The following is a 72,089-nucleotide window of genomic DNA, read 5'->3' as shown; positions in this document are numbered from 1 at the left end:
GGTGCGTATTGATGCAGCATAATAGGGTCATTGTATATGCTTCTAGACAACTTAAAGAATATGAGAAGAATTACCCTGTGCATGATTTACAATTGGCTGCAATGGTGTACGCTCTCAAAATCTGGAGGCATTATCTGTATGGTGGGAAATGTGAAATCTTCACAGATTATAAGAGTCTAAGATACTTTTTCACCCAGAGAGAATTGAACATGAGGCAAAGAAAGTGGCTAGAACTTGTAAAAGGTTATGACTGCACTATTAGTTATCACCCAGGAAAAACAAATGTGGTAGCAGATGCGTTGAGCAGGAAATCAGTTGAATCAGCATTAGCAGCCATAGAGATTCAGCACCAATCCTAATGGATTTGGAGAGACTCGACATAGAGTTGGTAGAGGATAGTCCTCAAGTTTTTGTTGCCAGCCTAGTTATACAGCCTACCCTATATGAGAAAATTAAAGCAGCTCAGAGTGATGATGCAGAGTTGGCAGAGGATATGGCTAGAGTGTGGGATGGTTAGGGAGAGGAGTTCAGCATATCAGATGATGGAGCCCTGTGGTTCCACACTAGGCTTTGTGTTCTTGTAGATATCGAGATCAGGAGAACTATATTGGAGGAAGCTCACAGATCACTATACACAGTCCATCCTAGCAGTACTAAAATGTACAGGGATCTGCGAGAGTACTTCTGGTGGAGTGGAATGAAGAGGGAGATAGCCAAGTTTGTTCAGCAATGCTTGAAATGTCAGTAGGTTAAGGTTGAGTATCAAAGACCAGCAGGGCAGTTGCAGCCATTGTTTATTCCAGAGTGGAAATGGGACCACGTTTCTATGGATTTTGTTACGGGGTTACCACCAGTGCAGCAGGGATTGAATACAATTTGGATGGTTGTTGATCGTCTGACGAAGACTGCCCATTTCATCCCTATTAAAGTTGGTCATTCCATGGACAGACTGGCAGAGATATATGTTCAGGAGATAGTTCGCGTTCATTTTGTACCAGTATCCATAATCTCAGACTGGGATCCTCGGTTTACTTCATGATTCTGGAAAAGCTTTTAGGAGACTATGGGTACACATTTAGCATTTAGTACAGCTTTCCATCCCTAAATAGATGGTCAGACTGAGAGGAAAATTTAGACCTTAGAAGATATGCTTCATGCGTGCGTGCTAGATTTTGGGGGTAGTTGGACTCAGTTTCTGCGACTAGTTGAATTTGCCTATAATAACAGCTACCTGGCTAGTATCGGCATGACTCCATACGAGGAACTGTATGGTAGGAGATGTCATTCTCCTCTTTTCTTAGATGAGGTAGGCGAAAAGAGAGTTCTGGGTCCAGAGATAGTATAATAGGCTTGTGACAAGGTCCGACTAATTAAAGAAAGAATCAGTACCACACAGAGTCGGCAAAAAAGTTAGGCAGACACTCGCCACTGGGACTTAGATTTTGAAGTGAGAGATCGGGTATTCTTGAAAATAGCTCCTATGAGAGGGATTATGAGATTTGGGAAGAAGGGAAAGTTAAGCCCTAGGTTTATTGGCCCTTTTGAGGTACTAGAAAGAATAGGGTCAGTTGCCTAGAGGCTAGCTTTGTCGCCAGTTTTATCCAGAATACACAACATGTTTCATGTTGCTATGTTGAGAAAATACGTTCCAGACCCATCCCACATCATTAACTATGCAGAGATAGAGCTTAAGGATTCATTAGCTTATGAAGAAGTACCAATACAAATCCTAAACAGAAAGACTCGGGAATTACGCACCAAAGAAATCCAGTTAGTAAAAGTTTTGTGGAAAAATCACGCTCTAGAGGAAGTTTCTTGGGAGCTTAAGGAACATATCAGACAGAGATACTCGCAGTTGTTCCAAGAAGGTTAGTAGTAAACAGCTAAAGTATAATAGTTAGATAATGTTTCTTTTGTAGGTACATGTATTGATTTTAGTTAGTAGATAGTTTTCAGTTTTATATGTGTAATCTCCCAGAACATGGTATGTAACCACGGTATTCCTTCTCCATAAGTGAGGGTAAGTAATAAAATAAGTAGACCATTTGTTTTCATGGGATGATAGAAGGTAATACAGATAGTAAATTTCAGGGACGAAATTTTATAAGGAGGGGAGAATGTAATAACCCAAGAAATTCTATAGGACTCATCGACCAACGCAGGGGTTTTGTCGACAAGGGCTCTTCAGGATCTCGTCGATGAAGTCTAGTTTCGTTGATGAGAAGATACCGAGAGAGGGTTTAAGGTAGACTAAAACTCGTCGAAGACGGTGCAGGTTCGTCGACGAATTTTCTACAAGACTCATCGACAAGGTGACGTGTCCGTCGACGAATCCCGCCCTATATATAGTTGAAACTCGGATTTTAACTTAGATTTCAACGCAGAAACTTCTTCTCTCTCTCTCTCTCTCTCTCTCTCTCTCTCTCTCTCTCTCTCAATGTTTCCCTCCCCTTCTCTCTTCGATCCTGGCCCCATTTCATCGTCGGATTGAAGATCTAAGGCCACCACGACGTTCCTAGCGAAGTTCTCTACAAGTCTGCCAGAGCAAATCGTGGGGAAAGTTGGTTTGAAATTCATCCCAAATCCAGGGTAAGGTGTTTTATTTAGAATCTAATTTCCCTACAGTTATAATAAGTGTTGTATACATAGAAATACTGATATTTTGTTCTGGAGGATATTGTTTTTAAGGAGTTGATCAGGGAACCCTGCGGATATAGGGCCAGAATTTAGCATGAGCTTTTCAGATTTAAGGTAAGGAAAATATGCCATGCTAGAAATTTTTAATATGTATAAAAAATATTATGAATATGTATTTACAAGCATGCAGATCAGATTATTTTGTTTCCAGAGAATTATGAAAATTATCTTTATAGTAGAATTACAGAAATTGAGCATGAGATTGTGTTTACTCAAATGTGTGGAATGACTTTATTTTCATATTTCTCAGCTTATCGGCAATGAATGAGACTTACAGTATTTCCCAAAGAAAAACATGATTTCTAAACCATAACATTCAGACAGTTTATTCAGACAGATTATACAGTTATAGCATCAAGATGCTACAGCAAATTATTCAAAGATTACAGATATTATATACAGAGTATGCAGATATTATATACAGAGTACATAGATATTATATACAGAGTATACAAATATAATATACATATATTTTATACAGATATTACAGATAGTACAGACAGAGAACACAGATGTTACAAACAGATATATATATTTCAGTCAGATATCTCAAATAATACAACTCAAAATTATAGTGTTATGGTTGTTTTTGAAATCATGTTAAAAGCAGCAAGATGATTATATATTTATATATGTATATAGTATTACATGATATCAGATCCCTGTGGAAATTACAGATAGATATATTTACAACAGAGCACGGTACCATTGCTAGGTTCAGACACATGCAACCACATGACTCAGATAGTATGTGGATTCCGTCTAACCGTGCTAGGAGAGATTTGTAGTCTCCCCAACATGTGGGTTGAGGTAGCTGGTTATACGATGACAGAGGTGTGAGATGGCCCGGAGTGATTGCAGTGGGCAAGGATCTTCATAGATCATTACAGATTGACGGATGATAGAGATTGACTTACCTAGAGGGCCGACCAGAGTAAGTCCAGCCTACGGGCCGTACAACCCTATCATGAGGGGATATATCATGATATACAGATCCTATGGTATAGCAGAAGTTCCTATGTACAGATATATCACACAGTAGCAGTTTGTACTACTATATTAGCAGTACCTTCAGATAGCAAACTCAAATACACATTTATATTTTAAAGATTGCATAATAGATATATATTCTGTTCAGTTTATCAGTTTTCTCATATTACAGTATTATTACAGTATTTTTAATGATTAACTCAACCGCCACACACTAGTAATAACATATTTCCACTTACTGAGCGTTGTCTCATCCCAGTGACTTATTATTTTTCAGGGGATCCTACTAGGCGAGCAGATCAGGCTCGTGGGTAGAGATTGTCTTGAGCTGCACTAGTTGGAGGGGTAGGTGTATTTTGATGCCAGTGATTTAGGGTAGATTGTTTTGGATGTTGTCACTGGGTATTTTGAGTTGTAATTATATTTCAGAGCTTTATAGTTTTCTGGTATTATATATAGCAGTACCCAACTTTGTACACCGCTGCTTTGTTATGTATGACAGATAGAGTTTCTTCAGTGCTTTTTTGAGCCTGAGTTATTTTCAGTACTATTTCAGACAGTTGATATTTACGAAAAAAAATGTTGAATAAATAGCAGGTTGTTGCAAAAATCCTGCAGCTTGTTTTGGTTTAAACAAAATATATATATATATATATATCTCTCTCTCTCTCTCTCTCTCTCTAAACCTACGGAAACCCTCTCCCTTCTCTCTTCGACTTCTCTTTGATTTCATTCCGATTCAACAATCAAACATCACCACGGGGTCCTACGAGGGACCCTTAGCAAGTTAATTGGAGTAGTTTTGTGTTTTGGGGTTTCCAGGCACCACTCCAAAGTTGAGGTAAGGATGATGAATGTGTTAACTATTTAGAATTTAACTAGTTAATGGAGTGTGTGGACCTAAGAAATGTGAATATGATTATAATTCTAGGGTTGAGCTGATTGAACTAGAAAATGTGGTTTCAAGGTTTTGAACTTCGATTGCTGCAAGCATCAGTTTAGGGATCCTAGCAAGCACCTCCTCAGTAAGCAAGTAAGGGGAATAAATTATTAATAGATATTTTTGGGAAATTAACTAGTTGATTTAAAGTATGTGAAAATGAGAATATTGTATATGTTTTGGAAAAACTATGTTATGTATATTTTCCTTGTGATTATTATATTATGATTATCAGTTTAAAATTGTGGCATAAGGAATATGAAATAACAGTTTTATACTGGGAATGTGATTGATAATGAGATATATGAATTGCACTGAGAAATGATGTATGAGAAACACAGATATGATTTTATGCAGTAAAGAAGTTATGAGATATACATATATGTTTTTATACAGATATGATTATATGAGATATGCTGATATGTTTTATACAGATATGAAAGATATGAGAAACCCATATATGTTTTATATAGAAATGATGATATAAGAAAATATAGATATGTTTTATACTGAAATGATGATATGTGATATCCACAGAGATGTTTTATGCAGAAATGATGAAATGAGATATATACAAATATGATGAGAATTATAAAGATATGATGAGATATACAGATATGATGAGATATACAGACATGATGAAATATGAATACAGAAATATGGAAATGAGAACCCTGATGGACCAGAGATGTATAGAGAGTACGATACCGTTGCTAGCATATGTGTTAGTGCAACCACATGTCTTGTATAGAGTGTGGCGAGACAGACGATTGGGCCTGAGAAGAGTAAAGTTACCCCTCGGGTCCGAACCAGGATTGGGTAGGCCAATCATACTACAGACGCGTTTAGTTTTGATCTAACCTAGTAAGCCAGCCGCTGTTAGGTCCCGCCTACGGGTCGCACAACCCAGTCATGTGGGGTGAATACATGACAATGTGACATGAATATCCTCAGGATGGTTTCTCATTACAGACGCGATAATTGTATGTTACAATATGATGAACAACCATGAGTTACAGATGCATTGTGCTATATGGTGGTAGATACTCATGAGCTAGAACTTGAATATGAGAAATGAAATCTTATGAAACTATGTTTATATATATATATATATATATATGATTATGAGTACATATCTGTATGTTTTTCTCAGTTGATATAATTATTTAAATGGATGTGTTATGATATAACAAAACTCATGTTGCCACACACTGTTAATAATTTATTTCATCTTACTAAGAGGCGTCTCACCCAGAATTTAAACATTTTAGGAAATCAAGACAGACGAGTGGAGCGAACTCTGAGATAGTGGAGATCTTGTTACCCTAGTATTCAGGGTAAGTGTTTTAGAGTTGGGGATATGTTTTGAATAACCTTAAGAGTATTTTGTGAATTTTTGGGGATGTATATGCTTATGTGTGGAGGTTATAGCACTTTGATTTTGTATATGGGACCTAGACACTTTATGTATTCCGCTGCATGGATAGTATGTTCTGATGGACGGACTGCCCAGTACCCCACTTCAGGTCGGGTCATATTGATATATGGTATCGGAGATATTTGATAGATGATTTATTATTACTTATAAAAAAAATTGTAAATAGAAATCGGGTCATCACAATTATAAGACCAACTACGTTTTATGGTTCAGAATGTTGGGCAACTAAGAAACAAAATGTACAAAAAAAATGAAAGTTGTTGAGATGCATATGTTAAGGTGGATGAGTGGCTTAACATTAAAAGATAAAGTAAGAAAAGAACATATACACAATAATTTAGATATAACACTGGTTGAAAACAAGATGGAGAGGCTACTTAAATGGTTTGAGCATTTGAAACGTAGGCCTATTAGAGCACCTGTGAAGAGGAATAAGTTAGTTATGACTTTTGGTATGAAAAGGGGTAGGGATAGGCCTAAAATAGCTTGGAATGAGGTAATGAGAAAGGATTTAATAGCCCTTAATCTAATAAAGGAAAATGCTCTGAATCGCGTGAATTGGCAAAAAATGATTCATGCAATCGACTCCACCTAGTGGAACTTAAGGCTTGTTGTTGTTATTGTTGTTGTCATTGTTGTTATTATTGTTGGGCTTCATTGAGTTGAGTACTTTGAGTTAAATATTATATATTTATTTATTTCAAAGAATAATTGGCAGTTATATACATTAATACAAAGTTACCAACCAATACAAGAAACTAGTTTACTTTACTTCCAAGCAATAGCCAAAGTTCAACTCAATACAATTGAAACTATTTTTATCCTCTTAATCCGTGTTTTAATATTCCATCCTTTATTTTTCTTAACTCTATGTTTGGAGAGACATTAACTTTAAATTTATATTAAATTTGTATAAGATGTAGTATAAAATTATATTAAAATTGTAGGGACCTGAATCCAGAGAATAAATAAAGAAAAGAGAAGGGAAACTAAAAAGGATAAAACAGCAGAGCTCATTGATGAGGCTCCTTTTCTCATCGACAAAGTCTCTTCTATGGCTCGGTGACAAATGCAAGGACTCGTCGACGAAAAGATACCGAGGGATTTTAGGAAATTTTGAAATCTCAAGCTCGTCAACGAGGTCACTCTCTCAGCAATGAACGCCCTTCTTTGGCTCGTTGATGAGAACTCCAACTCGTCGACGAGGCTGGCTAGTTCAACCTAGTTATAAATAGAATATTCATTGCTTCATTGCTAAGTTATCTCAATTCTCTCTCTCTCTCTCTCTCTCTCTATCTCTCTCTCTCTCTCTCTCTCTCCCTCTCTCTCTCTCTCTCTCCTCTCTCTCTCTCTCTCTAAGATTTCATGTCATCTGTTGCTAGAATCAATGATCTAACGTCGCTACGTGGATTAGGAGGAGAATCTCTACAGTTATAGCAGATCAGATCTTCGTTCTGAGGATTTTCGAGTTTTTCCCTAAAATCGAGGTAAGGAATTGATTTCGTTTTTGGTTCAGTAGATATGTAGTAGTTGGGATTATAGTGAAGTATTGTTCTTCGATTTTTAGGTTTCGAGGATCCTGTGTCGTTGTTTTGGATCGATTCATTCGTGTTTCGGTTTTCGGGATTAAGGTAAGGGGATTTGTTTACATCAGTTGTTTTTGAAAAGTAAACTAGTAGAACTGTAGCCTATGCTATTATGTACGTTATGACTGTTCATTTGCAAAATTTTGCCGGGTTTAAGTGTTGGTTTAATTATTTTACGATTTTTTGTAAATTTTAAGGTTTTCGCATATGATCTCCGAACTTCTCTAAAACTTCCCTAATTGCTCTAAACTACTAGTAGGAGATGCTTAAACACACATTTTCCATCTAAAAGATATTTTGAACTAATTACTATCTATAGTATGTTTTTACCCAAATGAGTGTGACGTATGATATGAATTGAATCTATACTGAGTTGAGATGTATGTATATGAACTATGGGAGGTAAGGCTCCAAATGGTTATCAGAAAATACAGAAAACAGGTGCCGACTAGATACTGTGCCATATATGAAAAAAGAAAAGGGGTAAAATCGAGAGGGTATGTGCCGGTTTTTACCACAGTATGAATGAAAGATAGTATATATGAAAGATTTCATGAATGATATTGTGAAAATACTGAAATTGCACATGTTAATACGTTTTATGGTAAATTGTATATATGATAATTAGGACCGCAGATTGTTACTCAGAGCATAAGAAGCTCAATAGTATATGAAGCCTTAAAAAGCTTATATTATGTAGGTGTGGTTCCGTTGCTAAACCAGATAGATACAGTGCAACCACACACATGTTTTCAATATGGGTATCTAGCAGTTGGCTTGGTACGAAGGGCCACTGGTCAAAAGGGATCAGGGTGGTGATGGCCAAGTCAGGTTGCAGTATATTATGATGCCTAATAATGCTTACATGAACAAGGCTTGATCAATACTTAGTTATCGCACAACCCTTACCACGGGGAGTTACTAGCATAGTTGTGATAGTTTCAAAGCTGGACGGTGTTCTAAATATGCATATACATGATTTAAATGCTTTAATGGGTAAAGTCACAGGTTTAAGCACCGAGTAGAGGGACTGTGCAGTGTATGGACTTGTACCCTATCCTAACCTCGAGAACTCTCGCTTGTTACAATGCTGAGTTATCTATTACAAGAATTATATACATATCTCCTATATTACAATACTGAGAATGTTGTGAATGTTAACCGCCACTAATGGTTTAAACACATGTTGTCACACACTAATGTAATATCTTCCTCCTTACTGAGAAGTGTCTCACCCCAATCTTACAACCTTTGTTTAAGGAGTTATAGGAAATCAGTCCTAGTCTTCTAGAGAGACTATGGAGCACAGAGTCTTGTTAGTTAACGTAAGTTTCTATATGAGTATTGGGTTGTTAGCCTAGTTGGTTCTTTTTGGGAATATAATACAGTTTATGTTTTACGCACGAATGAATATATGTAAGGAACAGTTAGATACTCTGGTATGTCTATTAGAATCCATATAAATGTTTATATTTTTTTGTAATATATGAAAGTACATATCAGTATGATATACTCGTATGTCCTTATTTAGGGCGGGTATTTGATATATGTTATCTGATTGTACAGGTTATGTATGTATAGTAGCACTCTGGGGCTGTATTAAGAGTCAGGGCATTACAAAAATTTATCCAAATTCATCTAAACCCAAATTCAAAATTTGAAATCTGTACTCCCAAATATAACATTAAAGTTTGAACCATCTTTTTTGGAATCTACTTCAACATGCTTTAGTCTCGTTTGCATCCTATATACTTCTATTGAAAAAAATCTTACAATCTTTTTTTGGAAATAGTCCTCCGTGGAAGCTAATTTGGAAACATGCATGCATTGAAGGTTAATGCATTATTCATCCTTCCAACAAACATTGATGTATGATCTTCCCCCAAGCTATTATTTTGTCAAACTTTTCTTGATTTAATTTGATACATATTATTATTAGTTGGTTTTTATGTTAATAAGTCAAATGATATAATCATAATCTTATTGAAAATCTTGCTATCCATGTTGAACCAATACTAGTACGAGTGTTTTAATATTTTGTATTCATTTCTGATCAACTTAGAACGTGAGTCAAATAAAAATACTTGTGTATAAACTAGAACCAAATTTAATAGTAAAAGGATGTCCCCAAGTCATAAGGCTCTACGTTCTATGAGGGTGGGAGAGGATCATCATAATGTACGTAGTTTTATCCTTATTTTTATGCAGAGATGGTGTTTCCTTCGACTCAAACCCGTGACCAAATTGAGTAGTGGTGATTTTGGAAAAAAAAATTATGAACTAAAATCGAACCACACTAACCATTTATGATTCAGATCAACAACTTAGGCTTTAAAATTGACTTTTAATTAACTTGAAGATGTGAAATAAATCAATATAAAAATAAAATATTTTAAAACATGTAGTTTATCACAAAACACTCTTGTTATAGTGTTCCTACTTACTTGCTAATAAACTTTTGAGTCATCATGTCTTGTACTACAATGTATAGAGGTATGAACTTGAAAATTTAAGTTGGTTTTTAAATGTTACAAACTTTAGTAGACTAAACCATTAATTTCTAAAAGCTATAATCAATCTAATAATTTTTAAAACTATGAGAAGTTCTACGACACCCACGATTTTTAGTAGTGAGTCGTCGGCATATCGCACATAACAAATCCTTATTAAGTAATGGGTTTTTAAGGGGGGCAGCTTACAGGCCAGGCCTCTCTTTGACCTGATAACTAGTATCGCCTCCCCACCCAGCTCTATTAGCAATATTGACACAATAATCAATTTTTTTTATTTGATTCAACGTGTTGTTAGTTCCCAATAAATAAATAAATAAATAAAACAAAAAATAACAAGAAGAATACTCTATTTCGAAATTGAGCGGCACTTGAAAGCATAAATTTCAAGATTTGGATTTGAATTTGTATAAATTTTTTGAAAGAAACTCAATACAATTTTGTGTTATATTTTATTCAAATTCATACAAATCAAAATGCAAAGTCCCAATTTCATGCTCCCAAACATATAAAATATCACATTCACATGTGAAAACAAAGTATAAGAATAAAAATAGTACTTTGCATTAAAACTTCCATACCTTAAAAAAAAAATAGCATTGTTCTCCATACGTGCAACAAATTTGAATTGGCAACTAAAACATCTATATGATTAAAAAGCAATCAAACTTAATATTGATCAGACAAAATTCAAGACTATCAATAGAAGCAATCTCCTCTTCACTAAGATCAAAATCTTCGTGTGAATCACAATTTGGGACCATCGCAATATCATCCCCAATTTTAAGATACAATATCATTCTCTTGTTCCCAATAGTCCTCCAAACCATCAAGCTTAGTGATACTTTCATGCATAGGAGCTAAACACAATGGCTCTTCCAGAAGATCGTCCCACAAAGCTACTCCATCGTCCATGTCTTTGATGAAACTCTCATCGAGAGCGAGAGCTCCATCGTCGAGCGGAGTCGGAGCAGGGAGGTCGAGAACCGACTTGGGGTGACGAATGCGAAAATAAGCCACACCCCTGCTTATCGGCCATTGGCAAGTTCTTAAGCTTCTCATTGTGCTGCTTCTGATGAGCAATGGCAGGCTTCGAAGCTGAGTGAGGGAGCGGAGAGCGCGTCCAGGCTTCGTCCATTGACAAGTTCTTAACCTCCTCTGCTTGAAGCATTGGACAGAACTCGAGCTCCTTCTTCCTAAAAGCAAAGGCAGCCCCCTCCTCTGTATTGAAAGTTCCAAGCCAAATCCGAGCATATGGAGCCGATCGAGCTGGGTCTTGGATCTCCGCAGCACGTTTTTTTCCTTTCCTCCTCACCCCCTTTGTGCAATGAGGATGGTGGCTTTCTCCCATTCAACTTCTTGCCTGAGTTTGTACCGCTTCTGCCATAATTACAATTCACAAACTTGCACAGTGACGGTGGTGACGACTTGCAGCCATAGCCCACAAGACAGATCTCTGCAACACATCGCTCGACTCTTCTCTCCTATTTTGATCAGTTGATGTTTCATCTTCTTCATCGCTGGATGAGTCAGTGGCATCTGGGTCGCAACATATCACACGTTCCACGGTCGTTTTTTTTTTTTTTTTTTCTTTCTTACCCATGCTTGCTTTATTCTTTGCTCTTCAAGTCCTCCCTAACAGAGTAGAAAGGGGGGGAAATGCAAGAAGACTAGCACAACAAAAATCCAAAACCCCAAATTGAAAACAGAGCAAGAACAGACACAAACAAATTTATGAACTCAAAAATCCAAACAGAAAAACTGAAGGAAGAAAGATTGAACGTGAGAAGGAGAAGCGTTTTAAAAGAAAAGCCCCAAGAAGATTGTACTCGGAATGAGGTCCTGCATGGATATTGAGAAACAGAGAAATAACGTGAAACCCCACCAAAACCCACATCATAAATCACAAAAAAATAAACATAAAACTGAGAGATTTAGTTTGTAGACCAGTTGATTAGCAAAAAACAAAAATGAAAAAAGGCATACCTTTTTGTTCTTGAGCCTATCGTAGAACTATGTATATTAAAACAACATGCTTCACAGCTTCAATTGACGGATCAAACCCAGACGATGTACTGTTAAATTTTCTCTGTGCTTCTGTCTCTGTTTCTCAAGCACGCACTCTCTTGTTCTGTTTCTGTCGTAGCTTTTACGAGAAATAGAGAGAGCAAAAATGGAATCACGAATCAGTGCCTACAACCTTATTGGGAAGGTTGACAATGTGCTGACTAAAGCTATAGGCTCGAGAGGAAACAAAATCTTAAAACAAATAAAAATAATTTGAAGAACAATCTCTCTTATATAATTATTGGTGGAAAAAAAAATATGGTGAATCTTTCTTGATAAAATATGATCGGGGATTCGCTTTATTTTATATTATTACCGTTTTATATTTTTTGTTGCAGTACGGTAGGAAATAGGTGGCAGCCATGTGTTTTCTTAAATTACTATATTTTAGTTTCTAGATTCCGTTATAAATTGATGTGGCAAAATAAAAAAAAGTTAGATTTTTTGTTTCTGATTTTTCAGTTGATGTGATTATGTACTGCTACAATTCCATGATAGAAGTCTAACATTAAGGAAACAAGCACATGATACATGCAGGGAGGTCCTGTATAATTTCTCCCATGATAGCATGATTAGCTTTTGTAATTTAACTCGTACTTAAAGAACTTTTAATATCAGAAGAAGACCTAAAATTGTTGTTAAGAAAATTATAATTATTTAAAAAAATTATTATGCCATAGAAAATATTATTTTTCATCTTTCAGGAAAAAAAAAACATATATTTTTAGTCTTTCTTGACAAAATATAATTGGGGATTAGCATATCCCTTGTTTTTTATCTTTGTTATAACACAAGGAGAAATAAGTGAGTGACGTGTTTTCGTAAGCAATTAAAAAATTTTAGTTTCTATTTTCAATTATAACTTTAGGCGATGAAACTCAAAAATTAAATTTTATGATTTCATTTTCAGTTATTTGACTTTGCATTAACATGATTAAAATCATTCTTATACACCTTTTAATAAATAAAATAAAATATATAACATTTTGAAAAAAAAAATTCAAAAAATTCATTTTCAACTATTCTCAACTATCATACCAAGTACTGAGTATTTTTGGAATACTAGCTGTAAGCACATTCATAGGAATCATTTAAATGGCATTTTCCCGAATCACATTCTCTAAAATAGAAAGGCCTCATAAGAGTAATTTTGTTTGGTTTGTGTTATAAGATTTCCAAAAAGATACATAAAATTTCCATGTCAATATTTAGTTCAACATGAAAATATGTGCTCTCATAAAAATCCTTTCATCCTATGAATATATCCATCACGTCAAATTCAGCGCATCACATTCTCAAGAATCTTAAAAGATGTGACAAAATAAAACGCTCCCAAAGAATGCTTGAAGTCCAAACACTTTTTTAATAGAAGAGTTATAAAAATATTCAAAAACTTTTAGTTTAAAATGATTTCATAAATTACTAACGAATGTTAGGTTTGCAAATAATATATAAAATCTAAGAATAATATTACTGAGTTTGGACCGCACAAATTCCCTGTTACCTTACCACCAAATATGGTATTATTGAAAATTTACAATGAAATTTTTACGTGATATACTTAGCTTTCATCAACTGCTTCCGAGGGATATTACAATCTGAGATGGCTTCAAAATAACTCTCCTCGACCCTTTCCCGGACAAGGGGGAAAAAAGAAATTAAAACTCACGTGCCCAATACAAAAACAACAAAGCAAGAAAATCAAAAGAAACCACAAGAACCCACCAAAATGAGGCAGCGTGAGTTTAATTACAAGCAGCTCACTTGAGCTCAGAATCGCTATCCTGAATTAGTCTGTAACACAATTAGGCAATCCTCTGCCATTGTGTCGCACCTTACACCTTGTTTCTGCAGAGAAAATTCATTATGAGAGGATTATTCAAGCAGCGGCCAGAGACTCCAGCCCCTTGTCTCCTCCCATTTCAGCCATCTTAAAGTGGCGTTCCGAGGGGAAGACAAATACATTATATGCAGCAATTGAGGGTTGAAACCCAGCAGAGTATCTTGCAGCAGTCAGAGTAACTCTGGGCAGCGTCAATGAACCCGAAGCAAGTGGCACAAGCTTGTAAGTGAGGGCGTGCTCTGATTTTGGCAAAACAAAAACTGTGTCATTGTGCGACCCAGATAACACAAAACTTTGTGAATCTGACAATGAGAACTTGAGCTCTTGAAGTAACTGGGTTTGATTTTGAATTTTAATAGAAAATGTGAAGGGCTCTCCGAGGATGGCATGAGGAGGGCAGTCCAAACTCAAAACCAATGGAGATGACTCCACATTCACATCTGGAAGTCTATGTTTGGTCAATACCCCAGTTGTCATGATGGAAGCAGGCTGCTCTTTAGGTCCTGAAAGTCTCCTCCATCTCAGGTGCACTGTTCCCATCTTAATAGTCGGAATATTCACCTCAGGTATAACACAGAAAACTTTCTTGAACTCTTCACCTGGCACGAGAAGGGCAAGGTCTTTCAGCTCCTCATTTCCACATTGCACGCGACATGACCGTCCAATGCTATCATCGTCAACTTCGATAGACATAGATAGCAACTGTAATGGCACCTCAGTGCAGTTCCTAGCAGCAACAACGACGACGCTCCTTTTGTTAAGAGGCAGTGATGCCAAACGATCAGAACTGGGGCCAGTTTTTATTCTTGAGAGTAGCAATGCGTCCTGTCGGAATGGCAGCATAAACTTGTGGCTAACTGCAACAGCAGTTCTCCCTTCAATCTGCAAGCTCTTGTGGATGTGGACCTTCTGTGCAGCAGATTCACTTTTGCACGAGGAATATCCCAATGACACATAAAGCACGACTGGCTTGGGTTGGTGCCATTTGATTTCTAGATTACAGGTCCATGAGTCTCCATTATTTAAAAAAGGAACAGAAACCAATCCAAAAGATTGCTGAATTTTCTTGATACTTTCTGAACCATTCTGAAATTTCTCTTCACCTTGGGGTCCAACAATGCCAAGAAGCTCAACATGATGATTGTCCATGGAAAATGGTTCTAGTTCCCTCGGACTCACCAAGCCGCCACCTCTTGCATCCACCAGATTAATCTTCAACTCGCCATAATAGACAGGAAGGCCCTTGGAGATCACAGTAACAGGGACAATGAAGCTCTCACCAACTAATGCAGGGCCAGTGGCACATAAATTAAGATCAACTTGTGGGTCAGGTTCTTCAACTTGGATAAACTTCTGACCAGAGAATGCTAATGCAGGATCCTTGGTTGGAAGATTCTCAACACGATCTTCAAACTTCCAAAGCGGTAAATCATCCATAGAAGCAGGACTTTCAGCTCTGCAACATATTGTAAAGTAGGGTCCTATTCTTGCAACCACAGAAATGCATTCAAGCTTTCCACCTTGTTCTGGATCAAGTCAGAGAGAAATCTTGGTTCAAAACTCAACAAAGAAAAACAAAATGAAAGCAATAATAACATACAAAAATTTGGGCTACCCTTGATCAAGGGACTGCATACAGAAGGCATGTAACATTTACAAATAAGCATAGCCCTAAAATCCAGATTACAGGTTAATTTGACAGGGTAGCCTGATTCAATCCAATCAGACAAGTAACAACATTTTTGCACCATCTAACTGTTTTCATAAATAAAAGCAAATTTGTGCAGGTGAAGTTGTAGTATTGTGCTATGATGATGAAAAAACCTTGTAGAAGTTGAAGTTCGAAAGGACGCAGAACATGCAGGAATTGCTTTCTTCATAGGAAACGTAAATCTTATGATAGGAGCCAACAACCAGTCACTGTATAGCTTCAAAATTTGTTGACCCCGATATAGATTTAGCAGGAAGACAAGTTTCTCAAGAGTGAACCAGGTTAATATTGATAGCACGTTGAAAGACCTTCCCAGCAGAACATTTTACCACTATGCTAGATATGTGTCCCATGTACTAGACCTACTACACCTAACAAAAACATTAAAGGGTACAAGAATAATTTATACCTGATCCAATGCTGTATGTCAACCGGAGCCATTTATTACTGCAAAGTGCCAAATCAGAAGCAGTCTCCACTCTGTGAGCCTGTTGGTCATTGGAGGTTGCAGCTAATGGCGGTCTCTGAGCATTAATTACAATGAAATTACAATCAGATCGATTGAAATGGATTGCTAACTGATCGATCTCAATTGTACATGGCAGTTGTGATAGAAGAGACAGGGTAATCAAAATGGGTGCACCAGGCTTAACCATCTGCTCATGAAAAGCAACCGAAGCAAGAAGTGCCACTCTAAGGGGACTGACAGGATCAATCTCAAGATGAAGGGGAGAATCACCAGTAACATTGAGGCTACCGCTGCCATCACTCGATGGCAACTCCAATTCTCCCCTAACAAGCCCAAAAACTTCCTTGTGTAAGATTTCCCTCTGTGTGTGACTTGCAGGACCAGCTGGGCCGCATTCTTTAAAACATAAAGTCTGGAAACCAGCAGCAGATGATGCTGGAATTGCAGCCATTTCAAGGGAGTACTCTACAAAATCTTTCACCAACCCTTGCCGCCTTGAGCATTCCCGCAGATAACCCAAGACATCCCACAACATAGTGACCCATCCCTCTTGCCTGTAAAGGCTTGTCAGACAATCAAAAAGCTGTTTTGCATTACTGAAGTCACTCACAGCAAAATATTCTCTGGCCATCTGGAATCCACAGTATGATGCCATCCTCTGCACTTTGAGATTACTGTATGATTCAAAAGACTTTTTAAGCAGAGCGATAATTTCAAACGAATCCAGGGAACTCTTCCCTTCTGTGAGGAAGAAACGGATGTATTCTTCATCAGAAAGACTACAAAATTGAATTGATAAGTATTAGACACAGCCAAAAAATAAAAGAGAAAGTGAAAACAAATACAAGGTTCTGAGTAATTATTTTTCAACAAGACTTACGGTTCCAATGCAACGGCATCTCCTTGCTCAACCAATCGTGCATATTGACCCACATAAACAGAAGGTATCACTGATTCAGCACTGCCATCAATGTCATTAACAGTTTCTGACATAGAAAGTGCCACTTCCAAGCAAGATCTCTTCTCTTTCAAGTAGTGAGCAGCCATCTGTTTCAAGACAAAATCTAAAGTTTTAGCTCAGATAATACTCTTAACTTGCTTTAAGAAAAACAATTTATATTTTAGATCTCATGAATCAAAACAGCAACTTGAAGACAGGAAAATGACAAAAAGTGAAAAGCTAATGAATCAAATTAGCAGCTAAATTTTAGATCTAATGCTTTAATGAAGAGCATTCTTTCCTGGCGGACCAAAATGGCAGGATAGAGCTGCTCACTCTCATACAAATACAATTAACTCGTAGTCATGAACTGATCCTGTAGAGTTTTATAGCCAGATCTAGCTGAGATGCCTTCAGATGATTCTTCTGGATAAAAAATTGATGCAATCAACCAGTTTTCAAAACCTCAATAGACAATCTATCACTTCATTTTCTAGGTTCAGTTCATTTAATTCTTGGGGTAGTTACAACCCGTGCATGGAGAATACAGCCAGTTAGATGAGGTGCCACCCCATACCTAAATATAATATAATAAATACACAGAGAATGTAAGAGCACCTGATAATAATAAGCTGGATAAAATTCCCATTCAGTCAAAGGTCTGTCCCCGATGCCTGATGCCGTGGCCAAAATGCTTTGAATGGCTGTGGAGCTTGTTTCCAGTAACTCAGCAAAAGCCAAAAACTGCCTGGACATCCATTCCCAGTGAAGAAATATAACTTCTGGTGACCCAGTGAACCTTTTGTAGAAAGCATTATGTTGGCAAAACCATGTAACTGCCTCAGTAACCTTTCCACCATGCAGCAACAAAGTTGATATCTTAAAATGCAATTGCTTGGCAACAGTTTTTATCTCGACTAAACTTTGAATTGTTGGCAATCTGGTTGGAATCATCTACATGTAAATTAAAAGAAAAGTTAATCATTTCCAAAGCATAGCATTCTCAGGAGGGATCATGGGGTTTGCTTTAGCCAAAAGTACATCCACCATAGTTTTATAGTTCAGAAAAAAATTTATAATTGGAAACCCCAAAATTTTATGTAAAATATGATATCATTCTGATACTTTATTACAATTTGAATATGTACTCTATATAGTTTTATATATACGTAAAAGTGAACCCCAAACTATAGTTGAAGTCTTGAATCCCCCCCCCACCTCCCCCTCAACTTTTAAATATTTGAGTTCCACACCTGAGCATTCCATGATAAAATCAAACTGCCCATATCATAATTTTAAATTTGTGTTGAAAATTTTTTCATGACAGGCTCATTATTTCCGCATAAAAGCATAAAAGGAAAAATTATTAAAAACAAACAAACAAATGAAGAAACAGACAAGATGAAAGAGAGCCATTAACGAGAGAAACTAGATTAATGACACTAAAGAAGGATATGAGCAATAAGTTCAAAAATATGTGAAGGATACCTCTCGTAGGGTATGATAGGCATCCTCATAAAACCTCAAAGCCTCAACCCAATCCCTGCAAAACTCTGCGTACACAGCAACCTGGCAATTCATACGTTTCAGAAAAATAACGAAACAACTTTAGAGAGCAGAAGAAAGGTAAGTGATATCTCAGATTTTCAGAGATGTCTCAGATTTACATCTATCTCAGATTCCCAGGATTAGCATTGTATAATACCAAACTCAAAATGGAACCAGTTTACTTGAATACAAATTCTACACAAATAAAACTGTGCAGGCTGCCACCTATTAAAAAAAAAATGAGGCCCTTACTTTGAAGCAATAGCGAATGTTCAAGTCAATAGAATTGAAGCTCTTCCTCTCAATACGTGTTTTAATTCTTCGCCCTTCATCTCTGTAATACATAATTGCCAGTTCTGCAAATATGCTCCCTAGCCTGCAGAATGATTGCTCTATGTAATAAAAAATATGTATGGCAAATTAGTGACAAAACAACCCATATATAGATGTAAAAAATTAAAAATTAGAAATCCATGCCTGTTAAGAGATTGTTGTAGTTCGAATGCATCATTTTGGACAAAGATAACAAAGTATTTGGAATCTATTTCAGCACGTTTTCGCAAAGCAATCATGCGATCTTCACTGATCTCATCTGCATCAAATAACTTCACATATTAATACATTTTTTTAACCCAAATGATATTCATGAAAAGAGAAAGACAAGGGATAAGGACACAAGTTTCCCCCACCTGCACCAATAAAATCAATAAATATGCAAATCTATGGTCCTATTCTATTTAAAAAACATGACATTTTTTTAGGAGACACCTCTTGATGTAGGACAGATATTAGAATTTATATCTGTCCTAGAATTGATAGAATTAGAAGAAGAAGAAAAAGAAGAAGATGGAGAAGATAAGAAGAAGAGAAGCAGCAACAGCAGTGGGGAGACAGAACAGAAAGAGAAGAACAGAGAAGGGGAAGAACAGAATAGAACAGAACAGAGGTGAGAGACAGAATTAGAAGAGAGACAAGAGAAAGGAGAAGAGAGGACAAGGAAGAAGAAGAAGAAGAACAGCAGAACCTGCAGGAGAGAGAGAGAGAGAGACAGAGACAGAGACAGAGAGGGAAACTGCAATCTGATTCAAACAATAACTGTACAATAACTTACATGTGCAGCACTTACACCACTAGTACAACTAACCCATATTTATAAATAGGGCCCAACTAAACACATAATTACAAATACTAAAAGAATTCTCTAAAAGTTACAAAAGAGGTCCTCCATACACATCTTTCCTAAACCTACGCCTAAAATATGTGTGCCGAATGGGCTGCCTAGAGGGTATAGGTGGACCTCCATCATTCTCCCCCAGCTGAAAGGAACTCTTCTCCGCAGAGTGGGACTGCAAATATGACTCCAGCAAGTCAGGAGCACTGTCGCGAACATCATCCTCGGCAAGCCATGTAGCATCCGACTCAGTTCAACCTCTCCACTGAACCAAGTAGTGATGAAAACCACCATGAGGAGACGTCACAAATTCCAAGATAGACTCCACTGTTCCCTGTGGTTGAGAAATAGAGGGAGGCTGAGGAGCTGCTGAACCTGCATGGGAATCAAATGGCAAATCAAGAGGCTCAAAAGTGCCTTGGAAAGATGTCAAATCCTCTACATTAAAAACTGGACTAATGGTCATATGAGTAGATAAATCAAGTATATATGCATTGGGTCCAAGTTTCTTAAGGATGAGGAAAGGGCCAATGGCATAAGCATGAAGCTTTTTAAATGAATTTCTATGGTAGCACTCAGGTTTTATGCGATCCATGACGCTATCACCTATATTAAATTCTTTAGCTCTACGATGTATATCTGCAGCAAGCTTATGATCCATATTACTCATAGCGAGTTTTTGCCTAACCTCAGCATGCAGCTCATAAATGTGAAGGACAAAAGACTCAAGCAGGCTCAGAAATACGGGCATCTAGTGGCAAAGGAACAAGATCAATGGGTGCATGGGGTTTGTAACCGAATACACACTCAAAAAGACTCTTACCCGTGGACCTATTCACAGAATTATTAAAAGCAAACTCAACAATAGGCGGCACCAAGTCCCAATTACCCTGTGTTTCTCCCACAATTCACAACCTTAGTTTGCCCATCAGTTTGGGGGTGGCAAGCAGAAGAAAACAGCAAGTCCCACACATTTTCCAAAGTGTCTTCCAAAAATAGCTGGAGAACTTGATATCCCTATCAAACACTATGGAGGTTAGCAACCCATGCAACTTGACGACCTCTCTAAAGAACAATTTAGCTACATAAGATGCATCAAAAGTCTTATTAGATGGAATGAAATGTTCCATCTTATAGAATCTGTCAGCAACAACTATGGAATCATGTCCCCGGGCTGTTTTGGGAAGTCCAAGAACAAAATCCATACTTTGGTCTTTCCAAGGCATGTGTGGCAACGGTAGAGGGGTATAAAGGCCAATGTTGTGTCTCTTAGCTTTGGCTAACTGATAGGTGCGGAGCTGAGACACTATCCCAGCAACATCCCTCTTTAAGGAAGGCCGATAAAACCTATCCTCAACTAAGGCAATGGTTTTACAACCCCCCCCCCCCCCCTCCCTCTCTAGGTGACCAGCTAAACCTCCGGCATGCAATTTCCAAACTAAAACATCTATAAAGGAAGCAAGAAGAATGCATAACTTAGTACCTTTAAATAGGTATCCCTCCCAGATGATGAAATCTACAAAATCCCTACAGTGGCCCTCACTCACCTCCTGAAAGATAATCCCAAAAACTGGGGCAAGTGGAGTACTTGTCCTTTAGACAATCAAACCCCGTGACCTTAGCTCTCAAAGATACGGAGAATAACTACTACCCTACTAAGGCCATCATCCACTTTATTCTCAACACTGGAACGATGCTTAAGAACAAAAGTGTACTCGTTGAGGAACTCCACCCAACCAACATGCTTCGCACTCAACTTCTTCTGCGAGCTCAGGTATTGCAAAGCAAGGTGGTTAGAGAAGAGTACAAACTCTTGGGGTAACAAGTAGTATCTCCAATGTTGGAGGGATCTCACTACAGCATAAAACTCTTTTATCATATGTACTATATCTCTATTTGGCATTTGAGAGTTTTTCATTAAAAAATGCTATAGGATGTCCCTCCTGACTCAAGACCCCACCTATACCTATCCCAGAGACATCACAAGCCATCTCAAAAACTCTACTTATGTTCGAATGCCGAAGTACAGGCGCTTCGATTATCTTCTATTTGACCTCTCTAAAAGCTCTGGCAACTGATGACGTCCAATGAAACTCTCCTTTCTTCAAACAATCGGTGATAGGAGCCATGATGGTGCCAAAATGCCCTATAAATCGCCTATAGAAAATAGTGAGGCCATGAAAACTACGAACCTCATAAATATTCCGAGGCTTAGGCCACTCTCTAATGGCTCAAACCTTTTCAAGATCAATGGCTACTTCCTACGCAAAAATCACAAAACCAAGAAAGAGCACACTATACTGTAGGAAGCTACACTTCTTGATGTTAGCAAATAACTTCTCTTCCCTTAAGGTGGCAAAGACCTCATGAAGTTGTACCGAGTGCTCCTCCCTAGACCTATTGTAGACTAGTATATCATCAAAGTAGACCACAAGTAACTTTCCTATGAATGGCTGCAAAATATGTGTCATAACACTCATAAAAGTGCTAGGCGCATTAGAAAGCACAAATGACATGACCAACCACTCGAATAAACAATCTTGGGTCTTAAAGGTTGTTTTCCACTCATCTCTTGGTCTAATTCTAATTTGGTGATACCCACTATGCAAGTCAATCTTGGGGTACCAACTAAAGCCAACTAGCATGTCAAGCATATCCTTAAGTCTAGGGGTATGCTTGATGGTAATTTTGTTGATGGCTCTACTATCCACATACATCCTCCAAGATCCATCCTTTTTTGGAGTTAGGAGAGGTGGTACAGAACATGGGGTAAGGCTATGTCTCACAAAGCCCTTGTCAAGGAGTTCTCCTACTTGCCTATTCAATTCAGCAAGCTATTTAGGGTTCATCCTATAATGTGGCAAGTTAGGTAGCTTTGAACATGGAATGAGATTTTTGGCATGCTGAATGTCTCACATAGGTGGTAGTTCACTAGGTAACTCACTGGGCACAACATCAAAGAACTCGGCTAGCAACTCTCCTACCTCAGGGCACTCACATAGAGACTCTTGATCCTCAGAAGGAACCTCGCGAGCGATGACAGCTAAAATGCATCTGTTTTCTAAGCTCTCTCGCTTAAAAGTTTTATGATCAAGCAAGTGAATATTTCTTTGAACTGAGGCTTGACGGACTATCTTGTTCCTTAACTTAGGATCTTTGGAGGTGGGTAGGGTAGGGGTCAGACTCAAAATGATGTTCTTATCTTTGTGCCTATACACATAAGTGTTTTTCCTACCATGATTAGTGATATAATGATAAAATAACCACGGTCGCCCTAATAAGACATGAGCCACATCCATTGGGAGTACATCAATATAGACCCTATCCTTATAATCTCCCATCTCGATGGGTACAAAACACCCCTCAATAACGGGTAGATTTGTCATGTTTACCCAATTCACCTTAAAAGGATGAGGGTGCGGCTCTCCTTTAAGGTTTAATCTTCCTAGAGCAGCCTTTTAGATCACATTCATGCCACTACCCCTATCAATAACAAGCTTACAAGTCCTCTCTCCACAACGAACGAAAGTGTGCAAAATAGTGGTAAGTTTCCACTTCTCACTATCCATGGTAGTGGATAAGACACACCTAACCACACTAAAATGGTGGTCATCCTCCTCAAAATCATCTACAAGATCACCCTTGTCTTTCGAGTGCTTAACATCAACAACCTAATCCTCACAATTAGGCAAATCATCAATCTCACACTATAAAGCTAAAGCTTGTTGGGGACAATGGGCAGCAATATGACCTCTAGCATGGCAACGATGACACTGCACAAATGAGCTACTAGCTTGAGGCATACTGGTCCACTAGTGCGAACAACATGATGTGACTCTAGTTGCTTCGTAGAATGCTCTCTAGGGTAGATTGAGGGAAGGTGGTTCTAGGGTGAGGAAAGGATTTGGACTGATGTGACTCACTCACCTAAGATGAAGACTTACAAGAGCTCTTGAGGTACCTTTCGATGGTAAGTGCTTTTTGATAGGCTGCCTCTAAAAACTCTGAAGAGAACTCAACCTCTCGCCTGACATCTCCTTAAGACCATTCACAAACCTAGCTACAGTGTGATATGTGACCTCAACAACATCACTCCTAAGCATCAGTTTTCAGCTCCTCAAATCGATCAAGGTAGCTAGCTACAAAAGTGGTTTGTTTACGGTTCAAGAGCTTGCTAAACAACTGGCTCTTAAAGGAAGGAGGGATGCACTTTTGTTTCAATCTTTGCTTCATCACTTCCCACCGAGTAACAAGAGGTTCACCTAACCATTCCAAGGTTTGTTGTACAGTTTGCCAATACTTCTTTGCCGGTCCTACAAGTTTCATCTTGGCAAACCAAACTTTAACCATACCTTGTATACAATACCAATTAAAGAAATCCTCCATCTGCAATACATGGTTTTAAATAACAACCTCCACCGTAATGGCTTTTTAGGCTCTCGATACCATTACACACTGCCAAATCAGTAGGAAGAAAAATCACGATCATAGAGGCCGTTGTGGATCGCGACTATTACGTAAAGGCTACTATAGCCATTACGTAACCACTATAGGACTATTATGCCAAAAAAATTATTTACTTTTTCTTCTCACTTTTGTTTCTTCCACCCCCCCCCCCCCCCCCTTTTTTTCTCTTCACAAATCATTCTCAATATACCAGGTGGCAAGAGGGGGAAAAGATTATAATGAGGATGATAATAATACAAAATTTACTATTTTTTAAGTACTCACAAGAGATGCATTAATTAACAATTTAAAAATACTAACTTTTCAAGAAAATATTTTATTTTGATAATATTAGCAATTTGATATGTTCTATATTTTTCAACTTCAACCTTTTTTTCTTTTCTAGTTATTATGCACTAGTGAGGAAGAGTGAGTTAGTTACTATGGGGGGTAGTAGAAGGGGTAAGGGTAGACCTAAAATAACTTGGAAGGAGATAGTAAGTAGGGATTTAATATCCCTGAATCTATCAAAAGAAATGGTGCATGATCGCATAAATTGGAGGAAAATGATTCATATAGCTGACCCCATCTAGTGGGAATTAAAGCTTGGTTTTGTTGTTGTTATTGTTATATGTCTTATGTGTCTAATAGATTAATGGAATGTATAATGTATTTTGTTTCATTACTTAATTTAGCACACACAAGAATTTATCATGCACAAGAAAAATGAGAAAGTATAAATATGTACACACACATAATTTTTCTATCAATGGTGGTTTAAAACAAATGTAAACTTCTTGCCCTTACCAAACAACTTAGTTGAACTAAAGGATCCAAAATACACCAAAACTCTTTCTAAGAAGGGTTAAAAGCTTAAAACATGCAAATACACTAATATGCACAAGGTTGTGCATGCTTGAAAAAATTCACGGTCATTACACCCACTTCCTACTATGTAACATCTACTACTCCCTATGCTACTTGCTACCGCGATTTAAAACCATGCTACAATACCCAGTCTAAAAAGGAGCTTGGGTTGAGTTTCCCATCATAAGCAGGCACATCCACCCTGACCTTTTTTGTAACATCTCCACAATCTTCCCAACTCTACCTAGGGGAATGTGGAGCATGCCTAGGGTTAGTTTCGTACCCTACATAATTAAACTCCTCAAGGTTACCTTCCTCAAACCTAAACTCTAGATTAACCTAAGGCTGGAGGGTATGAACTAGCCCACTGGTTTGTTTCAGAGCCAGATTCATATTGTTAGGTACTAGAGGAACCCCGAGAGCAGGAAGGATACCTGCGTTGACCCTACTAAATATGGGGAGTTGTTAGAGTGCCTAACAAATGGCTTTATGCCTTCCACAACAGGGCATTTACCTAACATCTTCAAAACTTGGTTAAACAGCTTTGTGAGGTGCTCAAACTTTTGGTCCACGGACTCCTAGAGAGTGTATAATCAGGAGACAAGGATTGGCTGTCATTTGGTGCAAGTTTAGTGGAATTGGGGTCAATGATTTTGCTGGTGACCATGGTTAATGCAATATGCTGCAATTAAGCTAAAGAGGACTAAACTTGAGTGACTATGAACGATATACAACAACAACAACAAAACCAAGCCTTAAGTCCCACTAGATGGGGTCAGCTATATGAATCCTTTTCCGCCAATTTATGTGATCATGGACCATTTCTTTTGACATCTATGAACGATATGAATCCTAAAATTACTACAATGCACAAACATAAAGCTATAGAACATAATGTATAGGAATGGATATGGTCTCACATAATATGGTAACATGGGATTGACTACATATGGATATGAACAAGGATGCAATGATGAGTTAGCTAGAGGAATTTACAGAACAAAGGGTAGATTTTTTTTAAGGGTAATAAGAAATTTGGAATTATGCAACTACAAATTTTCCCTAGTCATACAAACAGCAGTCAATAAATGTGAGTCTGTTCACCTTGCCAAAAAATTGGAGCACAAATTAAGTTTATCATCGAATTCCAATGTTAGTCCAGCAATTTCTCAAGTCCCTACTCTCCGATTGTCAGGAAAACAGCCGTCAAACAGTAGTTGGAACTCGGTCCGAATGCTGATGGTGCTTCAAAAGTCTGAAATTTGCTCAGGCAGCCCAATATTAGGTTGTATGTGATCAAACCAAACTTGATAAGTCAATTTCTCCCCCGAAAGCTTCATAATCTCAGGAAATATTTCAAATTCTTGAGGCAAGAAGCAATATCTCGTGAGGCTGAGCAAAACAACGGAATTCTAGCAATGTCCCTACGCGCGTGGTCGATGTCACGGTCTGCCTCTTTTCACACCGTTGTGAAGGGCCGTGCGGCGCTAGCTAAAGCACTCTTGCTTAACTAGCCAGCCTATCGTTTACCAACATTCATCCACAAAGCACTTTCAATAACGTTCATTCAGATAGCAGCGAAAATAATAATCAATTCATGAAAGTTGTGGCAACCAAGCAGTAAACATTGAAACAAACGTAATTCATTAACAAATCCTCCGTTGACATGTTGTACTTAGCGAGGGAGGCAAGTAGGCTAAACACATTGACAATTGCTAGTGAGTTTTACAATGATTGATGAACACTCACCCTCCCCTAAAGAGCTTTCTAGGCTATTCTCACTCTGGCACTAGGAAACATCAAAGTGACCGAGGAGTCATACTGCCTTATTTGGCTTACAAAGACTCGACTAGCAAAAAATAACCCTATACTAGTATTTACATGATGGAAACCCATCCTAAGTATACGAGATAAGCGGTCACAGGCAAGCATAATGCCCTGAACAAGCTTAGCTCATGACACCGGTGCATGGAGTCCATGAGCCACCAGCAATGGACCTCCAGCAATGGGGTTCTGGATGGTGGTAGATAAAGGGGTAAGGATTCCAGTTATGGTGTCGCAAAAAAATTTCAGGAAATAGGGGATTTAGTGGGAGTTGGTTGGAGGCCACTCCCATGTTGGATGGAGATGATATTGTTGTTGTGGGGGGGGGGGGGGGAAGGGATTTCAGGGGCGTCTGAGTGTGGTGGTAAGGGAGGTGTTTTGGTTTGGTTGGTGGAAAAGGGTGATTGAAATTGACGGAAACGACCGGTATTTTCTGGGAAGTTTTGGCGGTCCGACAGTTTTTGAATTTCTGGGAATTCTGACTTTGAATGGTTGCGTGGCGATCATGGTGTGCTCTGATACCAATTTGAAGAAAAAGAAGAAGAATGGAGAAGGGGAAGAATAGAATAGAACAGAGGTGAGAGACAGAATGAGAAGAGAGATAAGAGAAAGAAGAGAGGAGGAGGAGGAGGAGGAGGAAGAGGAAGATGAAGAAGAAGAAGAAGAACAGCAGAATCTGGGGGAGAGAGAGAGAAACAGAGAGGGAAACTGCAATCTGATTCAAACAATAGTAGGGAGACAGAACAGAAAGAGAAGAATGGAGAAGGGGAAGAATAGAATAGAACAGAGGTGAGAGACAGAATTAGAAGAGAGAGAAAAGAGAAAGAAGAGAGGAGGAGGAAGAAGAAGAAGAACAGCAGAAACTGCGGGAGAGAGAGAGAGAAACAGAGAGGTAAACTGCAATCTGATTCAAACAATAACTGTAAAATAACTTGCATGTCCAGCACTTATACTACTAGAGTACAACAACCACATATTTACAAATAGGACCCAACTAAACACATAATTACAAATACTAAAGAAGTCTCCAAAAAATACAAAGAGGTTCTCCATACACATCTTTCCTAAAACTTCCTAAACCTAAGCCTAAAATAAGTGTGCCGAATGGGCAGCCTAGGGGTATAAGTGGTCCTCCATCACCCCTCTATGGAACCTAATATAGAGATATGCATGCACATATATAAGCAGCAGTTGCTAACTGCTGTAGGTTTTTTTTTAAGGTTAATATATCATCCTTCTACTAAAACACTGATATACAATATTCCCCAAGTGACCATTAAGACACAGCCATGCAAACCAAAACTGAAGCTAATAACTGTTAAAACTTGATATACATTGTTGGTCCACAACCAAACAGGATAACATTTTAGGTAAAGTGGTAATCTAACAAGGTACCAAAGCTTGTTACCAGGAGGTCCTGGGTTCTAGTCTGGCTGCCTGCATTTACTGCGTGGTGTTAACAATTATTGTTTTCTCTGTAATGAGTGTTATTTATTGTGCGTTTATCTCTCCATGTGCTATCGGACTGCACACGCGGGGGAATCTTAAAGCTTGATATACATCATTGTTGGCCCACAACCTAACAACTTAAGCTTTTAGGTAAAGTGGTAATATAACAATAACAATCCTCATCCTTCCCTGTCAGCGACAAGAAACTAATTCATCCCACTCTTGCAATTACACCATAAGATATAAACAGTACATATGACCTGCAGACAATATTTAGGATAAAAATATATAAATATTTCCTGAGCATCCCTAGGAAGAGGAACCTCCCTGGCTTTTGAAAAATTAAACAGACATCCAATGACATTTTATTACACCTCAATCAGTTGATAAGTCAATTTCTCCCCCGAAAGCTTCATAATCTCAGGAAATATGTCAAATTCTTGAGGCAAGAAGCAATATCTCACGAATCTGAGCAAAACAATGGAATTCCAGCAATGTCCCCACGCGCGTGGCCGGTGCGTGGAGTCCATGAGCCACCAGCAATGGACCTCCAGCAATGGGGTTCTGGATGGTGGTAGATCAAGGGGTAAGGATTCCAGTTATGGTGTCGCAAAAAAATTTCACGAAATAGAGGATTTAGGGGGGAGTTGGCTGGAAAATTTTCAGGTGGCACACGGAGGCCACTCCCTTGTTGGATGGAGATGATATTGTGGGGAGGGGGGGGGGGGGGGAAGGGATTTCAGGGGTGTCTGAGTGTGGGGGTAAGGGAGGTGTTGTGGTTTGGTTGGTGGAAAAGGGTGCTTGAAATTGAGGGAGACGAGTGGTACTTTCTGGGAAGTTTTGGCGGTGCTACGGTTTTTGAATTTCTGGGAATTCTGACTTTGAATGGTTGAATAGAACGGAGAAGGGGAAGAACAGAATAGAACAGAGGTGAGAGACAGAATTAGAAGAGAGATGAGAGAAAGAAGAGAGGAGGAGGAAGAAGAAGAACAGCAGGACCTGCGGGAGAGAGAGAGAAACAGAGAGGGAAACTGCAATCTGATTCAAACAATAGTAGGGAGACAGAACAGAAAGAGAAGAATGGAGAAGGGGAAGAATAGAATAGAACAGAGGTGAGAGACAGAATTAGAAGAGAGATAACAGAAAGAAGAGAGGAGGAGGAGGAAGAAGAAGAAGAAAAACAGCAGAACCTGCGGGAGAGAGAGAGAAACAGAGAGGGAAACTGCAATCTGATTCAAACAATAACTGTAAAATAACTTGCATGTCCAGCACTTATACTACTAGAGCACAACAAACACATATTTACAAATAGGACCCAACTAAACACATAATTACAAATACTAAAAGAAGTCTCCAAAAAATACAAAGAGGTTCTCCGTACACATCTTTCCTAAAACTTCCTAAACCTAAGCCTAAAATAAGTGTGCCAAATGGGCAGCCTAGGGGTATAAGTGGTCCTCCATCACCCCTCTATGGAACCTAATATAGAGATATGCATGCACATATATAATCAGCAGTTGCTAACTGCTGTAGGTGTTTTTTAAGGTTAATATTTCATCCTTCCACTAAAACACTGATATACAATATTCCCCAAGTGACCATTAAGACACAGCCATGCAAACCAAAACTGAAGCTAATAACTGTTAGAGCTTGATATACAATGTTGGTCCACAACCAAACAGCTTAACACTTTAGGTAAAGTGGTAATCTAACAACGTACCAAAGCTTGTTACCAGGAGGTCCTGGGTTCTAGTCTGGCTGCCTGCATTTACTGCATGGTGTTAACAATTATTGTTTTCCCTGTAATGAGTGTTATTTATCGTGCGTTTATCTCTCCATGTGCTATCAGACTGCACGTGCGGAGGAATCTTAAAGCTTGATATACATTGTTGGCCCACAACCTAACAACTTAAGCTTTTAGGTAAAGTGGTCATGTAACAATAACAATCCTCATCCTTCCCTGTCAGCGACAAGAAACTAATTCATCCCACTCTTGCAATTACACCATAAGATATAAACAGTACATATGACCTGCAGACAATATTTAGGATAAAAATATATAAATATTTCCCTAGCATCCCTAGGAAGAGGAACCTCCCTGACTTTTGAAAAATTAAACAGACATCCAATGACATTTCATTACACCTCAATCAGTTGGCCAATAATGGGTTGGACCAAATATGACATCATCTTCTATGCGTTTCAAAACCATCATTAACCCATGAATCACTGCCACACTATTTTCTTCCCACCACATCCCTCATACAGACAAAATGCCAACCCAGCATTGTCAGACCAACTTAGGCCAACTATCTTTCACTATGCAAACCATCACTACATGCTCCACCATCTTTTTTGGCCACAAGTGAAGAAAATTGTGGTGCACAAGACCTTTGTACACAATGACTATTCTGAATAGAGATGACTGAGGAGAGATGCAGTCTCTTGCAGCCTAATTTTACTCTTAGTAGCATTCCCAAAAATGCAGCAATAAAAGCAACTAAAGTACATAATATCTTTTGTTCATCTGTGGGGCAGGAGATTCATAGCTTAGTTGAGTTTAATAGGCACAATGATGTTGGACAGTGCAACTGATGAGAGGTGGATGTTGGATAATTAGGGTTTTAAGGTCAATTAACTAATGAGGTAACTGCTATTTCAAGATCATTGTGTGCAGTGACTTTCCTACTTAAGAAACTGCAGTGAACATTTTGCATGTGTCGCTGTGTATAACTTTCATACATACAACTACCTGACCATGACTTTGCTATGGAGCAGCATAGAACCACAAATTCATTTTTTATTTTTTATTTTTAGCACTTCTGACTGCTTAGTGGATATGCAAATCAAATTATCAGAAGAAAAATGTTTCAAGATTATGTCATCTGTGGAAAAATATGTTCAAGTTGACAATGAGCGAAGATGGCTTACTGGATAACTACTCTACAGGTCCGAGAAGAATGAGTGAGAAGCAGAATTTTTACCATTCTAATCTGTAGAACCAAAGATATTAAAAGCTGCAGCAGAGAAGAATTTCTTCCTAACCTTTTCTTCAATTTTTCTTTAAGTCAAGTCGAGAAGCTACCTAGTGTAAGCCTCAATGCTTATTTCCAAAAAGCAATTCTATTCATCACCTGAACACCTAAGAACCCCAAATCACCCGATTGATAAGGTAAAATCTCCATACTCGCATCTCACAAAAAGATGTTTAAAGAAATCTCTTGTTGTTCCATAAGAATCTCCTTTGAATGCTACCAAGGCTTCCAGAAATAGAATAAGAGGAAAAATACACAGCGTACAGGGGTAAATTGTATAAGGTAAAAAGATCAACACTCTTCTTTAAACAAAAGTTTCCCTTTCCAACCAGCCAACTTCTTCTCAAACTTTTTGATTAGTGGATCCTCCCACACTCTCCCATCGTTGTTGACGCATGACAACCAAGGGAAATTAGGAAAATTGTTCTAGGGACAGGGTGCATGACGGAAATTGGCAAAGGTAATGAAGGATAAAAACTCGGTTCTGATCCAAACAAGGGAACTGCTCAAAGTCACAGGCCAGTGATGGGGCCCATGATGGTAATGGGCCTGTGACTCAGCATTACTCTCCATCTAATTAGAATAGACATAAGAAGACATAAAATAACATTGCTAAATAGCAACTTTGACATAAGAGTCACTCTCTTCCTCCTCTTCACTCTTTTCTCTTTTCAATCTCTCTTTGTTCAAGTTATAAATGGCTTCGGATCTTTTCCTTGGTCATGTCAGATCCACAACTCACAGGGAAGTGCTCTCTTAAACTGTTTGGATTAACATTTCAACTGAATTTTGAGAAGGTAAATATTTGAGGATTTCTTCAGGTTTTTGAGAAAGGTAGGGTGTACATGCAGTATGTGATGTATTCATTTCAGTGTCAGTTGCTGAAGGAGCAAGAGAATGGTGAATGCGAACATGGATTTGGGTGCTCATGGACCTACAGTCAATTGTGAAAGAAATGGGCCTTCCTCTTCTTGGATTGAAAGGAATGGTCCAGTTTCAAGGTGGTTGACATGGGCCTTTCTTAGATTCATTTTAAGTCCCAAGAGATTTAAGAGTTGAATATTGAAATGGGCTTGAGGAATTAGACCATGAAGATTCAGCCCATTAGAGTGAGCTAGCTTTTAATAAGACTATGAATACAATTCAAGCTCCACAAAAGAAACTTTTTTTTTGCCTTGATAATGCTGCCAATGAGTCAATCAAGCCTTCAGCTCCAAGAAGAAATGCAACAGGCTCCACAAAAGAAACATTTTTTTTGCCTCGATAGTATGCCAATGAGTCAATCAAGCCTTCAGCTCCAAGAAGAAATGGGACAGAAAATAAGTGCGACAGGAACACTGCAAGCTAGACTCAGATCTGGTGAAGATCCTCAGTCAGAGGTGCAGGAAGCTGATGGTGGTTGCAAAGAAAGGTCAAACGTCAATTAATATGGAACAGCCCTACTCATTTAAGAATATGTGTGCTAAACAAACCCTTGAAGAGCAAAAAGAGTCTCCATCTAAGCAAAATCGAAACAAATCCCTTGAAGGAATTCCTTTCTGTTGGTGCATAATGCAAGCGCCAAACAGCATTACTAATTTACTACACCCTTTGCCAACACAGATTTTGAAGATAACTTCTCAGGTACAGTCAAATGCTAAGGACTCAAAATAGTCGAGGAAGCCAAGTGCAGGTGGTTCAGAAGAAGCCTCCCCATGGCAATAACGGGTAGGTTAGTGCCCAGTGGTGCTTTGAGGAATGTAGTTGCTCCTTTCAAAAAAGATGCTGTTTGACTAAAGGCAAAACCATCAGAGTGTGAAATGCATAAAATGTTTCGGAAGCAAAGGCTTCATCTGGAGTAGCATATGAAAACACTCCTTCATAGGAATGATGATTGGAGCTTCTCGCCAGCACAGACTCAACCTAATACAATAAGTGGTTCAGGAAACCAAACTGATGGGTCTAGAAAGGGGTTGAGTCTAAAAATGAGGTGATGCATCAGATGAAAATAGTGTATTTGACAGTGTGTTGAACTGTGACACTGGTTTCTTATAGAGCTGCCGTATGGTTGTGTTTCGTCTTTGGATAGCAGCTCACATGTTTTAGAGACCACAATGGTTGACTTAGGATAAGAATTTCCAACTTATAGTAACAATTTCAGTAAATTAAGAGCTGCCAGTGATTAGGTGCAAATACAGGAGGTACCTTCTTTTAATTTTACCAACACAAACTTCTCCCAAGGCAAAGTTGAATGTCAAGGGTAATATGCCGTAGGACCCATAGAACAGGAAATAAGAAGTGTGGAAAAGTAAAAAAGAAGAGGCTCAGAGGAAGTTTGGTAATTTAAAGTGCCCCATAAATTATGAGTAGAAGGCTTTGAACAGCAGTTTCTTGAATCAGTTGCATTTATCCTTTTGCTTTTGTCTTCTTTTATTTTTCCTCTTGGTATTGTATTACTCTCAAGGTCTTTTCATCCTTTGGTTCATGCTTCTCTCTCTCTCAAAATAAAATTCACTTTTCCATAAAATTAGAAAAAAAAAAAATTAAGATGGCCATCTATTAACGTTGCATGAGTGGGTTCTTGAAATCAATGCTAATAAAAAGAAAGCCCCATACTTTCTACAGTTGAGAAAATAAGACTCAAGCAAACATGTGATAATTCTTCAAGCAACTGTATCATAACTCTTCGTTTTGTTGTAAAAGAAAGTCAATACAAAGCTTATGTGCGATTGATATAGACTTCACCCTAACGACATCTGTCTCCAGTATCAAAGAAACTAATTTTGAGTTCTTGACCATGCACCACTAACTAGCTAAAACAAAATGAAGCCAGAAAAATAACTCAAAATAAAGATACATAATACCCCTAATTGGACCTTTAAAAAAAAACTCTAAAAGTAGCCTTGAGGTACCTCTACAGTAATGTGAATAGAGTTGCACAGCATATGAACAACTCCATTATAGGGCTTTGATTAGTACCCAAAGCCTGAAATTTGATTTAATTCCAAGACAAATCTCCTTCACCATAATCCCACCAAAACAATGCTTGTGATTGCTAAATTTGCCTCTTCTGTTTCATTTTTTTTTCCCCTATGACCGCATCCATTCTCCCTGGTTGAAGAAAACTCATGGTTGAGTTTTTAAGTGCAATGGAATTGAATGTCTTGACTTCTCGAATTGCAAGCTTAGTCCACGGTAAAGGACTGAATTTCATGCCACTTTGCCATCTTACTAGGAGGTAGGCGATAGGAACGACAACACTGAAAAGGGCTCATCAACCAAGCTGTTGAACTTGTTGGAGATAACAAAATCAGTGGAGGAAATTAAGCTTTTGAGGAGCATGTTCACTGTTAGTTTTTGAATCATGAGTAGTAGCAATGAGCCTCATTTTGTGTTTTTGCTTTTTCTTGTTGCAGGGGGCATAAAAAAAAAGAGATTTCACTAAAGAAGAAAAGTGTGTGAGAAGAAGCAAAACAAATCATCCTAAGACGAGAACAAAGAATAAAAAATTACAATCAAAATAAACTGATATTCAGATATGCTGTACATCCCAAAAACATAACTCTTCAAAACAACCAGCAGCAAAAGCCCATAATGAAGCCATAAACTAAATCCTATTGTGTAGCATAGACCAAGTCATCTTGGTCACTGAGCTCACTAACTTTGATTTCTAGAAATCAATAACAAATTATCTTCCATTGCTCTTTCCCTCTTATTCTAGGACAATAAATGTGGTTGTCCATGGAACACATGGCATATCAACAGGCTTTTCAATCACCGCACCTTTATTTATTTTCCTCAAGTATACTTCCTTTTTTTATATCTTGGTCAAGTATATCTTCAATTTTCCCTGTCTCCTGTCCTCTTTTTTATTTCCCCGGTTAATAAGGGTCTGTTTGGATAAAGGATTTTACGTGCGGAAAGGAAAGAAAAAGAAAGGAAAATAAAGAGGAAACTCATTTTCCCTTATTTTTGGTAAAATGGAAGACCTAAACTCAACGATAGGTCTCTCCCTCTATTTATAATATACTTAAGTACAATGGGGATGACCACAATACCCTTACTAACTCACACTTATTACTCTCACATAATAATAATGCTAAAAGACTAAATAACTATTAACACTCTCCCTCAAGCTGGAGCATATATATCATATGCTCCTAACTTGTTACAAATGAATTTCACACAAGCACCTACCAAGGCTTTAGTGAACAAATCAGCAAGCTGAAACTCAGACTTCACATGAGTGGTCGTAATGAGCTTTTGTACAAGTTTCTCTCAAAAAAAGTGGCAATCGACTTCAATGTGTTTTGTCCGCTCATCGAAGATAGGGTTGGAGGCAATATGAATAGCAACTCGATTATCACACATCAACTCCATAGGTTGAGAATGTGGAAAACCTAGTTCTTTCAACATGTTCTTCAGCCAAAAAAGTTCACTTGTACAATGCGCCATAGCCTTCTACTCTAACTCAGCACTCGACCTGGCCACCACAATTTGTTTCTTACTTTTCCAACACACCAAATTACCACCAACAAAGATACAATACCCAATTGTGGATCTTCGATCGGAAGGTGATCCCGCCCAAATTGCATCAATATATCCCTGAATATGAGTGTGACCCTAATCCCGATATAAGAGACCTCTCCCTGGTGCACCTTTGAGATATCACAAAATGCGAAATATTGCATTCCAATGACTTGTTCTCGGGGAATCAAGAAACTGACTCACAACACTTGTTACGAAGGATATATCTGGTTGAGTGGCTGTGGGATAATTCAACTTTCCAACAAGTCTTCGATATCGACTTGGGTTAGGTAACAAATAACCCATATTTGGCATTAACTTTCTATTGGGATCCATGGATATATCAACAGATTTGGATCCCTATACCCCCGTCTCATATAAAGGATCAAGAACATACTTCCTCTGTGACAAAACAGTTCCCGTACTTCTATACCAAAGAAGTACTTCAATGGTCCAAAGTCTTTGGTCTGAAACTTACTTTGTAGAAAAAGCTTTAGGTCTTGGATGCCACGATCATCATCGCTAGTGATCACAATGTCATCAACATATACAATAAAGAAAATACTGCCCGATGGAGTATGACGATAAAATATAGAGCGATCTACTGCACACCAATGAAGGCCAAACTCAAGTACTATAGCCCTAAAACAGCCAAACCATGCTCTTGGAGATTGTTTTAATCCATACAATGATTTCTTGCGCCAACATACTAAGTCTGACTCTACCGAGAAAGAAACCCACGGGGTTGCTCCATATATACCTCCCCATGAAGATCACCATGTAGGAAAGCATTCTTCACATCTAATTGATGTAGAGGCCAATGACAAGTGGTGGCTAAAGAAATGAAAAAAAGTACTAAGGCAACTTTAGCAACCAGGGAGAATTTGTCTGAATAATCCAAACCATACACCTAAGTATACCCTTTAGCAACCAGTTGAGCCTTCAAACGAACCACAGAACGATCAAGATTGACTTGTACACCCAGAGACAACCAACCACAAAATTATCAGGAGGAAGAGGCACTAAATCCCAAGTATCATTATCATGTAGTGCACACATCTCTTCAACCATTGCCATCCTCCACCTAGAATGGGATAGGGCTTCAAAAATAGATCTTGGAAGAGCAACATGAGAGAGTACTAACAAAACAGTGATAAGAGGGTGACAAGAAAACATAACAAACAAAATTAGAGATCGGATGTTAGGTACAAGTGCGTTTACCTTTTTGAACAGCTATTGGAGGATCAACATCGTGAGAATAAGATCATCCGACCAAGGAACTAGAGGCACAATAGTAGAAGCTAGATAAGGCACTCCCCCCTTGAGCTGTCGTGTGTATACCTGCAAATTGGGATGATTCAAGTGACAAGAAGGACTCAAATTGGATGAAGATGTAGGAGAATTGGGCACAAATACTAGTTTTGTATTTGGAAGGCAAGGCAGAGGAAGAGACTTATCAAGTCAACAAAACTCAAGGAATCAAAGTAGTATGGTGTAGACTCAAAAAAGGTGATCAACAGAGACAGAGAATCGATGTAACGTCGGACTATAACATCGATAAAGGAATGTGACAAAACAATTTAGTGACTTTGTAAGCTTACTAACTAACATAAGATTGAAAGGAGATTTAGGAATGTATAAAAAAGGAGAAAAAGAGAGATAAAAGGAGTAGGATTTGCTGTTCCTATTCCCTTAACAGGAATAGTGGACCCATCAGCAAGGTAACTTGAGGGAGATTTTTAGGATATTGGAGATCAGAAAAGAAGTTGGTTGCACCTGATATATGGTCACTGGCAGCAAAATCGATAATTCAAGGACTAGTAGGAAGGATACCAGATGACATGCAGACCAAAGGATTACCTTTCTAGGAAAAAGAAGCAATGTGATAAGATGCTTGTTGAGACAATTGATACTATAGAAACCTTGAGTACTCCTCCTCTGATATAGTCACAATATGCGGTTCACTCAAACAAGTGACTAGCGAAGGAATCATACTTTTGGGATTTGCAAACGCCATCCCAACATTCACAAACCCAGACCAATGATCATAAGATTAATTGCTGGAACAATCGAAACAACCACGAACAAGGTGATCCACCATGAACAAGTCACAGATAAATCAATACAAGGCTGCCATAGCACCAAGAAACACAGATGCAGCCCCAAGAAAGCAACACTCGGCACTGGAACAATTGGAGAGGTGAACCACTGGATCTACCATGAACAAATCACCAACAACCTCAGATGCAGCCCCAGGAAAGCAACACTGCCACAGCCTCACCAAAAAACAATAAAAAATGAAAAAAGCTCTTATGAGCACTGCCACTGCTCCAAGAAGATCACCAATGACCATTACTAATACTGAACAACAACAAACGAATTACCACAAGTGCATTGTCACAACAAAGATTGGATCTTTGACCAAAAAACAAAAAACAAAACAAAACATGCCCAACAGCTTGATATTTTGGTATATGGAAGGAATTAGAACATTGAATAAAAAAAAAAACAGCAAATTCCACTGTTTCAGACCCAATAAACTCAATAACCATTGATAAACAGCTTCACGAAGCATCAAACAACCATTCCTTGGGTGTCGCACTGCCACGGATGAGCCGAACAACTCGCCAACGGAATCCCATGGCCACAGCCTTACAACTGAACATATGAATGCTGCCACAGCTCCAAAACACTCACAGAGAAGCCTTCAAAAACCTTGAACAGAAATTAACAGAATGCCTCGAGTGCATAGCCAGAAAAGGTTAAATTTTTTAGCAAAAAACTGACCTAAAAGCTTGATAATATAGTCAAGAGAAGGAATCAGAGCAGCACATGAGGCCGGAAATTCACTCACGCAGCAGCACATGAGGTCAGCCCTGCCGGCATTTGACTGGCACATGGGCAGTCCTCTGGCGATGGGGTTTTGTGGGGTGAGTCGTCTTGGTGGGGGGGAGTGGGGGGATCTGTTTATGGGTGTACGGTCGGTTCTGTGAACTAATATGGAATGGAGGAGACTCTAGGTAGGACAGCCGCAGGAATGGTGTTTTCCGGTGGCAGCTGAGGAGAATAGGGTTTAGTTTGGATCACACTCTCCTACCATGTTGAGTAATTGGGTAAAATGGAAGACCTAAGCTCAATGATAGGTCTCTCCCTCTATTTGTAATAAATGTAAGCACAATAGGAATGACCACAATACCCTTAATAACTCACACTTATTACTTACAGAACTCTAACATATAATAATAATGCTAAAAGACCAAATAATCATTAACACCCTTATATTTTCCTTCTTTATTAGATATTATCAAAAATGAAAGTTTATTTTAATATGACTAAAAATTATGAAAAACTAAATATTAGCAATGTGTAAAATCAAAATTTTTTTTATAAATTTGATATATTTTCCATTTTCTTTCTCATTTTCCTAGATAACCAAACAAGAAAATGAGGATTCCTTGATATTTTCCTTAATATTTTCTGAGTTCCAAGTGAGGCCTAAGGGAGGACCATCTTTTCTTGTTCATTCTTAGCTTCCCAAGAGAAGCTCCAATTGACAGAGAATAAAATCTCATTGTCGGAAAGGAGAAAGGACCATTAAAAAAGCCAAGATAAGTTCAATTTCTACACTGGATTGCTTAATTTCCTCAGCTTCTACTTACAACTTTCCAGGAGGCTGTTGCATCATGCAGAGGGGTATTTTGGGTTATTCAGCATGTGGTTCAGGTAAAGACAATTCAATGAGCTCAAGTCATCTTGGTTAATGAGCTCATCAACTTTGATTTCTTGAAATCATTAAAAATTATCTTCCATTGCTCTGCCTTTTCCCTCTTCTACAAAGGCAATAAATGTGGTGATGGAACACATAGGCATATCAACAGGCTTTTCATTGTACCTTCATTTATTTTACCTCAAGTATACTTACATTCAATTTTTACACTGGATTGTTTAATTTTTCCCAGCACTAAGCACCACAAGATCTTGGGAGAAACAGCTTCTACTTATGACTGTCTGGCAGCTTCTACAGGGGGGTATTTTGGGTTATTCAGCAAGTGTTGCAGGCCAAGGGGATTCAACAATTGGTTTACAATCTGCTAATTGACATTCTTACAGCCTAGGCTCACCCTCAGGCTTTTCAACTTTTCTGATTTTACCTCTTTAGCTTGTCTTTGTAGCTTTACTGGCTCTTCATGGCTACAGGAATCTGTTTTCTTTTATTAGTTCTCGTGAACCTTAGGAATTTCTCCCACATAAAAACGTCTTCAATAACATCAGTAAAATAATTGCACAAGAGATATTTCCTTCAAATTTCATATCTGTTCCATTCCTATATTAAACTATAGCCATTTGTTCATCCTTAGTTACTTCACAACTGACAGTTAATTTTTCAAGCTTTTGAGCATAATCAACCACTGTCAAGCTACTGTGCAGCAAATTATAGAACTCATCTTAAAGTTTCATTTTTATCCACCTTGAAGCGCTTTTCTTTAAGGCAGATCATCAACTTCTTCAAACATGTAATTATAGGTGTCACTGTGTCAGGAGGATCTCCCAATATGTCAGAACAACTTGCACCCACCTTGAGAGCAAATTGATGCTCGATGACTAGAGGAAATTTACATAGGGTTAGAATTTGTGAAAATAAATTGGAATAGGTGAAAGCAGAGCTAGACAAATCTGGTTTGGATCTAATTAAATTCAAATAATAAAAAAGGTATATAAATATTCACCCTCACACTAATTGGTTCTAGGAATCACCTCTCAGACGAAAGCGTCACACTTCTCGGGTTTAGGCCAATGAATCTGCAGCAAACATATGATAATTCTTTTTTTTTATCCTTTTTTTTTTTTCTGCACATGATAATTCTTCATTTGTTGTGAAAGAAATTATCCGGGAATCGGTCAACATTCACTCTCCTTGGTCTCAATCATGGAAGACAGCTGCCCCAAATAAGGTTTCGTTTTACCTGGAAAGCAGCTCATTGTCAGATCTTGACCCTGGACAACTTGCAGAGAAGGGGGCTCTCCATTGCTAACATATGTGCCCTTTGCATGGTTGAGGCTGAATCAATAGACCATACCCTACTCTATTGCCCCTAAACTAGAAATATTTGAAATGTGCTTTGACTCGTATCAGACAAAGGTGGCTTACTGCTAAATCTATTGGAGGGAAGCTCTAGGCCTGGTAGACCTGGTAAAACGGATAAAAATCCAGTAATCCAAACTGAATCTGACTCCCTTAAACAGACTCCTAATCAATCCGCACATTAAATGTGTTGGATATGGTTTAAAAAGTTTTTATCCATCCCTAAAAGAGTCAGTTAGCAGATTTCTAGTTTTATCCTATGGATATTCACCTACCCATTAACATCTAATGGCCAATATATAAATAATTTCAAATTCTCACACTTATTAGGCATCAGCCCAGCCAGTATAAGCCCAATTGGCCAAGGCCTAGTCTGACACTCCCAATTCTTGCACTAGCATATACGCCTCTGGGCCTGCCCTAAATTCATGATTTTATAAATTAAAAAATTTATAATTTTATGATTAGTTATTAAATGTTTAACAATCATGCTATGTAATGCGGGCCCATGTTATCACGGGCCTATCATTCAGCATTTTCCATTACACTATGTTACAAAATGAATTGTTCATCGGATGGCAAAAAAAAAAATTACACTTCAGATGGGGATGACAGATTATCCATCATCTACCATGAATTGTCCAATCCGAACTGCCATATATCCACCACTTAATTGAGTTGGATAAGGATTGTAATTTTCTCACACGATAATCCACTATGGTGAAACCGACCCAATTCGTTTTGCCCAGTCTACAGCCTGGAGAGGGATTTGGGCAACAAAGGAAAAGGGGAAGGCTTTGTCTTTCATTCCTCCCACAATTTTCTGGTGTGTATGGAAAGAGAGGAACAGAAGAATTTTCAAAAAATCAATGTTGAAGATTCAGTTCAGCAAAGATCAGTGGGGTTTACTGCGGCTACTAGTTGGCATAGTGGACTAGTAGCAAATGAGTTTAATGTAATTTTTTATTTTTGTGACACCCTTCAAGGTGCTTGATTTCTCGTACTTCAATTCGGCATCCCCTTGATGCCCTATTAATATATACTATATTTACTAATAAAAAATATATATAAATCTTATTCCAGGACCAGTTATCGGCTTTACCCTAACCAAAAATCAATCTCAACTGTAAAATTAACTATTCTTGCAACACATCACTGACTAAACAAAGCAGAAGGAAAACCTAGAAATAAACCAGATTGAAGACCAAAGTACCCTTAAAATAGGACCCTTGATAAGATAATAATAACACAAAAAAGTAGCCTTACTAACAGAATTTAATTCAACTCCAAGGCAAGTCTCCTTTGCCATCATCCACCAAATCAATGCTAGTGGTTGATAAATTTCTCTTTTTTGTCTAATTTTGCTGACTGCATTGCTCTACTATTTAGAACCCAATGGCAGCCCAAGAAGCGAAGATAGGTAATAGAAAGACAACCTCGTGCACATCCTGGGAGATGTCACCTTTTTTGAAACACAAAATACAATTCCCCAAAACGATTTGCCATTGCTCTTGGAGCCCATTGGTTTGCACTTTATTGCCTCTAAATAGAGGTTGGGCTCTTAATCATATAAAATTCAGTAAGCCGGTCTAGTTTGGTAAACCTCTTAATTGAAGTAGAATTACCCCTTACTGAACCTGAAATCATATCATTGCTGATTTGGCAAGGGGTTTATTTAGAGGCACTGTTGGACATTTTTGCTCCAAAAATTCATGTAAATTCTGCAAAATATTACATGACACACTTCTCCAATCTCCCAAATCCCATCTTACATGCATATTCAGTGGTTAGTTATCAAACGACTAAAAAATTACAGCATTCAGATCCAGAGCCCAAATTCATAACTGCATTCGGCATTCAGCACTTAAAGCTTAGGGACCGTTTGGAATCACTATCGAAAATTAGAGAAACGAAAAATCAGAATCGAAAACCAAAAACCAAAAATAGAAACTAAAAACAAAAAACCATCAACCTGTTTAGTTAACATTTATATAACTAAAACAAATTTAAAACTTAACTAAAATACTCATTTTGTCTTTAAATCAAACAATAATATAGAAATATAATTGAAATAATAAAATTATTAAATAATACAAATTTAAAAATACTAAAATAAAAATAAAAATTATTATAATTATTTCACTTAATTGTTATACTTTTTAAAATTAATTTACAATAAAAAATTTACTGAACATGACAATTGAAAAATAAGAAACATATTTTGTAATTGGCTTTATCATTATTCTTTTTTAAAATTTATGTATATTTTTATTTTAATTACATTTAAATTCATATGATCATGTTATTTTATTTTTATTTTTAATGTGTATAAAATTAAGAATTGAAATCAAAAAAACAATTTCTGGATATTAAAATTCTTGACAATAGGTTGCCAAAACAACTGAAAACCATAAAATATTTGGATATTAAAATTTCTAACAACAGATTACCAAAACAACTGAAAACCATAAAATCTAGTTTTCAGTTTTTTCGCAAATAGTTGAAATCTAACAACAAAAACAAAAAACTAGCAACATAAACAAATGCGCTTTTAAAATCCATTTCTTCACTAAGCAAAAATAGAAACAAAAAATGGAAAACAACAATGATACCAAACAGACCCTTAATTTTTTCAACACCACCTTTAGTCTTTTATCTGCTAACCTTGATTTCTTAATGTCAAAAACACCTAACAAAGGTCGTACCAACATAAGCTCTGCCTGCCAAATAGCCAACAATATCTTATGAATTCCCACCATTTTAATGAGTTTGCTCCAACTTCAATCTTCGTCTTCCTATTGTTCCTGCAAGCCTAAGCTAGTTGTATGCAATATACTCTCACTAATTTTCTCTCATGCAAATGTATCTTTTGTTTGTCATTCTTTGGCCTTTTTCCCTTTTGATAGCAAATAAGTGTATTAAAATAGAAGAAAAAGCAATATAAACTAAGAGAGTACAAGAGATCCTCAAGAAGGGGGGAAAAAAACAAACAAACAAACAAAAAAGAAGAAAGATACCTAAATCTACTAAATAAGAAAAATCCAATTTAAACATTTGCCATCATTATTAATTGAACACTTCAAGTTTGCTAGCTCACAGTGACTTTTTTCACTTTCCTCTTAACCCCTTCCAATCAAACTTCTTGTCCCCTAGGATCAAGCCCATCTTGTCCACAAATGCCTCATCTTCCATTGCTAATTTTCCATTCCTAATAGTATATTTTGAGGCTAGGATGGAACCACCCAAGAATGGAATTTAGGCAGCAACATACTAAGATAAAATGCAATTGATATTGGAATGGGATCACATTGATTGGATATGCATGTGTCATGACTACAAGAATAGAATAAAAAACAAGTCTCATTCCAGAAATATTGTTGAGAACTTCACCTAAACCCATTTTCTACTATTCACAGGACCCATTCATAAATCTCAAAAAAAAAATTAAAAAATAAAATAAAAGATGTTATAGACGTAAGAATGGGGTTATTTATTGTTGACAACAAACCTTTCTGAGGCAACCGCATAGTCACTTGCACCCCCTTGGAAACTACCTTACTCTTGTTCTTTCATCAAAATGTCAATCATTGAAACAAAGAGAGGCCCTGATTACTAATCTTAAAGAAAGACGCTGTCGCCTGGGGTATCTACTAGTACTACCCCATGGTAACAAGTCCCTAGCAAATGCTTCTTTGGTCAATTTTGAGTTGCGAGAGGGAGAGAGAGGCTATGATCATAATAGCCTTGCTATATATATGTATACACACACTACCCTTTTCCGTCACAGTGGGCACTGGTGACCAACTATCTTTTGCTTTCATCACAATGGTCATGAGATAGAGAGAGATCCTAAATGAAGATCTCAAAACAAAAGGATCAACATGGATGCCAGCAACCACTAAACACCAAAAATCAAACCCATGTCACATCAGTGATGAGAGGAGAGGTGGAAACAAAAGGGGTTGCAAAAGTATTAATTTGGAATCAAAAGACATAGGAAGTTGTTTTGATATTGTAAAAAGTAGGCAAGAAATGAAGGATGATTCCAATGGGAGTGACATGGAATCACCATTCCCTTAATGGAAGAATCAGCATTCTGCGCATGATGTGATTCGGACTACACGCGCAAAATCCGAACAATGGAATAGGATCAGGGGTCAAAACCAAAATTCCCATTTCAGTGTGATTGTGCAAACCAAACTCTATGTAATTCTTATAAAGGAGCCTTGAGAAACCTTAGTTGATAGTCATGGGGATGAAATGGAAACTTCAAAGAAGCCATGGCACCTAGGAGTTGTTCGATCCACATCTAGATAAAGGGATGGTTGGATGCTAGTGGGTGTACACAGTGAAATAACAATTGAGAGGCTCAAAGCAAGACTTCTGGGTAATGAATATACTCAAGCTTGTGCTAGGCTACTTTGAAACATTTCCTAGACCTCGATTGCTTGCTTAAGCTCTTATTCTATTTGATGTTAATATACATCTACAAACATGAAGAGAATACGTTTATCCAAAGCAATCACCTTGGATTTGTTCCTCAAGAAAAGAATGGTAAGAAATCTTGTAGATGGAAAACAAAAATTTGTGGGCTGATGCAATCCCCAAGTGCCTACTTTGGAAAGTTCAATTATGTTATCTCCTATAGTTTTTATAGCTAGCATGCTAACCATTTTGTTTTTGTGAAGACATGCACTCCAGAATGGTGATTTGATTGTCTATATTGGTGATGTACTGAAATTATTATTTCTAGTGCCAACGTGAGCAGAATTCAGGTGGAAATGTATTCAAAAGGCCACTCTCAAAAAAAGGATTTAAGAGAGCTACAGTATTTTCTCAAACACTAAACTAGCTAGAAGTAAAGGAGTTTACCTATCTCTAAGTATTCAACAACTTTAGACTAGCATGCTTAGGGCCAAACACCAATGGAGGCTAATTCCAAACTTGGAGAACGTATATACTGCTATCCCAAATAGGATAGGCCATCGCCCATCTATCAACCAATTACAAGGTCGAACATCATGTTTGTAGTTGGTGTCAATGGAGAAGCCAAAAGTAGTGAAATACAAGGCAAAAGTACTTTCAAGGTATGTTAAAAGTGCTCTAGGCTAGGGGGGATCCATGAACGACATGGATGTCTCAAGATTGTTGGTTATTCGATGCTTATTGGGCAGGCTTTAACCATGATAAGAGACTATAATGTATTACATTTTTGTATGTGGAAATGCAAGAAACAAAATGTGCTAGCAAGATCTATTGCACAAGAAAAATATAGTTACGGTGCATATCTATGTTAGTTTATATAATTGAAAACCCTAAGTAGGAATTTGGAATTTCTAGCAACCAGCCCACGACAATGTTTTTTTTTTTTTGGAAAATAAAAAATATATTAACAGGGAAACAAGGTATGAAGAGAGGAGAGCAAGATGACACTATTCTTCTTTTAGAAGATCATAGAAAGTCTTTTTTTATTGTTCTCGCAATTCTTCAATTTTTTTGGAAGGTTTTGGGTCTTTAAAAACAAATATGGGTAGGACATCTTAATGTTTTGCTTTTAAAGGCCAAAGCGGATTGCTACTATTAATCTAATAGTGTCAGGTCTTTGGAGTTATCTTAGTTGGGTGTGACATTCTGGAGTGGCTCTTGTCTTATTTAGAAGTTCCTTTGAGGTGGTAATTCTTGGTCTGATGGGCTCTAGCATCCAATACATAAAGGGTGTCTAAGTGTTTGGGTGGGTCAAAAGGTTCTTTATTTTCTCTAGGTGCTTGTATTACCTTTATTCAAGCTTGTCTATCTAGTATCCCTCTTTATTGTTTTACCATTTTTAGGATTCCAATTGAGGCAGCTAGGAAAATTTGAAAGTCATGAGAGATTTCCTTTGGTCAAGGATAGAGGAGAAAAGGGTTCATTTGGTTAGTTGGGAGATTGTGTGCAGATCTAAGATGAAGAGCAGTTTCGGCCTTCGAAATTTGATGTCTAAAATACAGACTTATTAGGTAAAAGGTTGTGGCATTTTCCCTATGAGGAGAACTACCTTTGGCATAAATTTATAAAAAGTAAATTTGGCTTACATTCTCATGGGTAGGATACTAGTTGGCGTTTAAGAACTTGTATGGAGAATCCTTGTAGAAGTAGTGCTCACATTTATCCCATTCTTGTATAAACTATGTTGTGGGCAATAGGTGTCAGATCCTATTTTTGGAAAGATGCTTGGGCAGGGCATCAAGTGCTTTTCATTTCATTTCTCATTTATATCGTCTCGCTTTCGCACATAATAATGACATTTCCTTAATTCAAATGAGCTTGCTTCTTCTTGGGATTTTCCACTTCCATAGGCCTCTTAATGGAGTTCGATGAACTCTCTTCATTGTTCATCTTGTTGGAGGGCTGTCAACTCTCTTCCGAGAGCGAGAGAGGGAGAGTTGAAGTAGGATTTTGGATTCCTCAGGTTTCTATTCTTCAAAATTTTTATAGTAAGAGTAGGGTTTTGGATTTCTCAGGTTTCCATTTTTCCAAATTTTCTTTGAGCATCTAATTAAATCCTTGAAGGGGGCACCTGGTTCACAGACTGTGAGCACCAGGAATATAGTATTCTAGTGATGTAAAAATATACCCATGTTTAGCTAGCAACAAAAATGTAAGAATCCAACAGTCTTAGATTACCATTTTATGGGAAAGTCATAACCATATTATATGTGGTATTATAACTTTCCAAGACTGAGACAATGCTCAAAGAAACTAAAAAGACCAAAATACCCTCTGTCTTCAAAGTTTCAAAATTATACCTCCAATATCCCAACCCACCCTACATCAAACTTTTCAATTCTTTCTCCTTAACTTCGTTAGAACAAAATCAAGCAGAAAAAACAACCAAACAATCGTCTAATGCGCAAACTCCATGGCTGTGACCGCTCCTCCACTCCTTCGCTCCTTGAGAACACCTTCAGCAATCATTCCTTGGTCTCACAAGCCCATTATGCAACCTCCATGGCCATGCACCTACTGCACCTTGCTGCACTGCCACTATTTCGCTAACATTTCCCACAGCTGCCCCAAGCCCTGCCTCACAGAAAAAAGCTATCAGATCCTTTCTCACTTAATGAAATCACTCCTCTCACCATTGACGCACGACCGCACTTGGCTCACTGCTGCCCGGACGAAATGATTCAACTTAGTACCACGCCAACACCATGGATCAGATGTAGTGGCTATTGTTTGGTGGTAGGTGGAGTCAAAAGCAATGGTGGTTAGGCGAGTTGGGAGATGCAACTTTTCATTTCCCTTATTCATCCGATCAACTTAAATTAATTTTTATTTATTTTTAATTATCATAATAAATATTTTTTTTTATTTGCTAATTGCCACTTCTTTTTTATGAATACTTACATTTTTATTCTTTTTAATAAAAATTTGAAATTTTTTTATTTGATGATGTTATTCTTCCCTCCTTATAATTTTCATTGTTGTTAAATACTAGTACAAGTGCATTCGAAGTTTTATTTTTTTGCATTTTTAAAATATTCAACTAGAGATTTATACAAGTTAAGCCAAGAATAATGCATTCTTGTTATATAGAGTAATTTGGGTAGCTCTGAAAATTAGAATAAAATTTGGTATTATTTGTCAAAAACTTTTGTGTCAAACCAAACATAGAAATATGACCTTCCTAGGAATTTGATGTTAATATGACTTATAAACCAAATGCAGAAATCTACATAGATCATAATTTGATTACCAATATTGTAGATTCCAATTATTTAAAATTTTACTGGAAGATTACATTTCGTGAAACAAATGCCCCCTAAATCTTTTACCCTTCATCGTTTTGTTTGGAAAGCCAAAGTCCTCTCTAAAATAAGGTGTTTGCTTGCTTGGTTGTTCTTAATAGAGTTAACACCAACAATATGTTGCAGAACAGGAAGCCTTTAAAGGTGTTATCTCCAGGTGTTTGCTTCTTCTGCTTTGATAGCTCAGAATCTGCATTGCATCTCTTTTTGTATTGCTCTTCCTCATGGGGAATCTGAAATAAGTAATCTGCAGTTTTTGGGGGAAATTGAGTTTGCCTGGATTTGATGGAAGAATTATTACATATCTATTTTACTTGTTTTAGGAAGAGTGATGATGGCTTATAATTATGGTCTTGTGGCATCTTTGCAGTTCTACAAGGAATTTGGATGGAAAGGAATCCTTGTATCTTTTCAGCAAAGAGGAATTTTGTTACTTTGCTCTGGGATAGGGTTCAGTTCTTAGCTTCTCTCTCATCTTTTACAGCTGACTGTTTTAAAGGGGATAGGGCTCATTTCTCAGATCTTCAGAGCGATTTGAAGGCAATTTATTTTGATTATTTTCTAGTCTATTCTGATTTCTTCATTTTATAGAAGGACCTTTTAATCCTCTGTACATTCATTCTTTTCCAATTAAAATATTTCATTTTTCTATCGAGAGAGAGAGAGAGAGAGAGAGAGGAGAACAAGATGTCCTTCAAAGAAACAAGATATAGATAGTTATAAAACAGCCGCCCTCCAATCCCTGCATTATTTCATAACAAGCTAGAAGTTGAGTCCTCAAAGATTCTCGAATTCCCCTCAATCCAAAGGCTGCAAAGAGTAGCAAAAATCATGCATCTCCATAAAGCCATATCCTTCTGGATTTTTCAGAACCCTAAAAGCTCACTTGTAAGGAAATCTCCCACAACTTAAGGAGCCACCCAAGCTTCACCGAAACACGTGAAGAGAACGCACCAAAGATAATTAGCCACCAAGCTATGAAGGAAGAGTTGCGCATTTGTTTCATTGCTTTCACAACACATGAAGCAGATATCATGAGTTAAGGCCTTATAGGGTCTTCTAAGTAGGTCATGCATACTAAGCCTATTGAGAGACACAGTCCAAATGAACATCCTGATCATAGGAGAAACCTTAGCCTTCCAAATGACGCAACTTCAAGACAAATGACTAGGAAAAAATTTGAAGGAAGGAGTTATAAGAAGGTGAAGGGAAATAAGATTTGAAGGAGAAAAGACCTAAAGAATTCCCCTCCTAAACACTCTCATCTCCCCTAATAGAAGGAGCAAAAAGCTCCAAAAATTAAGCTTAGAGGTGAGCTCATCAACCTCTCTTCCATTGAGAATCCTTTAAAAATGGAAATCCCAAGAAAGGAGCACCCCTCCAAAGAAAAGAAAGATAGGTGCATTGTAAAGAGTGGAATCAACTCCAACGAACTCTCACCAATCCAAACATCCTCCCAATACCGACATTATTGCCACTACCCGCTTTGAAATGGATGAGAGGATAAGATGAACAGGCAACTCGGTCAACAAATTTCCAAGGGCTTGCATAAGAAACAATTCCATTTCCTCCAGTGTTCCACCATCCCAATGGGCGCCATACTTACTTTTTATCACCTTGTACCACACAGCATTAACTTATATGAGGAACCTCACAACCATTTTCCTATTAGAGAGTAGGTTTTAGAAAGCACATTGTCAAGGCCCAGACCTCCTTCCATTTTGGGTCCCCTAGTGGTCCCCCCACTAGTAAAGTGATATCTCTTATTCTCCCCAAAACCAAATCAAAGGAAGTCACTCATCAACCTCTCAAGAATCCTAGTGACTCTCTTGGAACTCTAAAAGAGATGAGAAATAAATGGGGAATGTTGGAGAGGAGGATGCTAATGAAAGTAATACGACCTCCAAGAGATACGTATTTCATCTTCCTCCCGTCCAACCTCCCACCAACCCTCTCAATCACAGACTTGCAAAAGGTAAGGGAATTAGGATTGCCTCCGAGGGGGAGATGCAGAGAGGAAAACAGCCAATCTAAAGCAACGGAACCCACCAAGATCCTAAGCCTCTCTAACTCCTCACCCCCATATTAATACCAGCCATTCCACTCTCAGACAAGTTAATCATTAATCCTAAAATATTTTCGAAAATTTTTGGCAGTTTGATCCTTTTGGAATCTTGTAACGTTGTCTTCAAGAAACAGAATAATATCATCAACAAAGAGAGATGGGGCACCCCCAGCTCATCCATCCAAACTAATCAACCAAGACACCAAATCTCTTGGGAGTGGACAGTCTTCTCACATTTGTCACTAGCTAAGCTGGGGCATAGGTAGAGCATTAGGAGGTAAATAGAAGTTTATTTTCATGCAAGTAGAAGTTTACTTATGTAAGAGGGTTATATATATAATCAATATTATAGAGGATTTGATCCACGAAGGAGGACAATCTCTTCTCTGATTTGTATCAACCCCAATTTTATTGTCTAATGTCTGCTTCTTTCTAACCAAAGAAGGCGAGCCTTGGATCAACAGTAAGGTTGCCCCTTTGTGACAGTTGGTCACGGGTTCGAGTCCAAGGAAACAATCTCTCCACATAAAAGTAAGGTAAGGCTGCGCACACTTAAAGGGCCTCTCCCTACCCTTGTAAAGCGGGGAGCCTTGTGGCCTAGAGAACCCCTTTTTTCTTCTCTCTGCTGGTGACTGCGGTTGTGACAGTAAATCTTCCACTTAAATGAAAAAACAACTTTGTTTTTGATGAGTTCCTTACCCCAAAAATGGTTGGAGACAAGTGTGATTGCCAGCCATTGGCATCTCCTAGCTAAATCTATAACGTTTACATGTCACCTTGCTTAAATGATGTCATTTTAGCTAAGTCAACTCAAACAGCATCATTTTGCTTTCTAAAAAAGACACTGTCAATGAGGCATAAATGTTTAAACATTTTTAATGATCCAAAATTAACACCATTTACTAGACTCACCAATAGAATGCAACGGAACTTTTTAAATGTCAAGGAATGCATCTTTTCCAAAAACTTGTGCTTCATAATATCTAAGATTCAGTAATGTTTTTTAGATTTTTAATTCTCCCCCCCCCCCCCCCGCCCCACATATCTCACACACACACACACACACACACAAACATAGAAAATATGGAATTTTCTAAGAATAGACTAGCAACCACAAATCATAGTCACTGAATTTAATGTCTATCAGCCATGAAAATGAAATTAAAAGCATAAAGTCAGAGACTGCATGGAGCCATCATAAAACATATTGGACATCTAATTAGAATTATAAAAACCTTTTCCTCCTTGATAGGAGAAATTTAAAAATGCTAAGCTGAATATCAATTATACAGGTTGAACACAAAACAAACAAAAGCTCAAGGATCATCTTCAGTACTTTACAACTATCAATTCCTTGAAGGACAATCATTATTATCAATGTTTTGAAAGGCAAAAGTATAAGGTGAGGCATTTCAACCTTTAAGAGATGAGGGGTAAGAAAGTGCTGAAGCGTAGGCCTTTTGAGAAATCTATATTAAAATAAAAATATGTGATAACTTGCATATATTTTTAAAAATTAAGAATGAATAAGAAAATTACACATAGAATGTACAAAAATCAAATATAATTTGTAAACTACTTGTTAGCCATTTAAAAAATACTAACTAGAATTCATTAAGTAAATCATGCCAGCCGGTAGCAATAATATTGCAAAGCTCAAACTATTTTCAAGATCTAAGATGTAGCTCTCAAATTTTTTTGGAAGGTTGGGATTTCAAGAGTTTTGGAAATCAACTTATATTATGACATTTCTTTCATAAAAACATGTAGTTAAAATTCTTCAGTCAAACTTGAGATTCACGCATCCAAAATGCATAAGCCAAAACTAAAAGGAACAAAAGGCATGCCTTTTTGTACAATGCATAATCTTCAGTTTAATGCCTAGGCCTTTCTGGGAATTGGATTTTAAAAAATTGAGCCTCAAAACAAGCCTCTTAGAAAAATTGATAGGTATAGTTATCAATAGAAGTATACTACAAAATATAAGGTAATAATGACAACTTGCCCTTGGATGTTGACTGCACAACAACCACGACCAATTTGGTGTTCCTTCCACGGATGACGGTTCTGCCACAAATGAAAAACCATAGTCAATCAAAGGAGAAACATAAGCATCTGAGATTCGATATGCTAGTCATAGATTACACCTAACCCTTGTAAATATTTTTAGAGTAGAAGCACAAAATAGAACTATTTTAACATGTAAATGACATCTTGGATAGAAATCCACTTAGAGAGTCTACAATAATGACCTTTTAAGCCTATTTTAATCCCAGTGCCTAGTTCAATGAAGTATTTCAATGAACTTGTACATAAAAATTTCCTCAATATTTATGGGATGTCACCCTGGCTCTCCACCATGATCAGGCCATGGAAATATTAAAAAATAATATTATATTTGACTCACAGAATGGAATAGTCATTGTACAAGGATATAATATTTTTTGAAAAAAAATTGATGTTATTGTAAGGCAAATAACTGCAGAAAGGTTTGTGTTATTCCAACCAAGACGGAACAACATCCCGATAGACTTGGTGAGTTGATCAGATTCAGGAATGGTTATTCATTCGCTATTTCAAGTAGAAATGATAATCATGTTTGCAAATTTCTTTGTGTTACAATGGCAACAACTTTATTTAACTATTGTCTCTATACAATGGCTATTCCATTCTGGCCATATTTCATTCTACAAACACAATGGAGACTGTCCGCAGCCTGAGGATAGTGTCACCTAACAGCCAGTAATTTCATCTCCGGTCATGTCGTCGGATGTTCTTCAATGTGTTTCTGGTTGAAAATCGTGATGATGCTGATGATGATGATTATCAAAACGTGTATAGATGTCATTTCCCTCCAAATGTGTGTGTGCGCGCGCGCGCGTGTGCGTGAGAGAGAGAGAGAGAGAGAGAGAGAGAGAGAGAGAGAGAGTGAGAGTACTTAATGTCATCGAGATGGGAAGAGAGGTTAAGCCACTGGGCGGGGTCGCCAGAGACGTGATGAGAGCTGAAGAAAGCAGCAACAACAGCAGGAACCTTAGTTCGATGCTTTGGCAACCAATCACTCTTCAAAATGCCAGGAGAAGGGGAATCGGCGGCGGTGGCTTGCTTCGGTGGAGACCTACGCAATACGGAAATCTTAGAGAAGTCGGGCAAGGCTAATGTATTAATGGGCGGTTGCTCAGAGTGGAGATGAGTAGAGATCGTGGCGTGAAGCTCAGGGCATCCAACCAGCGCTATCAGGGACACTGGCGGAGTTCTCAGTTCTTCAGGATAATCTTCCATCACTTCTTCTCTGTTAATTTCACCCAAAAAAGAAAAGACGGAGTGTGATGAAATCACTAGTCAGCGCTCGATCCGTTCACAAGAAATGAAATTCCAGTCCCGAGCATGCATTTGTCTTCTTCCGTGAAGAACTGATAGCTTCGATTTCCTGTTAAACAAACTGGGGCAAACAGATTAACTAGTAGGGTTTTCGATTTCGATATGCAGAAATCAATTGGATCGAGTGGGCTAAGCACACGACACTTTTGGCTGGTTCGATCAGAGAATTAGGAGGAACATCGTCTCAATGAGTAACTTGGTTTCCATCGTGGGCCCTTCATCCCCCCTGGAGCTGAGTCAAATCACGACTCACGAGTTACGAGCGAGCTAATTTTCAATTTTTATATATTTTTTATAGAAAACATGTATATTTATATAAATGAATATCTAATAATAAGTTACAACTTTTGATATATCCACATAATGATTTATTATGTGATTAACTTTTGAAATGTTAACGTATTTGTTTATATAAGGACATGTTTTACTCTTTTATTTCATTCACAGCACGTTATCAGTACGATCAAGTTTCTAATTGTATCATAAGTTTTGTTGGTATTATTTTAAAATAAAAATCTTATTTCCTTTAACATTTGTAATCTATATAACTTTAGTTTTTCGTCAAATTATGTTTATATATTAATTATATCTCTTATCTTAAGTACGTGTCCTTAAATATTTTTATATTGTGATATATGTGAAAATAACATTTTCATTTAATATTTACCTAACTTTGAATTTTTATTTGTTTTCAAAATGATTTTATGATGTCAAACCTCACAAAGTTTGAATTCGTTGTTCTTGATATTTTTAGAAGAAATTATCTGTCATGTGTACTTGATATTGAGATTTAGTTTAATATTATGAATCTTTGAAGTACAATTGAAGAAGGAAATCAAACATCCTTGCAGGATCACGCAATGACAATGATTTTCCTTCGACACCATTAACAAGAAAAATTGAAAATTGAGTACTTTACTATTAAGGATTCATTAGTCCTTTAGAACAATTTAAAGGAGAGATATGAACACCAAACAATGGTAATTCTTCCAAAAGCTTGATATGATTGGATACACTTACGATTGCAAGATTTTAAAACTATAAGTAAATATAATTCAACCTTGTTCAAAATTAGCTCTCAATTGAAATTATGTGGAGAAAAAATTACCAATGATGATATGTTAGAAAAAACATATTCGACTTTTCATGCCTCGAATGTGCTCTTGCAGTAGCTTTATCGAGAGCGTAGATTTACAAAATATTCTGAACTAATTTCTTGTTTACTTGTGGCTAAACAAAATAATGAATTTTTGTTAAAAAATCATCAATCTCGTCCAACTGACTAAACACCATTCTCTGAAGTAAATGTGGTTTTTTGCTCAAGGTCGTGGTGGTAAAAGGAGTTGTGGTAGGAAAAATTGTTGGACCCGTTTCAAAGTTTGAAAGCAAAGGTGTTAAAAAGACTCAAAGGAAATGGGTAAAGAATAAAGAAAGCTCTCAACAAAATAATAAAGTGCAAAATAATGACAATATTTTTTATAGGTGTGGAACAAAAGGTCGTTGGTCTCGAATATGTCACACTCCTAAATACCTAGTTGATCTTTATAAGGCTTCGTTAAAAGGAAAAGGGAAAAATGTTGAAGTGAATTTGTCTAAACCCATTAATGCTAAGTATGAGTCTCCTTTGGATGTTGATTTTGATGTTTTTGATTTTTTTTAGGATCTTAGTGGCAAAATGGATCATTTGATTGGAGATGAAAATGTCTACTATTAAATTATCTTCATGTTTATGTTATTTTGAAAAAATTAACTTATATAAATTTTTTTATTAAAAATTTTACATATAATATGCTTAGTAATATTTTGTTATCTTTCATAATTCTTAAATTTTACTTTTCATTTACTAGATCATACAAAATAAATTTGATAAAATGGAGGATGGCATGTGTTTGGTGGACAGTGACACGACTCACACAATTTTTCGTGTTAAAAAATATTTCTTGCAATTAACATTAACTGAAATTAATGTCAATACAATATCTGACTCTGCAAATGTAATAGAGGACTCTAGAAGAGTTCACATTATTTTTCCAAATGGGTCAAAATTGTATATTGATGATGCGTTGTATTCTAGTAGATCCCGAAGAAATCTACTAAGTTTTAAAGATATACGTCGCAATGGATATCATATTGAAACCAAAAATGAATGAGATATGAAATATCTTTTTATTACATCTATAGTTTCAAACCAGAAGATCATATTATAAACATTTTCAAGTTTTTCATCTAGCCTATATTTCAAAAAAATAAGGATGGTTGAATCAAATTTTATGCACTGGAAATGCTCCGAGCCTAAAAGTTTTGTACTTTGGCATGATTGTTTTGGTCATCCTGGTTCAACTATGATGCGACGAATCATTGAAAATACATATAGGCATCCATTAAAGGACCAGAAAGTTCTTTTACCTGGTGATTATTTTATACTTCTTGTGCTCAAGGAAAACTACTTGTTAGACCTTCTCCATCCAAATTATCTTTAGAGTCTCCATCTTTTCTACAAAGAATACAATGAGATATTTGTGGTCCAATTCATCCATCTTGCGGACCATTTCGATATTTCATGGTTTTAATTAATGCTTCTACTTGATGGTCACATGTTTGTCTACTTTCAACACGTAATGTTGCTTTTTCTAAATTTCTTACTCAAATAATAAAGTTAAGATCAAGTTTTCCTGATCATCCCATTCAGACTGTCCGTTTAGATAATGCAAACGAATTTTCTTCAAAAGTATTTTATGACTATTGCATGTCAATAGGAATAAGTGTAGAACATTCTATTACACATGTTCATACACAAAATGGTTTAATGGAATCCTTCATTAAGCGTTTACAATTTATTGCTAGACCTATGCTTATGCGATCAAAGCTTCCTCCATCTTCTTGGGGTCATGCTATAGTGCATGTAGAGACCTGAACCCATAAAATAAGAAAAAGGATAAAAAGGTCATTTTAGCAGGCTTCGTCAAAATTCTCGTCGACGAAGGCCCTTCTGCGGTTTGTCACTGAAATTCAGAGTCTCGGAGATAAAAAGATCCCAACTAACAGGAAAAATATCGGACAAGGGTTCGTCAACGAAGGAAGAGGTTCATCGATGAAGGAAGAGGTTCGTCGACGAAGAGCCTTCTATGGCTCGTCAATGAAGGCACCATTGGTCGACGAGTTTGATGGGTCAAAGGGTCTATAAATATCATTTTTGGTTGCTTAAGGGCTAAGAAACTCAAAACTCTCTCTCTCTCTCTCTCTCTAAAACTAGCGAATTCTCTCTCTCTTCAATCCTTGGTTGTTTGTCGCCCGAATCCACAATCCGACGTTACTACATGGATCAGGGGGAAAACCTCTACGATTATAGTGGATTGGATCTTCGTTTTTAGGACTTCTAGGTTTCATCCCAAAATCGAGGTAAGGGTCTAAGTTCGTTTTTGGTTCGGTAGATCTGTAGTAAATAGGATTGTGTTGAAGTACTGTTCTTTGATTTGTAAGTTTTGAGAACTTGGTTCGCTATTTTGGAGTTGTATGGTTCGTGTTTTGGAATTAAGTAAGGGGATTTGTTTACATCAATCTTTTTAAAAGACTAAACCACTAAAAAGTTAGCGTACGTTTATATGCACGTATTGACTGTTTATTTGCGAAGTTTCACCAAGTAAAAATGTCAGTTTTATGATTTTACGATTTTGGTAAAAATGAGAGTTTTGGCGTATGATCTCCAAACTTTTTAAAACTTAGTTATTTGTATTAATCTTAACATAGGAGATGCTCGAACCCCTTATTTTCTATTTAAATGATATTTATCGAGTTATATGATATATAGCAGATTTTGACCAAATGAGTGTGACATGTAATGCCCCGAACCCTTAAACCCGGGGTCCGGCGCTTTATACCTGATAAAATCCCTGATAAATCATGATCCATAACATACCCAACGGAAAATATAAACAAAATCTCCATATAATATAATACTAGAGTTTACTAATTTCTATCTATAATTCAAAGTATCCATCCAACACCTGCATTTCCATATATACATACATCTCCAAAAGCATTTCAATATTTTCACAACCATTTCGTTCTCAACAAACTTAAAACATAAAACTTAAAACATAAATATTTACATTCCCCCAAAGTATATAAAAATATACCCTTTCTTTTTATACAATTCTCAAAAAGCTAACAACCCTCGAGCTCTCTAAGCCCGACCTTGAGGATGTCCTGAAAGAAATAATCATATTTGAGTGAGACACATCTCAGTAAGGGAAGAAACATACATATTAAAACAGCGTGTGGCCAACATGAGATAAATAGATATCATTTTTATTTCATTTGCAAATCATCATATAACATTGAAATCGTTTTTTGAACCTAAACAATCACATGCAAATATTTAACCCACGAGATTACCCAAGGATAGGGGTGATTACCTGCCCATACAAGTAGCACCCCTCTGCTCTGATACTTAGGTAATCCTAAGGTCACAATTAAAACATATTAGAGCACTCACCTTACTCAGTAAGCCCTCAAGTGGTAGATTAATCTCGTACTCACACAGTTCAACAATAATTTACCGACAAAGGCCCTAAGGATAGGGAATTCTACTCGCCCATACAAGTAGGTTCTCTCTGCCCTAGTACGTTATGCAGCTACTACCACATTTGAAACTACTAGTGCACTCGCCTTACTCAGCAAGCCGTCAAGCGAAGAGTATGCCTCGCCCAATCGTAACATGTTTTACATACATAGATACTTCTAATATCATAATACATCATTCTTTCCATCATTATTCAATCATTCACATTCTTTCATGTTCATAACTTAACATTTCCTTGTGTTTCACTTTAAGTGACTCTTTCCCATTTGTATCATTTACATTTCACATTTCATTTCATTGCATTGTCATTCTTTGTCATTTAATTTCAAAACATTTTCATTCTATTCCTTTGTACTACAGCCACTCTTTAGCCGTAATTTGTTAGTCCACATAGAAATGCGCTAGAATCTACTACAGTTAGTCCACATAAAAATGCGCTAAAATCTGCTAACCCGGCTTTCAGCTGTTGTACCTTTACATGGTTGTATTTAACATACATAGGTAACATTGTCCATATCATATTTTATTCTCATTGCTTTACTTACTTAGCATGCATCTCATACATTTAACATATAATTTGCACAGATTCTCATGCCACACAATTTAGTAGTAAAATTCATACATATTTCTCATAAAATAAGTCAACCCACATTTAACATTTATGTGCTCAAAATACATTTCATTTCTTATTTAATTCATCAGAAAATTTTTTTCACTTTCATTTGTTCACTTTCACATATACATAACTATATCGACAATCTTAGGCTCAGAAAACATAAATTTCATGGCTGTCATTTTAAACCCACATAAAAAAAACATATATACATAAATAACACATAGTCATTTTTTATTCATGAAAAACCTGATTTAATATATAAATTTCCCCCTTACCTGAATTCTCAAACTACACCGATAGGGAATCCATAAAAATACCTGCGGCGCTCACTCGGATCCTGAATAAAGAATTCTAGTTCCATGTAATTAATCCTTAATAAAATATTATTTTAATATTTTCTAAGCCCATAAATTCTAAATAAATAAATATACCCTTAAATATAGTCATATTACCAAATTTCCCAAATTAATTAATTCATTTCCCCAAGATACTATCCATCTAGCCTTCCTTAGGCTCTACACACCTCAAATTAACATTTAAACTAATATTTAACACTCCCACTTAATTTTCTAAATTATGTCTGTAGGCCCGAAAATTACACCCGCGATGCTCACTCAAGCCCTGAATCAAAAACCCTAATTCCATTTAAATTGTTTCCAAATAAAATACTATTTAAATATTTTTTAGGGTCATAATTTTCAATTAATAGTTATACCCGCAAATTTAACTAATCTGTCAAATTTCTCAAATCTCACTCTCCCTTTGGAGTAAGGCCTAAAAAATCCTAATTAAAAAATTACCTACGTCAAAATGACGACGACGACAACTAGGACCACGTGGTGGTACCCGATCGCCGATTTAACAGTAGATTTAAAGAAAAATTGAGAAAATAGGGAAAAATTACCTTTCCCCAGGAGTAGTGCCTAAGTCGTTCCCACAACCAATCTGCTTCAATAGAAATGTCGGCAGCGGAATCAGGAATCCAATGGCACCTTCCGTTTCCCGATCCACTGCAAATTCGCCGAGAAATTGAGAGAAGGAGAGAGACACAGATGGAGTGGCCAGAAGAAATTTCAGGGGTGGGGGGCGTGTCTGTTCTGTTCTTCTTCTTCTTTCTTCTTTCTTCTTTTATCTTCTTTTACTTTTAACTTTACTAATGTGTATATATCTGTTCTGTTCTTCTTCTTCTTTCTTCTTTCTTCTTCTTTCTTCTTTCTTCTTTTATCTTCTTTTACTTTTAACTTTACTAATGTGTGTGTGTGTGTGTGTATATATATATATATTTTATTTATTTGTTATTTTATCTATTTTTATCTTTATTATTTCAATCATTTTAATTTTTCGGGTCTTTACATGACATATGATATGAAATGGAATATGTGAATCTGTTTAAATACGTATATGAACTATGGAAACTAGAGTTCCATTTTACTATCTGAAAATATGGAAAACAGGTGCTGGTTATATACCGAACTTTGTATGTGAAAAGAGTTAAACTGAGAATGTGTATGCCAGTTTATACCATAGTATAAATGAATGAGTTTGTGAAAATACTGGAACTGTACAAGTGATTTATGAATGTGAAACAAGTTAATTCATTTTATTATAAATTGTATATATGATATTTAAATCGCGGCTTGTTATTATCAGAGCCTTAAAAAGCTCAACGTTATATGAAGTCTTAAAAAGTTTAAGCGCGGTTCCGTTGTTATATTCTGGATACAGTGCAACCGCACATCTGATTTTTCGTGTGCGTTGACTCTACGAGTTCAATCTTGTTTTGATAATGACAAATCACTTGATATTTGATCTGTATATTGAGTTTGTGAACAGGACTTACACTAAGCATGCACGGAGAGTTAACAAATCTTGGCAAGATCCATGGAACTCAAAGAGTACGAGAATCAAGATGCAAGTGGCAAAGTTCAAGAATATCTTGGGAAAGGGTATTTAGAACTCATATATATACATTTTCGTATGATTTATCTTGAGGCTCAACATAACTTAGAATGCTTTTAGGATTTATGCATTTCATGTATATCATTAGGGAATTTTCATGGACTTAGAAATATTTTTGAAATCATGGAAAATATGTTTTATAAAAGGTCCAAGAAAAAGAGCAAAGCATTTTTCTAAAATTAGAAAAAGGAAATAAAAATTTGGACTTCGGTAGCCTAAACTTCACTTCAATAGCCTGAAGAATTTCTTCGGTTACCTGAAGATTAAGTTCAGTCACCTGAAGAATTAAATGGGAAAGACAGAACCTGGCAGAGGTACCTCAGTCGCCTAACCTTGGAACCTCAGGCGCCTGAAGTCGAGTTCGGTTGCCTGAACTTATGGGAAAGCCTAAAAATCAGTTCTTTATTAAAAAGACACGCGAGGTATCTTATTGATCCAACTACTGAGATTAATTCTAAGGGTAATATACTATATATTATGAATATCTAAACCCTAGAAAAGAAAGAGACACACAAGAAAGAGAAGAACACACCTTGTTACAAGTTTGTTGATTAGTGTTATTCGTTTGCCTATACGTCAATCTCATATCTTCAAGCTTGGGCAAATCAATTCAGATTTTCAAAGGGAACTTGCTTACTCTACTGTACTTTAATCTAGTATTGAGATTAGATCTTTCAAGTTATTAGTCGTGTGATTTTTACATATCATCTCATTGGTTGTTCTTGACTAGTATTAATAAGTATTGATCTTGAGAGTGCCTTTCGTACAAAAATTAATTTTCTAAGAGATCATTACTTGAGAAAGTATATCTAACTTGGTAGATTAAATCTTGGTTCAAGAATATATAAATATACATATATTTTCTCAAATGACTTCTTATTGAAAAACCTAGTTTTTGATTAAAAGAGTGATCTTGAAAGTATCTTTATATATACCAAGCTATTTTAAACAAGATCATTATTTATTTTATGGTGTGTGACTCATTGAAAGGTTTGATTCAAGTGTGTGGTTTCTAAAAGGATCTATCTTTAGATACATTAGAACTTGATTTAATATCCTTGATACTTATAAATATAATTTTAATTGAGGGATATTTTTCTGCAAATTAATATACTCAGTTTTGTGGTTGAGTACTTAAAATAAAAATTTTGTGATTTTGATTGAGTGTATATTCAAGACAAAGTTTTTGCCAACAAGTTCACTTCAATTATATAAGTGTGCATTTTTACAAAGTGAACCAAGAGCCCTAGATTATTCCAAAACATTTTGAATTTATCTTTACTTGAAAGTTTTGGTTAAAAAGGGATTCATGTGTTGAGGTATATCATACATAAAACGAGTTTATCGTTTTCATACATTCACGAGCTTCAAGTTATATCACATGTTAATGTACTAGGAAATTGAATTGTACTCACTAGCTTTTGTTAGAAGCATTGTTTTGAGTGTTATTTTCATATTTCATTGTAAACACAGTTTGGGTTGTGAACCGGGTGTGAGCAGGAAACTATACCTCTTGTGAGCAGCGGATTAGGAGGGAGCTGTACCTCTTGTAAGTAGCGGTTTGTAAGGGAAGCTCTGTCCCACTTTAAGGAGCAGGGTTTTTAGTGAATCCTTGAGTGGTTGCTCAAGGCGAGGACGTAGGCCAAATCGACTGAATCTCGTAAAATCGCGTTTGTCTTCTCTTTTCCCTCTACTCTTTATTTTCCGCGTTATATTTAAATTGAGTATATTGCATGCATAGATAGGATTGCCACACACATACATAATTGAGCAACAAGAAGTAGTTGGTAAATTGATAAGAAGTGTGTAAAAGGAAACTAAGTGGCTTAATTTTTTTTATATCCAATTCACCCCGCCCTCTTGGGATTAAACCTTAATCAACAGTGTGGGTATCGAGATAGTTGGCTGGATCGGAGTGTGCCACTGGTGGATTAATCGACCACTTGGTTCCAATCAGACTATAGTAAATCACACAACCCGAAGCCAAGGGGTAGTGTTGACATTTGTTATTATTGTTTCTAAGTTGGACGGTGCTCTAAATATGCATATATATGATTTAAAAACTAAAATGGGCAAAGTCACAGGTTTGAGTATTGGGCGGAGGGATCGTATAGTGTATGGACCTGTACCCTACCCTAACATAGGGAACTCTCGCTTGCAACAATGCCTAATTATCTATTGTAGGAAATATATTTATCTCCTATATTACAGTATTGAGAATATGCTATATATATGTAACTGCTTTCTACTGGTTTAAATATGTATGGTCACACACTAATGTAATATCTTCCACCTGACTGAGAAGTGTCTTACCCCAACATACAACCTTTCTTTTAGGTCTTGCTGGACGTCGGTCCTAGTTGATAGAGGGACTTGGAGGGTCGTATTGTGTTTAGCTTACATAAGTGTTTGTATATGTAATAGACTCAATTCAGAATACTCTTTTTGGGGATCGTAAGAATATGTTATGTTTTAAGTACGATTGTATGTATTTGAGGATACAGTTAGAAACTCTGGTTTGTCTTTTAGATTTCTGTATAGATGTTTATGTTTTCTATTGTGCATGAGATTATAGATTAGTATGGAAACACCCGTTTGTCCTTATTAAGGGCGGGTGGTATATGTATGTTCATTCAAAGAGAGGTGTATTATACATGTGTAGTAGCACTCTGGGGCCGTATAAAGGGTCGGTGCGTTACAGTTGGTATCAAAGCCTTAGCCAGCCGGAAGTGTGATATGGTTCACACTGCTTGGTTATGGAAATGCGCAGAACTTAGGTTGTTAGGTTCTATAGATTAGACCAGAGTTTAGGATACGGATAAGACATTTGAGTTTTGCTTAGTGGACTTGGAGATAGAAATCCATTGATAGACTTCTATGTTTTTTTGGATCAATCGAAAGGATTAGAAAATCATGACAATCCATTGACGGTTTTGTTTCCGAGTGGAAGGGTGGAATTTGAGTAGAATGAGAATGTTAATGTAATGCCCCGAACCCTTAAACCCGATCCGATGCGTTATACTTGATTAAATCCTAATAATCCATAATTAAATCATACATACACAGCGAAAAACATAACCATGATCCTTAATTATACAAATAATACCAAAGTTTCCTAATTCTATCCATAATCCATAATAACCATTCATCACTTGCATTTTCATATATACAAATATTTCCAAAAAAATTTAGTATTCTCAACACCACTATGTTCCATAAAACTTTAAAACATAAAACGTAAAACATAACTTATTTACATCCTAGATATCCTCAAAAATATTTATATCCTTTTCTTTATCTAGAACCTCAAAAATGCTATTAACCTCGAGCTTCTCTAAGCTCGTTTATGTGGTGGTCCTGAAAAGATAAATTTGTAATCGGGTGAGACACATTTCAGTAAGGGAAAGAAACAATATATATTAAAACAGCGTGTGGTCAACATGAGATTATAATCAACATTTTAATATCATTTGCAAAACCATTAACATATACTTTGAAATCATTTTCTAAACCTAATCATACACAAGCAAATATTTACCCGCGAGACTTCCCAAGGATAGGGGTGATTACCTGTCCATACAAGTAGCACCCCTCTACTCTAATACATTAGGTAACCCGAAGGTCACAATTGAAGCATACCAAAGCACTCACCTTACTCAGTAAGCCCTGAAGAGACAGATTAATCCCGTACTCACACAGTTCATACAAAGGTTTACTAGAGAAAGCCCCTAAGAATAAGGAAATCTAACCGCTCATACAAATAGTTTCCCTCTGCCCTAGTGCGTTATGTTGTCTACTGCTACATCTAATACTACTAGTGCACTCGCCTTTCTCAGCATGCCCTCGGGCGAAGAGTTTGCCCTGCCCTAGCGTAACATGTTCTATTGGCATAAATACCGATAATACCATAGTACGTTATTCTGTCTGTTATTTTAGTAATTCACATCCGTTCATATTCTTAGCTGTAACATTGCATAGCATTTCACTTTACGTAACCTTTCACAATTTACGTCATTCACATTTCACATTTCATAACCATTTCATTCATATTTCCATTTCATTTCATTTTCATTTCATTCATTCGCACTACAGCTCATTTTAGATGTACATTAGTTAGTCCACATAGATATGCGCTAAATCTGCTAACACAACTCCTTTTAGCTATCATCAATTAGTCTGTAGCTCCTTTCAACTGTCACTACTAAAGCTCCAGATATACATCAGTTAGTTTACAACTCCTTTCACCTGTCATTATTACAACTCCTTTTAGCTGTCATTGCATACATAGTTATGGTCCTTCTAACATTTCATTAATAGTGCATTTCTTACATAGTCTACATCTCATACAAATAACATATGTTCAAACACCATTACTATCCACTCATGCCACACATTTTAGTAGAAAAGTTCATACATTGCCTGTAAAATAAGCCAACCTACATTTAACGTTTACATACTGAAAATACCTTTTATTTCTTACATAATTATCTTGGAAATATTTTCCATTTTCATCAGTTCATTTTCACATATACGTAGCTAAATAAGCAGTCCTAAGTTCAGAAAAACATTATTTAAAAAGTTGGCATTTATACCCACATGAAAACATATATACATATATATAACATAAACCATTTCCACTTAATACATAAAAACCTAATTTAATATATATAATTTCCCTCTTACCTAAATCCTCGAACTACACCAACAAGTATCCCAAACTGACGGCTGTGATGCTTACCTGAACCCTGGTTCAAAAACATTAGTTTAATTAAATAAACCTAAATAAACTACAATTTCCACATTTTATCAACTTAATAACCTTAAATAAACTTATAAAACCAAAAACTAAGAATCCAGGCCCTTACCTCAACTTAGGAGCGTTTCCCAAAATGCCCAGTTTAAGAAATTAATCCGCTAGATGTGTAGATAATCTTCCCTAGAACACCGTAACGACTTCCGTTTAACGATTCGAGCTGAATCCGGGCCTGATTCTTAGAGAGAAGGGAGAGGAATCATTTAGATAGAGAAAAACTTAAGGAAAATAAGTTTCCTTCACAGATAAGCTTCCTTAAACCTTCTTATACACGACCTTGCCATGTGGACTTGTCGACGAGAAGATAAGACTCATCAACGAACTACTGAAGAACGATCATTGACAAGGTCGTGAGCTCGTCGACGAGTTTAGGAATAGCCAAAACCTTCTCGATTAATCCTCGTTGACAAGACATACTTATTCAGCAATGAGGCACACAACATCACTCGTCGACGAGAAAATCTTGCTCGTCGACGAGCACCTGCTTATTATCCCTTTTCAAATTTCTTTTCCTTCCTTCCATTTCCCCTTTTACTTTTATTTTCTTTCTTATTATTTTAAATAATTAAAATTCCCCAGGTCGTTACAGTTAAATTATTGGAGTACGTCAATATTAAGAATGTGGATTTAGGGAAATGAGTTTATAGTATTTTAGTACTAGCTGATACTTAGGTTATCAAGCTTCTAATTGATTTTCTTAAATTGTTTCTTCGGGATGGGGTTTAGGGATAATACTACCAACGTGGGAGGCAGTAATAGTGAGGGAGCTGGCCATGAGGTTGGCAGTGACTCCATGAGTGTCCTGTGAGATTTCGCACAACAGCTTATGGCTTAGGTGGTGCGAACGAATAGGGGGCAGGACCATCTCATAGTTGAGATAGGATGCTCTATTGACCAGTTCACTAGACTAAAGCCTTCTATTTTCATTAGAAGTGCAGATCTGATTCGAGTTGAGAATTGGATCCAGGAGATCAATAAGATCCTGGATGTTCTGAACTGCACAAAGAAGCAGAAAGTAACCTTTGCAACATTCAAGTTGTCAGGGGAGGCTGAGAGGTGATGGGTGTCGGTAAAGAAGATGGAGGAGCCCCGACTGATACCAGTAACGATGATGTGAGCTCGTTTTAGGGAATTATTCTTTGAACAATACTTTTTAGCCACGGTCATAAACACGAAGATGGAGGAATTCATGAGTCCGACGCAGGAGTCGCTGACAGTGCAACAGTACACTGCTAGATTCCATGAGCTATCCCAATTTGCTCCATTCATGATACCAGATGTGGCAATGAAGGCCTAAAAGTTTCAGAGGGATTTAAAGAAGGAGATTTGGAGGCAGGCAACGATCTTGTAGTTCCAGGAATTTGTTACACTGGTTGACAAAGTCACTGTAGTAGAGGAGAGTTTGCTCGAGGACGCAGAGGTCCAGGTTCTGAAGAAGAGGCCAGCGCCTCCCAGTTCTTCTTTTGGTGCAAGGCAGGGCAACTGCAAGAAGAATAGTAGTGGTACATCTCAGAGCACCACATCCTATCGTGGTTGCCCTACGTGTGGTAAGGGGCACTTTGGGGCAGTGTTGGAGGACTACAGGGGCTTGTTTGTGGTGTGGTAAGTAGGGACATCTGGCGAAAGATTGTTGCATGCGAGGGAACAGCGGAACCCCACAATAGCCATACAGAGGAGATACGTAGGCACAACATGGTGGTCAACAGGGGGTATAGCCTAAGTTAGGGTGTATTCCCTGACTCCAAGCCATGCAGAGAACGCTAGTGATATAATCACAGGTATCATTTACATGCTTTCTCATAAAGCTGTTATATTATTCGATTTTGGGACAACACATTCCTTTATCTCCTAGGAATTGATTAAACTATTTGGATTAGAGGTGCAACAGTTAGATTATGAACTGGTAGTGGCTACGCCATTTGGGTCTGTAGTCGTATGTAGCAAAATAGTCCGTGATTTTTCAATAGAAATTTAGAAGAGGGTACTACCAGTCAGTCTTATTGTGTTTGAAATGCATGACTTTGATATCATCCTAGGGATGGAGTGGTTATTTGCCAGTTATGCCAGGATCAATTGCCATAAGAGAGAGGTGATGTTTAGACCACCAGGGGAGTAGGAGTTCAAGTTCTTAGGGTTGTATTTGCGTTCTGCACCATGGATCCTTTCATCTATGCAGGTTAGGAGATTATTCTTAGAAGAATGCCAAGGATACCTGGAGTTTGTGAAAGACATGCTGAAAGAGGAACGTAAACTGGAGGGGATTCCTGTAGTGTGCAAATTCCCAGACGTGTTTCCAGAGGACTTGCCAGGATTACCTCCAAATCGTGAGGTGGAGTTTGTTATAGAGTTGGTACCAAGTACGGCGCCAATATCGAAAGCTTCATATCGTATGACTCTAGCACAATTAAGAGTGTTGAAGGAGGAGATATAGGAGCTACTAGACAAGGGATATATTTGACTAAGTGTTTCGCCCTGGGGAGCACCGGTGTTATTTGTAAAGAATAAGGATGGGTCGATGAGGATATGCATCGACTACAGAGAGCTTAACAAGGTGACGGTAAAGAACAAATACCCACTACCTATGATTGATGACCTATTTGACCAGCTGCAGGGCATGCAAATCTTCTCTAAGATCGATCTACAATCTAGGTACAACCAGCTGAAGGTGAAAGCGTAGGATGTTCCAAAGACGGATTTTCGAACCTAGTATGGCCATTACTAATTTATGGTTATGCCTTTCGGTTTGACGAATGCACCTGTGGCATTTACAGATTTGATGAATAGGGTCTTTCACGAATACTTAGACCAGTTTGTTGTGGTATTTATAGATGACATCCTAGTGTATTCTAGGAGTGCTGTAGAATATGAAGTTCATCTGAGATTAGTACTGCATATGTTCAAGGAAAAGAGGTTATACGCTAAATTGAAGAAATACGAGTTCTGGCTAGAACATATTGTGTTTCTAGGGCATGTAGTGTCCAAAGAAGGGGTATCAGTGAATCTGAGTAAAATAGAAGTGGTAGTGGACTGGGCGAGGCCGAAAAATGTTCAGGAGGTGAAAAGTTTTTTGGGTCTTGCAGGAAACTACCGATGGTTTGTAGAAGGGTTCTCCCTTTTATCTAGTCCTTTGACACAATTCACGAGGAAGAACGTGAAATATGATTGGACGGATGAGTATGAGCTGAGTTTCTAGGAGTTGAAACATTAGTTGGTTTCTGCTCCAGTGCTGATCATTCCATTTGGGGATGGTGGATTTTTTATCTACGGTGATGCCTCTAAGAAAGGTCTCGAGTGTGTTCTAATGCAATAGGTAAGGGTGATTGCTTATGCTTCTTGCCAACTCAAGGAGTACGAGAAGAACTACTCGACACATGATATGGAATTAGCAACAGTAGTGTTTGCTTTGAAAATCTAGAGGCACTACCTGTATGGTGAAAGGTGCGAGATTTTTTCCAACCATAAAAGTCTTAAGTACATTTTCACCCAGAAGGAGTTGAATATGAGGCAGCGTAGATGGTTAGAGTTGATAAAGGATTACGACCACACCATTAGCTATCACCTAGTAAAAGCAAATATAGTAGCTAATGCTCTGAGTTGGAAGTCAATTGATGCGTCAGTCTCAGTAGTGGGACTTTAGCATCAGATCTGTATGGATCTGGAAAGGTTGAGCTTAGAGGTTGTGTAAGGAAATCACCAGGCTCTTCTTGCTAGCTTGGTGGTACATCTGGCCTTATAGGAGAGGATCCGAATAGCTTAGAAGGAAGATGAAGAGCTGGTAGAAGTTATGGAAGGGGTACAGAGGGGTTTAAAACCGAATTTCAATATCTCTAATGATGGGATATTGAGATTCCACAGCAAGGTATGTGTACCGAATGACGCTGAGATTAAACGGGTCATTCTAGAGGAGATACATCATTCACTCTACACTGTACATCCTAAAGTACGAAGATGTATCAAAACATTAGGGAATTTTTTTGGTGGTCAAACATGAAAAGATAGATTACCCGCTTCGTAGAGCAGTGCCTGACATGTCAATAGGTCAAGGCAGAGCACTAGAGGCCAGAAGGACCCCTTTAGCCATTTGACATTCCCAAGTGGAAATGGGAGCATATCTCGATGGATTTCATATCGGGTACCTACGGCAGTGCATGGGCAGAATGTTATATGGGTTGTAGTGGATTGGTTGACGAAAATTGCACATTTCATTCCAATCAGAGTTAGCTACTCTTTGAATAGGTTGGCAGACCTATATGTGCAGGAGATTGTACAACTCCATGGTATCCCGATTTCTATCGTTTCAGATCGAGACCCATGTTTTACCTTTTGATTCTGGAAGAGTCTATAGGATGCCTTGGGATCACAACTCACATTCAGTACGTCATTTCACTCGCAGACAGATGGACAATCCAAGAGGACTATTCAGACGTTAGAAGATATGTTGCGAGCATGCGTACTAGATTTTGGGAACAGTTGGATATGATATCTACCACTTGTGGAATTTGCATATAATAACAACTACCAGGCCAATATAGAGATGACACCATATGAGGCATTGTATGGTCGTCGGTGTCGGTCTCCATTGTATTGGGATCAAGTAGGCGAGCGACAGATACTTGGACCGGAATTGATTTAGCAGGCCTCTGCAAAGGTCGAGCTGATTAGAGAGAGAATCAAGGCAGCTCAGAGTTGGCAAAAGAGTTATGCAGATACTCGCCGATGAGAGCTAGAGTTCGAGGCAGGAGATATGGTATTCCAGAAGGTTGCTCCGATGAAAGGGGTGATGAGATTTAGGAAGAAGGGGAACTAGCCCTTGGTACATTAGGCCCTTCGAGATGTTGGAAAGGGTAGGTTTGGTTGCTTATTGAGTGGCATTACCCTCAGCACTATCCAGAGTTCATGACGTGTTTCATGTATCAGTGGTGAGGAAGTAGGTGTCAGATCCTTCGCACTTGTTAAGTTACGAGCCTCTAGAGATCAATGATGCATTAGCATACGGAGAGGTTCCAGTACAAATATTAGATCAGAAGGTGCAGTAGTTACGGACTAAATAAATACCGTTAGTGAAGGTATTATGGCGTAATCACGCAGTGGAGGAAGTTTCATGGGAATTAGAGTTAGAGATACGCCAGAAGTACCCTCAGTTATTTAGAGATAGTTAAAGTTAGACAGGTAAGTAGAATAGGTGGTTCAATTTATTTTAAAGTTAGACAAGTAAATAGAATAGGTGGTTCAATTTATTTTAGATATGGTTTCGAGAAAGTTTTGTATGTGCATTGTAATCTCTCGAAGCATCATATTGTAACCATGATATTCCTCTGTCATATATGAGGGTATGTAATAAACTTGAGCCAGAGCCGCTATGTGGGTGGCTGCCGACTCTTCCGTAGAACTAAGTTATAAGGTAAGTTATGCTTAGAAACGGTTAATAAATTTTGAGAGTGAAATTTTTATAAAGAGGGGAGATTGTAGAGACCCAAACTCGTAAAATAAGAAAAAGGGTAAAAAGGTAATTTTAGCAGGCTTTGTTAATGAAGACAAGGTTCTCATTGACGAAGCCAAGGTTCTCGTCGACAAAGGCCCTTTTACGGTTCATTTTTGAAATTCAAAGTCTCGGTGACGAAGAGATCCCAACCAACAGGAAAAATATCAGACAAAGGTTCGTTGACGAAGAGCCTTCTGTGGCTCGTCGACAAAGGCACCATTCATCGATGAGTTTGACGGGTCAAGGGGTCTATAAATATCATTTTTAGTTGCTTAAGGCTTAAG

The 72,089-nt window shown here is 37.3% G+C and overlaps 1 protein-coding gene across 1 annotated transcript; it reads right to left on the bottom strand.

Moving 5' to 3' along the window:
- Positions 1 to 13,706: 13,706 nt before the first annotated feature.
- Positions 13,707 to 54,543, bottom strand: LOC131146552 (uncharacterized). Its single transcript, XM_058096212.1, has 9 exons — positions 53,911 to 54,543; positions 52,978 to 53,039; positions 19,217 to 19,331; positions 18,992 to 19,115; positions 18,680 to 18,760; positions 17,810 to 18,145; positions 17,132 to 17,298; positions 16,192 to 17,030; positions 13,707 to 15,597 (listed from the first exon to the last, which is right to left on the bottom strand). Exons 1-9 carry the CDS (start codon positions 54,252 to 54,254, stop codon positions 14,108 to 14,110), a joined length of 3,558 nt encoding a protein of 1,185 aa, XP_057952195.1. The 5' UTR covers positions 54,255 to 54,543; the 3' UTR covers positions 13,707 to 14,107.
- Between the last annotated feature and the right edge of the window lie 17,546 nt (positions 54,544 to 72,089).

The sequence above is a fragment of the Malania oleifera genome, chromosome 13 (assembly GCF_029873635.1).
Source record: "Malania oleifera isolate guangnan ecotype guangnan chromosome 13, ASM2987363v1, whole genome shotgun sequence".
NCBI classification, from domain to species: Eukaryota; Viridiplantae; Streptophyta; class Magnoliopsida; order Santalales; family Ximeniaceae; genus Malania; species Malania oleifera.
This window is presented reverse-complemented; position numbering and strand designations above follow the sequence as displayed.

Coding starts and splice junctions, on each gene's coding strand:
- LOC131146552 (XM_058096212.1), bottom strand. CDS start 54,254: ATGGAAGATTATCCTGAAGAACTGAGAACTCCGCCAGTGTCCCTGATA. Junction 18,146..18,679: donor CCTATCATACCCTACGAGAG/GTATCCTTCACA, acceptor ATTTACATGTAG/ATGATTCCAACCAGATTGCC. Junction 15,598..16,191: donor GACATACAGCATTGGATCAG/GTATAAATTATT, acceptor GACTTGATCCAG/AACAAGGTGGAAAGCTTGAA.